This window comes from Gossypium hirsutum, chromosome D10 (genome assembly GCF_007990345.1).
Source record: "Gossypium hirsutum isolate 1008001.06 chromosome D10, Gossypium_hirsutum_v2.1, whole genome shotgun sequence".
NCBI classification, from domain to species: domain Eukaryota; kingdom Viridiplantae; phylum Streptophyta; class Magnoliopsida; order Malvales; family Malvaceae; genus Gossypium; species Gossypium hirsutum.
Genome location: NC_053446.1, coordinates 49,014,837 through 49,086,925, shown reverse-complemented (window position 1 = coordinate 49,086,925; position 72,089 = coordinate 49,014,837). Strand labels below are relative to the sequence as shown.

Genomic DNA, 72,089 nt, shown 5'->3' with positions numbered 1-72,089 from the left:
CACAAAGTGATAAATGTGGTTTTTCTCATATCTTTCGGATGCATCTTTATTTGATTGTATCCAGAAAAACCATCCATGAAAGAAAACAATGAATAGCCTGCAGTATTATCTACCAAAGTATCAATGTGAGGCAATGGAAAATTATCTTTTGGACTGACCCTATTCAAATCCCTGTAATCCACACACATTCTCACATTCCTATCTCTTTTAAGGATAGGGACAACATTAGCTACCCAGTCTGAATACTTGACCTCTTACAAGAACCCAACATCAAACTGCTTCTTGACTTCTTCTTTTATTTTTAGCAAAATGTTAGGCCTCATTCTTCAGAGCTTCTGCTGAACTGGCTTGCAATCCTCTTTTATGGGAAGTCAGTGCACTACAATATCAGTGCTTAACCTAGGCATATCTTGATACGACCATGCAAAGACATCTTTGAATTCACGGAGTAATTCAATGAGGTCTTGCCTTGTCTTGGCAGAAATGTCAGTTCTGATCTTTACCTCTTTTCCCTCTTCTAGACTCACAATCTCTAATGATTCTTTATGAGGTAAGATTTGCTTATCCTTTTATTCTACCATTCTCAATAAGTCCGGAGATACATCACAGTCTACGTCATCTTCAAAATCATGTGATCGCTCTAAACACATGTCTTGTTCAAAAGCTGATTCTGAGTCTGAAGCAGCGTCATTCATATCATTGATATTCGAGGACCTATGATAGGTGCCAAAGAATATACAAAGAATTTATGAATTTATGAACAAAATATGATTATGAAATAAATAAAAGAATGATGTAGAAAAAGAATAAAAGAATAATTACTCGAAAAAGAATGAAAGAATACTGGCTCAAAAATGCATACGAAAAAGTGTATTTATTAAAATTATAACATTCAACATGTGCATAATCCATAAAGAAATTCCTATATTTATATTTTAAGTCAAAACTAATAAGGATGTTTTGCATATTTACTCTGAACAAGCTCTAAAAACTACAGGAATCTCTTCCCCAGTCCAATTGTTCAGATCACTTCCAGGCTCGTAAGGGCGAATCTCTAGCAAGGTCTCTCTTTCAACTGTGTCTAGGGCATTGATTTGTACATCTCCTAGCAATTCTTCAACACCTTTCACTTCAAGCACTCTTTGTTCTGGATGAATAAACCCTCGTAATACGAAAGTCTTGGATATGTGAGGAAAAGCCATAGGCTCCCACCTAACTTCATTTCCACTCAGGCGTGCCCTTATTCTCTCCTGTCTTCTCTCCATTTCCTTTCTTCTTTGTTTTACATCTGGTCTATAGCCCAGACCAAAACGACCAAACTTTTTTTTCATCACTGGTGCTTCAACTCCTCCTTCCAAATATCTTCCCAATCCTTTTTCCCGGTACAGCTCATTTTTCCACCATTAATTAAAGGCCCATTCTTGTAGTCTTGGATATCTTCGGTACTGGAATTCTATTCCCCTCAGCAATAAATATTGCATTTACGAATTCTAAAGTCCGAAAAGAACATTCCACCGCCTCCTCATCCGTCTCCATGTATGGTGTATTGCTGGTTATTGACGCAATAATACATTCCTCGGTATTTATTGTCACCAACCGTCCTTCTGACACTAATTTTAACTTCTAATGCAGCGATGAAGGCATAGCCCCTGCCGAATATATCCAAGGTCTCCCCAATAAACAGTTATATGAAGGCTTGATATCCATTACAATGAAATCTACTTCATAAGTATTTGGGCCAATCAGCAATGGTATCTCAATTCTCCCCAAAACTTTCCTTTTCGCTCCATCGAAAGCCCTTACCACATTTTGACACGTTTTCATATGTGAGCTATCCACAGGTAGCCTATTGAGAGTAGATAATGGTAGTACATTCAATGCAGATCCATTATCAATCAAAACCCTTGGCAGCATGTACCCTTTACACCGAGTAGTAATGTGCAGAGCTTTAGTGGACCTCATACCTCTAGATGGTATTTCGTCATCATTGAAGAAGATAAAATTATCAGCGCTTATATTGTTGACCAACTGATCCAATTGGTTAACAGAAATATCACTTGCCACATATGTTTCATTCAACACCTTCATCATCGCATTTCGATGTACCTCTGAATTCATGAGCAAAGCCAACACAGATATACGAGCTGGTTGCTTATGCAGTTGCTCTACCACGTTATACTCACTGTGCTTCAGAAATTTTAAGAATTCAGTGGCCTCTTCTTCATTTATTGGCTCATTAATCAATGGCCTTAATTCAACCCTCTTCTCTTCCTTTTGCTCTACTGCAAGGACTTGTCCCTCTACCGATTCTGCTTGGGAATTTATCCAATCACCATGCTTCTTAGTATTCGTACAAAAATCTGTCTTTTGGTATTCTTTCATAACACTAACTGAAGCTTTCTTTCCCAAAACTGTTACATTGCACTCATAATTCCATGGGACCTTCTTGCTATCCTTATATGAAAACTTCGTCGGCTTCTGAATGACAATCTTCGGTGTCACCTGTGCCCTGACTTCAATAACCCTTGGGCGCGAGATGATAATCACAGGATGATTAACTTTAGGAATCCTCGTCTCTGACTCCGATGCGCATGTACTTCCTTTTCTTTCTTCCTCTTCAAAACACTCAATTTCTCCATTATCCATCATGCTCTGATCCAAGCTCTAGATTTCCCACATCTCTGAATTTCGTGTCCCACCTCATGATGGAAATCACAATAATTTTGGGTCTCACCACCTCTCACTAAATCCGAAACGATTAACCATCTCTTCATCATTTCTTTCCAAACCCTCCTCAAAGGGATCTTTACCTCAGCAATATTCTCCTTGACCTTCTTCCCCGTACCTTCACCCACCATGTTTACCCCAGCATCAGTATGATTGGGTAATAGATTTTCCGTACCTGATGAATCATCTACCTTAACAACGCTTATCTTAATGAGCTTCTGAACAATGCTCTATGGAGTGCCCCGTAACTTCTGCATGGTAATCGCATTGTGCATTCGCGTCATACCATTTAGGATATGGAGGCTGTAAATGAGTCAAATAAAATGGGGCAACAATGTGCGCGTTAAATAAATTCTGATACAACTCTTTGTATGACATAGGGATGGGTGTGAACTGGGGACTCTCAGTATTTGGCCTCACACCAGATTCCTGTTTTGATGAACCCTGTTGACCTGCCACTACTTTTTTGGGCTGATTCACTGTAACTGATTTGTTGTATGCACTCACGTTGTTCACCTCACTTTCTTTTTTCTTTGAGGCCTACCTTCTGTTGTTCTCTCCCACATCAATCTTCCCGCTTCTTATTGCACTTTCAATCATCTCACCACTCATGACTATGTCAGAAAAATTTTTCGTGGCACTTCCTAACATGTATATGATGAATGGGGCCTTCAGCGTGTTTACAAAGGGCATCGTCATTTCTCTTTCAAGGAGCGGTGGTTGGACCTGCACTGCCACCTCTCTCCACCTCTGAGCGTACTGTCTAAAACCTTCATTCGACTTTTTTTCCATATTCTGTAAGGTAATCCTATCAGGAACCATTTCCACCACATGACTGTACTGTTTCATAAAAACTTGTGCTAAATCCCTCCAGGAGCTAATCCTAGCACGGCTTAATTGATTATACCATTTAGACGCTGCCCCCGTGAGGCTATCCTGAAAACAGTGTATCAACAACTGGTCATTATTGACATACCCAGTCATTCGCCTACAAAAGATAGTAATATGGGCTTCAGGGCAAGTGGTCCCATTATACTTCTTGAAATTCGACATTTTAAACTTGTAAGGGAGCACTAAATCCGGTACCAAACTTAAATCCTTAGCATCAATCCCATGGCATCTTTCAGTAGTTTCCATTGCTTTGAATTTCTCCTCAATCCACTTCCATCTTTCTTCCAATTACTTTGGTAATTCCTCTTTTGTTTTCTCTTTTTCAACTGATTCATCGAAATCGGGAACAATAGGATTGGCAGGATTATTCTCAAGGTTAGAACCTGACCCGACTTGGAAATTCATGGACCTTGAAGCATCGGCCTGAAACTGTTGAGGCCTAATTGTAACAGAAGATTTATGCGGGAAAACCTCAACTTGAGGCTGCGCATGTAGAGGAGTAAAGTCTGGAGGATACAGGAGTCCATCCTCACCTTCCTCTTCAATATTGGCTACAGGGCTCTTTCCCTTATCTTTTCCACCAGTCAAGAGTTGAGTTAACTGGGTCATCATGCTCCCTTGGGATTCCGTCATTTTGTCCATTAAATTCTGTTGAATCTTCTCGAGTTGTTCCTTCATTTGCTGCTGGAGCTGATCCTGCATGTCTTTTTGAAACTGTTCAAGCTTTTCTAATCTTTGATCCATACTTTTTGATTTCGCTCGTGTACTATAACGGTGCTGAGTTGGCTGGTTAGATTCCAGGTTAACTGAGGAATGATTTTGATTAATCAGAACCCTTTAATAATTTTTAATGCATGCAATGCGATGTATGAAAATGAATGCAGAAAAGGTGTTAATTCTAATTTCAATTACTTTCAGAAAAACTTTATTAGAAAATAAACCTCTTTACATAGAATAGGCTACAAATATGTCTTTGCCCATTGCCCTAATACTTAAGACTTTGATCTTTTTAATCAACGAAGCTAACTCTTGTCCTCGATCTGACTCCAGCTCATACTTCACGCTCAACGTGTCGGCTTGTACTGCCAAAGTTTGCAAGTGATCTGCCACTTCTCGAATCTGCACCACAGCTTCTCCCATAACGCGATCCCTATTTCTGACTTGATCCTGGAAATAATGAAGTTGCTCATTCTGACGACCTTCCTTTGCCTCTAGATGCTCAATCCGAACTTCATAACTTCGCAATGCTGCTTCCAACTCTTCTATTTTACCCTTCATTTCTTCGATCTTGCTCAGAATTGCTTTCAGCTCTATTACAGAATTTCGACTTCTATGTTGATGGAGAGACCCTTCTAACTCAACTACTCTGTCTTTTAGTTCTCCTTTTTTCTTTTGGGTCTCTGACAAGCTCTTTTCTAATGCTTCATTTCGTGCTTGAACCTCTTGAAATTTTCTTTCCCACCGGTTTGACCTATTTCTTTCTTCTCGAATTTCTTCATGCCATTGCTCTGAAGTTTTTCCGAGCCCGGCAGTTCTCATGGACAGACGCAGCTTCTTGTAATCCGTCTTCAAGCTATCTAATTCTTCTTCAGCCTTATTCTTCCCCTTCCTTAGTTTATCAGCCTCGAGCTTCTGAACATCTGCATCCAGTCTCAAATTCACCTTTTCTTCCTCTATTTGCTCTATTTTCTTCTCTAATTCTGCACTTTTTCTTTCAAAATCCTACTTTATAATTTCCAGCTCAATAGGGACAACACTTAAATACTCCTCTATTGACTGACTATTTTCTGAACCGGGCCTAGGAATGTTATCATTAATCCTCCTAACCCACCATTCGCTATACTCAGGAGTTGTCATCGGACCCACAGCCAATCTCTTCATTCGACGAGTTTGACTCCATGCACTGACCATTTCACGAATTCTCTTTTTGTACCCATCCCCCTTATACGAGAATTCACACTCGGCTAGTCCCTGAGTTGCAGGCGCAAACTACCTTGACCTATATTGCCTTAGCACTAGTAATGGGGCATATCCAACGGCTTCCCAAATTCCAATCAAATGAACCCAATCAAAATCCCCACATCTATATAGGATCTCGTCTGGAAGCAACCATTGAGCTCTCCACTCGATATCCCCCTCCTGCAAATTCTAAAAAATAGCCATCCACTTCTCTTCCAAGATGTCATCCCTCCTCGGTGTAGCCACTATCTCCTTCAATGGTGAATAATTGTCAGAGAAGACCCGATACGAAACTTTATCAACCTTCTAAAAGTGTCTGTGGAACCACGCAAGTAAGAGCTGCGCACATCCAATGAATCTACCTTCCCCTGCTCTCCAGCATGCATTCAATGACTGGAAGGTTTCTGCCAAAATTGCCGAGACTGGTGTAACTCTCCTATCAAGCCGATCAAATAAGTCAGTGACTGCCTCATCAACATGCCCCAAAGCCCTAGGGAGCACAACCAAAACATATATACTTAAAGCAAAGATATCTACCTTCTTTTTCGTGTCTGGGTGCGCTAGAATGAGGTCCTTTAATTTTTTCCAAGGAATGCACTTGCTATCCCCCTTTTGCTTGATTCGAGTCGTAACCCACTGCTCACTCTTTCCAGTTATACTCATCAACCTCTTCAAAAATGTCGATGCATTCACAGCCTTTGAGTAAACCTTGTCCACTAGAATCCTCGAACACCGAAGTAAAGCCACATATTCCTCCATTGTAGGCACCAAATCACTCCTCCCAAACGTGAAGCAATTATAAGCAGGGTTCCAAAATTGTGTGAGAGCCCGAAAGAGACGCTTATCCACTCTCATATCAAGCAAATAAGGCAAATCCCCATAATTTGAATAAAATAACTATCTAACCTCATTATTCAACTGATCCTAAATCTCTTTCAACTCCTAAAAGTTGTTCTGGGTAACTGACACGGGTGAAGTCCCATAATTCTAATATGTACCCCTCAGCCAAGCTATCACATTTTTTGCGCTGTGTGATTTCAGCCCAAGTTCGGACAGCCGCATTATCCTCCACTCTATCAAGAAACCCATTTCTCGTGATAACCTTTTTATTTAGCAATCGAATACGAACCAACGCCTTTTAAAATGAAATACGATGTAATGGTAATGCCATGCAATCAGAGTAAAACATAAAAAAGTCAGTAACAATTAAAGATAATATAACCAAGAAATAGTAAAAACTCCTAATTAGGCATCTACTAAGGTTAAAAGTAATTCTACCTAGGGTGAGTTCCTATGGCTCACTAAATGTGATTTGGTTTCTAGGGCAAGGGTACCCGAACCAGCAGATTCCTCGATCCTCACCCATTATAGGCTCATATAGACCGAGTTCGATCCAGGGGAATACATTTCCCTATTACTATGCGGAGACGTAAGTCTCACGGAGGTATAGGTACAGATGTATCCCGAAAGTGATCCACTATCCTATACTGAGGTGAAAACCTCACGAAGGACTAGCTTCTCACTCTCACCTAAAGGGGTAAAAATGACCGACGCTATGAGATGCAAAATACAAATAAGCCAACAGACTTAATCCAATCAAGCAAACACATAACAATGAAAACCAATGAATGCAAAAGGGAAATCATAATTTAAAACAACTTTAATTTTTGACAAAAGACACAAAATAATCAATTTTACGGCTCGACTCTCTTATGTCCCCAGTGGAGTCGCCAAGCTGTCGAAACCATTTTTTGAAAACAAAAATTTAGTTGTCGACTTTGTTGAAAAAATAAAAATTAGAGTCGCCACCAATCCTTTACCGAGGTGTGATTGGCTCACCTTAAAAGCAAATTTGGTCTACGAAATTTGAGAAAATAGGTTCGAGAGTCAATTACGCATGAGGAAGGGTTAGCACCCTTATAACGCCCAAAAATCGGTACCGAATTTAATTATTTAATGTCTTGGTGTCGAAAATTAAAAAGATTTTGTTAAACTCAAATGTTGAAATCTGAAAAGAATAATCAATTATTCAAGTCAGACAAAGAAATTGAGACCCAATACGTTAGGGTACAATTTCTCTAAATCCCCGAACTTTGAATATCACTTTTACTTTATAAGTAAATCTTCATCTCGAGGAAGCAATTATGTCATGCCCTATACGTTAGGACACAACAAATTAAGTTCCCAAAAATGATTTTTACTTATACATTTTGAATAACAAATATTCTCAGTTATTTGGAATTAACAAAGAAAATCGGAACCCAATACGTTAGGGCTCAATTTCCTCGAAAATCCTTAACTTTGAATATCGTTTTTATTTTAAAAGCCTTTGGATCATAAAAAAATGATTTTAATGTTTTGACAAAATCAAAATATATTTTTAAAAAATATATGTTAAAAATGTTAATACAATATGAAACAAACATTTTAATTTTAATTATATGTATACATAAGTATAATATATAAACGACTTTTGCAAATATGTATATGGATATGAGAGAAAAATGCATAAGTCATAAAAATAAAACAATAATAAAATACATATAAAATATATTCATACATTTTAAAAATGTATAAGTATATTGTATTAGTAAATATAAAAACATGGAAAATATTTATAATAAGCCTTGAAAAGAATAAAGATTATGAAATATAAATGTGTATATATATCTATATATAAAAACTGTGAAAATAAAATAATAATAAAATATGTATATAGTATATATATTTAAAATGTTTTTAAAATATATATATATGTATTAATATGCATATACGCATATATAAATAAGAATAATAATTATAATATATAATATAATAATAAACTAATAATAATATAGTAATAATATAAATAAACAGTATTAACAATATAATAAAAAAATAAAAAAAATTAAGGATTAAGTTAAAAACAAACAGAAAGAGCTGAATTTGAAAATCAAAATAGGAAATGGAGTAATTTGAAACATGCGCAACAGGAGGAGGACCGAAAAAGAAATTTACCTAAATCTCCCAAAACGTTGCACAGCATTGGATCCATTTGAAACAGTAATAAAATATTTTGCAAAATTTAAAATAAATAAAAAAACAATTTAAAAACACTGCAAAAAATAGGGGAACCAATCACGCAAATGGCCCATTTTGAAGAAATGCGTGGATCTTTTCCAGGTCGGATCGGGTTGCGCATGGATATAGGCTATACGACGCCTTTTTGGGGCCATTGAAACATGCCCCAAAAGACGTCGTTTAATGCCCTATAAAAGCCAATTTTAAAACCCTAAAAATCACTTCTTCAGCCACTCACAAATGCACCGTAGCCCTCTGCCGTTTCAAACTTTCCCCTACTCCGATGGAGATGAAACGAAGGGGGCCTTCAACGACACCATGCCGGTAAGTTTCTCCTCTACTCCCTTTCCTTGTTTTTTTTTGTTTTAAGAAACAAAAGAAAAAACAAAATAAAGTAAAAAGAACAGAGGGAAAAAAAACCAAAATCTGTCACCTTCAAAAATCCTTGCTTTTTTGTTTTTCTTTAATTTTCAATACCAAATTTTGTCTACCCCCGTTACAAAAATCCATTCTCTTTTTATATTCCCCTATCCCTTTTTTACAATTTGCTGTCTGTATTGCCATTTGAATCTATTTTTTCGCAGGTATGGAGATTGGGAGGACGTTGCGCAGGGTTGCTAAATGTGCGAGCAACGACGTGCGTGGAAACAGTTGCTGCGACGCCAAAGCTGGGAAGAAGGCTGCTGCTAGGGTTTGCACACTCGGGCCTTATTGGGCCAAATGTATTAGGATTAGCCCAAATTTTATTTGGGCTGTGTAAAATGGACTGCTTTTATTATTTATTTTTTAGCTAGGCCAAAATTGGCCTATTACATTATTAAATTATATTTAATAATAATTATTTTAAAATATGATTAAATTATTTATTATTTATATTAATAATCTTATTAAAATTTAATAACAATAACAATAATCATCTACCTAAAAAAATTCTGCTAAGGGTATTCTAGTCATTTTAGTTTTTTTTCCTTATGTTATTACAACATCATTCCATTCAACCAAACACAAGAATACTATTTACAGTTCTATTCCATTCCATTCAACCAAACAATTGAATTACTATTATGCCTCTATTCCATTACAGCTCTATTCCATTACAGCGAATCAAACGTGCCCTTATGGTATAAACTATTTATTAATCAATTAAGCCTAAGAATAATAAAAAAATATTATAATCATTTTTATCTTTTCAAAATATTTAAGAAATATAGAAAACCATATATGCATTATTGTAAAGTACTATATAATTATTATTTTATATTAGTTGTATTATTTATAAAATAATGATAATAATTGTATCTATAAAGGCTATTTTAGTTTATTATATCTAAGTAATTAGCTTAACATTATTACTAATTTATGATTATTTCACGAGAATAGCTAAATTAAATATACGTTAAAAAGATATGTGCCTAAAATTCAACACTAATATTTAAGAAATATTTGTAAAGTAATTTGAAAAAAAAATTGCTAGCAATCAAAATATCCTCACTAATTTAGGCATAAGTAAAGGGAGAACTCAAATTTGGGAATTAAAAAGCCAGAGTTCGTATAAATTTTCTTTTTCTAGAGTAAAAATTGTTAGGATTTAAAAATCGAAGTAGTAATATTTGTTAGAAATAAAAATATATAAAAAATCCTAGATAATTATTCATTAAAAATGTATTTTTTGTTATCACTATCGTAAATGCATGAATATAATGGACTAAAAAATTTACAGTTCCTAATAGAATAGGTAACAAAACAACTTTACCACCTACTACCATTAAATCATCGTCTCCCCAAATTAAATTGGTGCTCACGGTTGCATTAGGAGCCATTTCACCGGGTCCTAAAGTGTGGGTGTTTTGTATCCATTGAGCAAAGACGGATTGTAATTGTATAGTGGTATCAGAAACCATATATTGCTGACTCTTTAAAGTGCTCATGGTATTATTATGAATATACAAACTAAAATTGTGAAAGCCTAGAAATATACATGCCCAGTAGAAGTGCTCATGGATTGGGCAGCCCGGCTCGGCCCAAAGGCCCGCCCGAAATTTAGGAGGGTTTGGGTAAAAAAATAGGCCCGAAATATGGGCTCGGAAAAAAAAATAGGCCTGTTTAAAAAACGGGCCGGGCTCCGGGTAAAACTTTTTTGGCCCTGGCCCGGATCTAAATAATATTTTTTTTATTTTTAAAATTTATTATTATAATTTAACATTTCCCAATTCCCCTCCCCATTTCCCGGACACCCTTCCCTTCCTTTTTTTATCTTCAGAGACAAATCCCTAACGCAATCCCTGCCCTTTTTCCCCCAAATAGGAAACCCACCTCGCCCGACCACCATTCCACCTCCAGTGACCGGTCCTCCACGACTCCACCTCCGCTCTAACGGTGCTTCCAGCGAATCTAGCCTTCAACGTCTTCAAAGGTGAGTTATCTGTTAAGTGTTAACCATATTTCCTGTTAACGGTTTCCTAATTTTTTAATGTCTTCTCCCTTTTTTTCTTTTTGATGTTGGTTGTGATTTTGATTTTGCTGTTAATGCTGTTAATGGTTGTGATTTTGATTTTTGCTGTTAATGGTGTTCTGTTAATGTTGCCATATTTATGGCTTGAAGGTGTCTCTGGCACATAAATGGTATCAACACAAAATGAGGTTGAGAAAATGAATTTAAGGCCATCGAAATTGTCAGTGTTTAAGATATGACGAACCAGTAACAATGAATGGAAAATCTCAAACGAATTGGAATATAATGTTTTTTTTTCTTTCTTTTACGGTTGTTTTCATTAGTTTGATAAAGTGGGTTATTTATACATGCTGTAGTGGGTCTAGTATTATGTAAGGATAAACATGGGCATGTAGAACATGAAGTGATGTTGGAAATCATGACTCATGTCATCTTGGTCAATTTTGGTTTTGGTTGGTACCTTTGAAGGACAGAGAGAGAAATGCTTAAAATTCAATTTCTGTTTGATTTAACACTGCTGGATGTTATGACAACATCCATATGTATTATGTAATTAGACAGGCAAGAGGTATCTTGTAAAGAAGTATAACAATATTATATAATAGTTGTATTAATTTGACCATGTCTAAGAAATTGAGGGTCTTCTTAGTGATCTGTTTTGGTTTGACATATGTTTTATGTTTTGGTTCTTGAGCTCTGCAATTTGCTTAAAATTATTTATTAATAAAAAATTATTCTGACTTTGCTTAAAATTTTATTCTTGAGGGTCTTCAATTCATCTCTTCACATTAATATAAGATGCTCCCTTGTTTTCAATTGCCAACACCCCATGCTCCAGTCTGAATTGATATATGTATATGTTAGTTTCGAATATGTATATATGTACATGTATAATTTCTTGTATTGAAATCAAGTATGAAATTATAATACAGTTTGATTTTCTCAAGTATGAGAAAAAACACCAGTCTCTCTCTTGACCTTGAGATCAGAAGCAGGGATTTAAATTGCGGTAGCGGTCGCGTTTTCGGTCGCGTTGCGTTTATCGCGGTCGCGGACATAACGGACGCTATTGCGGTCACTGCGGGTATCACGGTCATGAATTTTTTTAAAATTCACACAACTTATTGTAAAACATAGTAATTATAATTATAATTATAAAAAAGTCACTTTTAATGATTTTTAGAGTGTTTTCTAACACTTATGAACCTTTATTAATATGATATGAGAACACAACTTTTATAATCATTAATTATTCTTACATTTATTTACTAATTTTCTAAGAATGTTATATTAACTAATAACGAAGTAAAAAAAAAAGAGAGGAAATATTAAAAATTTATCATATTTAATAAGTTTGAAAGTTTTTATAGATAAAACAATTGAAAATTCATACCTGAGAGATGTCTTCAATATTTCTTGACAGTTTTGAAGATGATGAAGATATAAACATTGTATGCTGTAAAAGGAAAAAATGAATAGATAATTGTATAGATTTTCATTAATTATTCCTATTTCCTACCTCTTATTCTCACTCTCATTCTACTTTCATATATAATTTAACATGCTTCGATTCTTAATTATCTTTTCATAAAATATACTCCATTCATTTATGTAAAGATATATATTATTTTAAATGTTTTAATATAATCAAAATTAAGAACAATAACAAAAGTTTTCTTTAAAAAAAACATACCTTACAAATAATGATAGTGGTACGATTTAGTTTTCACCAATTAGTCGAATAATGAGGAAGATCAAATCCTTCACCTTCACTTTGGGAGCGTTATTGACTTGATTCTCTTGGCCTTTGTCCAAAAATATATCGAAAAAAAGTAACAGTTTCACCTTGGTTTTCATTTAATTGATATGGAGGATATATTTGAGGAGGAGGATACATGTGAGGTGGAGGTGGGTGATACATTAGTGGAGGAGGATACATTTGAGGCTGGTATGGCACACCATAATTAGGAAATGGTGGATAATAACCATATGGTTGTGGATAACCATGTGAAGGTTGAAAATATGAAGGTTGTTCTGGTGGATAAAAACCTTGAGTGCTAGTAGATGAATCACTATACCCAAGGTTACTAGAACTCGATCTCCTACCAGATGAAGAGCCTATAGAAGTATGCTTCTTGCCTTTTCCCTTTGATGGAGTTCTAGGTTCACTTCTATCTCTCCTAGGTTCAGGAAACATATTTCCATCAAACTCTGATTTGTCACGAAAATGTCCACCAGTGGTACCAACCCCATATTCTCCTCCGTACTACTAGAAGACCTAATTTCACCTCTATCACCACTATATCCATCATCATCATCAATTGGACTTAAGCCACCACCATCGGGTCCATCGCCACTCTGACTTGGAGTTGAACTAGAACTTGAATGAGACAAAATTTGTTGTTGAGATTGATCAACATCCACTTCATCATCAGAGGTATCCACAAGCAACACACTGGCATTTTCACCATCTAACAATGGATTCTCTTTCTCATAAAGCCATTCTGATAGTGGATCAACATCTTCAAAGATATGATCAAGGCTGATAGGATTAAAACTAGCATTTATATCATCAGTGCTCATTCTTTTTTGATGCCTCATCTTAAGCCTCATATTATAATAGGTAAACACTAATTTTTCAAGTTTTTTTATACTTTAACCTATTTCTTGCCTTGGTGTGAATATAGCTAAATGTGCTCCAATTTCGTTCGCAATTTGATGTTGAAGTTGTTTGACTAAGCACTTTAATTGCTAATTTTTTTAATTCGGGAACACATGTGTCGTATATTATCCACCACTCAGCTGCATAATATTATTTAAATTTCAAAATAACTTCAAAATGTACAATATAATTAAATAATATAAATTAAATAAAATAATTTAATTAACTGTTTACCCGGATTCATTTGCTTCCAAGCTCTTTGTGCTTGTGGAGTACCGAATGTCTCATGTTTATCTCTAAATAGTAACAACTGCATAAATAAAAGATAGAGTAAAAATAAAAATAAAAATTCTATTTCAAATTATGTAACTAAGTTACAAATAATAGTACTTGAATCTAACCTGATTAACCATTCTGACATGAGTATCCATAGAAGGTTCTAATCTTTCAATTACTGATCATGTACCTTCTAATGTTTCTATTAGTACATTCTAGAGGTGCTCCATAAAAAATATTTTAAAATTAAAAAATAAAAAAAAGTATTTTAAAAATATTTTAAAATTAAAAAAATTTAAAAAATAAATATATTTATTATATCGGGCCGGGCCCGGGTCAAAAAAGTGGTGCCCAAGGCCCGGCCCGTTTTCTAAACGAGCCTCTTTTTTTGCCCAAGCCCATATTTCGGGCCTATATTTTTACCCAAACCCTCCCATATTTCGGGCAGACCGTCAGGCCGGGCCGGGCCGCCCGGCCTATGAGCACCTCTAGTACATTTTCAGAATGCTCCACCCCAAATTGAAATTGAAGATTGAGAAAATAACCTAAGTATAATTTATAAGAATATCATCAAATAATAATAATCTAAAGCTTAAAATAATAAAATATAAAAATAGTTCTTAATTATATGAAACATTTTATCTTACCAGCTGAATGCAAGTCAAAATGCATAAAATTTCATCTATTGTCAATTATCTTTTCATACTCTGTGAAATATCGACAATTTTGTTGAATTGCTCGTTTAGCTCTATCAATAGCCTCATAAATAAAGCCCATCGTTGGTTTTTCATCGCTATCCACAAGTCTGAATACTCTTACTAAGGGCTCGTAAACTTTTATGAGGTCATTGGCTTTTTTCCAAAAATCTTTTCCCAAAACAATTTTTTTGGCTTCATAAGCAGGCCCTGACTTTTGTTGTCCCCATTTTGATTCTTTAAATTCCTATATATTCATAAGAAAATTTTTAAAATAATATAATTTAAATTATTTGGAACTAATAAAATCACTAAAGGTTACTATATTTAAGTAATTATATTAACTAATTATAAAATACTGACCTTTGAATTAAACATTTCTCTCAGACCTTGCTTTTGTCTTGTTATCTCTTCAAGTTGAATGAAATGAGTTGCAAATCGAGTAAGAGCAGGTCGAAGTATTTGTTTCCCTTGTGTATACTTCTTCATCAAATCAACAGTCCAAATGTGATTATATATAAAACAAGTCACTTTCTTTGCCTCATCTAACACTTTTGCTACACTGGGCTTTTTCCCAATATCTTCAAGGCATAAATCTAAACAGTGAGCTGCACATGAGGTCCAATATAGATGTTGTCTTTTCAACATTAATTTTTTTCTAGCAGCTTTCATTGCTGCCTCATTATCAGTCACTATTTGGACAATGTAATTTTCTCCAATTTCTTCTACAACTGAATCTAACAAACTGTAGTAGAATTCAGCATCTCTACTACGGACACTTGAGACATCTACCGATTTCCAAAAAATGGTTCCTTTACTGCAATAAACAAGGAAATTAATGATGTGCATTTGATTCAAACTGTTGGTCCAACCATCACACATTAGAGTTGCACCCAATTCTTTCCAATGAGTCTTTAGTCCATTTACCCAATCATGAACTCGTTGATACTCTGACTCCAAATACACATCTGAAACCTCATAAGGTGTTGAGAGCTTTACACCTTGTCCAACTTCTGTTGACACTTGAATTAAGTTATACAACCATGGAGAGCTTGCTAATTGAAAAGGAAGTCTTTCATATATTATAAATTTAAATACCGCTTCACCTATCTTCCTTCGAAAACTTTTGAAAAAAGAGTCATTGACCTTTGGTTGCTTTAAACTTTTGCTTCTAACCAATTCAGGTATAGCTCCCCTTAAGGTAAACTCAGACTCACCTAGGATGGATTTACTTGTTCTTTCTCTATTATGTTCTCTAGCTGATCCATAAGAAGATCGCCATTCTTCATAAATGTTATCCCAACCACCAGTACTTCGTCTGAATTCTTCCCTTCTATGCCACTCGTGTTGTGATTGGATACTTTCTCGAGTTGCTTGCCTTATAGCGGAAACCTCATCAATGAATCCCTCGTGCTCATCCTCCTCTTCTATTACTTGAGATAAGAATTCATCTTTTCTCCTCTTTTTGTCTATTTTCTTTATGTTACTTTCTTTTAGTACATTCATCATACTTTCTCTAATGACACCTGTTAATAAAATAAAAATAATTCACACTTTATATTATTATCAATTATATATAATCTTTATTGATAAATTTACAATAACATTTAAAAATAATAATAAAGTATCACATACCAGTAACATTAGGGCATGGTGCAACATTGCCGGTTTTATGAGCAATGTGCTCTTTAAATCGTGTTATTCCTCCTTTCACAACTTTACCACAAAGTTTACATACGATATTTCCTCTTGCATTTGGCACTGGAGTTCCAAAGTGCCAACCTATATCATTACTTAGTGCACCCTCCAATCCTTTAGTCGGGAACTCTTCACGTGGTGGCATGCTTTATTTTTATTTATATATAAGAAACATAAAATTATATTTAGAAATATAAGCAACTCATTACTTATATTATCAACAATATAATACCAAAAAAAGTAAACAAAATTTAAAGCTAAAGTAAAGACCTAATATTATAGAAATAAATAAATAAATATTGTGTAAAATAATTTAATAATAGTAATAATAGTAATAATAATAATGGTATTAATAATAATGATAATAATAATAATAATAATAATAATAATAATAATGGTATTAATAATAATAATAACAGTAATAAAAATCTTAAAATTAAAAATTATATGAAAGGATATAATATATAGATAAATAAAATGATATAATAAAATAAATGTATTTAAAATATTTAGGTAAATAAATATGAAAAGAAATATAATTGAAATAATAATGCAAAACTAATTAAATTTTAATAATATGGTAATAATAACAAGTAAATAAATAATAAAATAAAAAAAGGAAAAATAATAATAGTAATAGTAATATTAAATTAATTAATTTAGTAATAAAATAGCAAAAATAACAAAAAGGGACTAAATCGAACTTAAAACATAAATTTGCGGCAAATTCGAAATAAATAAAAAGAAAAAGGACCAAATTGAATGCGCAAATAACAAAAAGGGATCAAATGGGAAATAATCCCCATCCTTCAAAACGCACAGCTTCAAGGTGGACCAAATTGAAATACGAAATAAATTATAGGACAAAATTAAAAAAGAAAGAAGCTTGATTGTAAATAATAAAAAATAGGAATGGCTAAAAGCGCAATTAATCCTTCCGTTCAAAAACACGCGGATCCTAGGAAACGGGTCGGGTAAGTGTGCGGGTTAGGCCAAAACGACGTCGTTTTGGTGCCAGAGTGGCCTGCCCAAAACAGCGTCGTTTTGAAGGCCTATTTAAATCAAAAAATTTTTCAGAAACTTCATTTCAGCCCTTATTCAAAGAATTTTTTTTCCTTTTTCTCTCCATTCTCCATTTTCTCTCATGCCATTGCCCAGAATCCGGCGATCGGCCACCGTGGCAGTCACCGGCGACGGTGCCGCCGTGCACGGTGGTCGAAAATTGTCAAAAACATTTTAAACCCCTTTTTTTTGTGTAGAATACAGATCTAGGGATAAAAATCTCGAAAAAGCACTCCATGCTACTGATTCAAGACATGCAAGCAAGAAATCCAAGACAAAATTTCTTACTTTACTACTTTACTTACTGGTTAGTAGTCTACTTACTTGAAATTAGGATAGAATTTCTATTGCTTTGCTGCTGCCTGTGGCTCTGTTGTTTGCCGAAATATGGAGAATGAATGAGAAATAGAATTTCGTCTTTTCGCTTGCTTGTGAAATGTGAGTTGTGACTTACTGACTTGTGAGTTTTGATTTTTTAACTTTGTTTGGAGTTCCTTTTCTGTTTATTTGGAGTTTTTGTATATACTTTTTACTTTGTTTTGATTGAAAGCCGATTTTGCAGGTAGGGAATATATTCCCTTTTGTTTTATTAGAAAGTACATTCAGTCATTCACTATTCAGTATTTCACCAGAATCACCATTCACCACTACATCTCTTGATTTTTTTTTAATTTACGGAAACGGAAAATAACAGGAATAGCGGCCCGTTATTGCCGTAATTGGCCGTTATCCGTTAAATTGCGGCCACTATCCACCGTTATCGGTGTGACTCTGCTTCACTCCGTTATTTTCAGCAATAGCAGTTTCGGCCGGTGGCGCTACCGCTATATAATGGCCGCTATTCCAAAAACAGTCCGCTATTTAAATCCCTGATAAGAAGCTTAGTTTCTTCATTTAATCTCTTTTTTTTTTATGTTTGCTTTGTTTTATTGCAGAAACAAGCTATTTAGTGAGACAGAAAAAACAGCAGGCGAGGCAGGTTGCTACTATCACTATCTCACACCCTTTCCTTCAAAACAGTCAACCTTAGCGACTTTTCCACGGGCAAAAAGGACGATGACAACGATGAGGACGATGAGGATGATGATGTTTCTTCGGTAGCTTTTTAAGATACTTTCCTTCTAAATATGTTGATGGACAATTTATATTTTGTTATGAAATTAAATATGTTGATGAATTAATGTATGAATATTATGGTTTGTTGCTTAATTTTCCCAAGTCATTTTGGACTTTGGAGGTATGTGTACTTGTGGGGTTTAACTTATGTTTTCTTATCTCAAAGATAGTTTGAAGCAAAATTAGAGATTTAGTAAATGATAAAACTCAAATTGATTTAATATGGTTTAAAAGCAATGATATTATGCATAGATAATATTTAAATTTATTATGTTATTATGTTATTAATTTAAATTAATTAAATTTGACAATTTTTTGCAGCTTAAAACTTAAAAGCAATAACAGAATATTTAAATTAATTATGTTATTATGCAATATGCATAGAATATTTGTGACATTTTTTGACAGTTTTGGTATTATTTGACAGTTTTTTGCAGCTTAAAACTTAAAAGCAATAGCAGTGCTTATTTCCCAATGATAATATGCTGCTAGTCCTTATTACTTGTATAATCATTTTTATTTTTATTCTCTTTTTTTAAGAATTGATTGTTACCTAAATGTCACAAATGTGTAATTATATACAATTAAATAACATTTAAATTCAATTAGTTGGTAATTTTTTAAACTTAGAGTGTATTAGTGTAATACTACATCAATTCTAACATAAAGTTTATAGATAACATGATGAAAGCTATTAATTTAATTTTTTTCATTATATACAAAAAAATATAATTTGATATTTGATATAACTTTAATAACAATTAGTTTTAACTTTTAAGTAAAAAAAAAGGTCGGGCCGGGCCTGGGCTTCATATTTTTTCTATGGGCCGGGCCTGGGCTACATCTCAGGCCTATATTTCGGGCCGAGCCGGGCCCGGGCCTAGTAAACTGGCTGAAATTTTTTGGGCCCGGCTCGGCCCATGAGCACCTCTAATGCCCAATTGAGACGTATGTATTATGTTATTAAATTTTTCGGAATTAATTTGTGGAGCAGTAATGATACAAATCACCTTAATTATCATTATATGATTTTAAAGATTTATTTCCTAATTTTAATTAGTTAGTCAAGTTGAAATGTTTTTATGATTCTTTTTGTATTATTTATCATTATACGCCACAATGGATTACGTTACATAACTGTCATTTTAAATTCCTATAGTATATATATTAGATATGAGGATGCAAAAAAAGAGAAAAAAATAGTGATGTTCATATTTAGTCATTGTTTTTTAATTTTTTTAAGTTATTAGGTCTTTTGTTTAAAAATTTTCTTTATAATTTTTTATATGTTAAATATAAAGTTGATTTCAAATAAATTATCTCTTTATCTTAAGATTTTATTTAACCGAATTAACTTTTAATTTTATAATATTAAAGTTAATAATATTAAATTGTTAAGCTTAAAATAGAGTAGACACATATTAATAGTATTTATCAAATTAAATTTATATTTTTCAAATATAATATGAGTTAACTACAGTGATTATTTTAAAGTTCAGCAACAATAGATACAAAGTTACAAAAAAAATGAATATTAACAATTTTAACATTAAAACAAATTAATTTAACAATACATATCAAATAAATAATCTGTAAAAAATTATTATAAATATTATTTAAATTATAATATATTAATATTAATATTGATGAATTTTTGTATTATTTTAATATTAAATATTTTTAAAATTAAATAACATTAATATAACCTATTCTAAATTACTTAAGTATTTTTAAAACTATTTTGTAATTAAATTGTTTATTTCAATTTATTAATGAGTTTTTTTTAAGAAATTCATTAAAATTTTAAATATATATTATAAATTTAATATAAACAACCGACTCGTGAATTACACAAAAATACAAACTAGTTTACAATTACAATATCTATACTTACTATTATTTAAGCTCCTGACTGAATTGGTATCACCCTTAACTAAGGTCACCAACTCGGTTAAGGAAATTACAAAAATATCCTTTCATAATTAAAATTAGTTATATTATTCGAGAGTACTTTAGTCTTTTATTTTAAAAGTCAATAAAAATATGAACATAGTGGGATTTAAACCCGAACTAATTGCTTTAGTAAAATCTTTAATTTACCACACAACTAAAACTTTATTTTAATATTTTTATACATTTTAATTTTATTATGCACACTTTATTATTTCTATCAATTGTGTGTGTATATATATATCTATACTATTAATAAAACTCCTAACTGAGTTGGTGTCATAGGTTAATCGAGTACCAACTCAGTTAGAAAATAACTAATATACCCATTTTATTAAATGACTACTACTATTATTTTGGCGATCATTTTGTCTTTCCATACTTTTATATAATTTTTAAATAAAAGAACTAAAATTAACGTATCTAAAAATTAAACTCATATTTGATGGATTTATGAATAAATTCTCTGCACCTATAATAATTCTTAAGTAAACTTTAAAAAGAAATAACTTTTAGCGTAAAATATTTTCTCTCACCAAATTTGTGTATATAGAAAATGTCACTGACTGAATTGGTGCCACAATACAACTCAACAATAACTTACAAATGATGATAACGCTATAATAAATTATTGTGGTGCAATTAATATTATTAATCTAAAGTATTTATATGTTTAAATTTCATTTTACTCACAATTTAATCTATTTTTTATTTTAATATTATACATATTTCATGGGTTATTACAATTAATTAGTTTCAAACCATACATTTAATTATTTGTTGTATGTTATTTTTAAACACACATTTGTGTTCTAAATTCATGGTTTCCACACATATATATGTGTGATAAGGTTTCTAATATTAATAATGTATTTGATTGAATTGGTGTCACAAGTTAACTATATAGCGACTCATAAACAATTTAATCTAATTTTTTTATTTTATATTATACATATTTCAAATGCTATTATTAATTAGTTTCAAGTTATACGTTTCATTATTTATTATATGTTATTTTTAAACACACATTTGTATTCTATATTTATGGTTTCCACATATATACGTGTGCGTGTGACAAGATTTCTAGTCATCGTAATTTTAATCGTATTTTAAAAATGTTGAGTTTTATTTCTTTTAAGTATTTGATTGAGTTGGTATCATCTATCCATCCATCCATCAAGTCTCAACTTAGTTGTGAATTATAAAAAAAAAACTCATTATTTTTTAAGGCAACATATATTACTTTGAGAGTGTTTTGTCTTTTATATTTTTATATAAGATCTATAAAAAATATTTACACATAATGATATTTGAATCTAAGATATTATAACTTTCAATGTCTTAATGCTACCATTTCAACTTAAATTTCATCTTACTTATATATATATATATATATATGTAACACCCCGAATTTTGGGCTACAAGTTTTGAGGTTTGTGGTTAGGGTCAGTGAGTAGGTCGTGCTATTGTGTTTAGTTGCGCGTTTAAGTAATAGAATAGGTTTGTTGGTCTAACGGTTGGTAATGTGCTAGTGTGCCTTTGGGTCTCAGGTTTGAGTCCTTAGGAGTGTTTTGAGGGACCATTTTTGTTTTGTTTTAAAGGTTTAGGTAATTATTTTACTTTTTACCGAGTGTTTATTATTATAATGTTTATGATTATTTTGATTTTTATTTTCTTTTTATTTTCTTTGGACGTTCTCCTCTTTCTTTTTCTTTTGTTTCTTCTTATTTTCTTTTTTGAAAAGCGTGGTGTTGTGGTTTTCGAAGAGCTTTAATTTCTTAGTCTTCGAGTCGGGTTCTGGACATCCTTGATCACAAATCAGGTGTGGGTTTCGTATCTTTTCTAATTTATTTGCGAAATCTCGTTTCAACTCCGTGAAAGTCAATATTTTATGTGTGTGTTCACAAATTGGTTATTTATGATGTTGTACCGTTTTTTTTTATGCTTAGAACTTGTTGATTTGGTATAAGTTTGAGTTATCGAGGGCTAGGAAGTGCTTCGAGGGTGGAAACATGTTTTTTTGGGTTGTTTTAGGGTGGTTTCGTGACCACATGGGTGGCCACACGGGCGTGTGTGCCCCTACACAGGCGGTCCACACGGCCGTGTGCAGTTAGGAATTAGGGTTCCAAGTAAAATTTGGTGCCACACGGCCGTGTGGCTAATTTGGGATTTTTTGTCGATTTCCACATGACCGTGTCCCCTGGGCACACAAGCGTGTGTGTTTAGGAATTAAGGATTTAGAGATTTGGTACCACACGGCCGTGTGGCTAATTTGGGGATTTAGGGATCCCACACGAGCGTGTGTTTTGGAAACACGACCGTGTCTGGTAGGCACACAGGCATGTGAGACCCTCACACGACTGTGTCTGCACTGCATTTATTTTAGCACAAATAGACAAAGAGTTACACGGCCTGTTCACACGGTCATGTCCCTGGCTCACACGGGCGTATGCCTCAGCCACACGATTGTGTGCCTCCCTCCACATGGGCGTTTTGACCCCCGCACGGCCTAGGTTTTTCTACATGGCCAGAACACACGGTCGTATGGTCCTAAGTCAGCAACTTTAGTTCTGTATATGTTTTGATCAGAAATGTGTCTGTGTCTTTCGACCCTTGGCTAGGCTTTAGTGAGGGTAGTTAAGACTCTAATCTAGGCTTCAGCTTATGTGTTATTTGTGACTGAAGTGTGAGATGTTTGATTTTAAACCTAGTTTGCTGGGTGTGTGTGCATATTTGTTTCTGTCTGATTGTCTGACGATGTGTTTATTGTTTCTGTGAGATTGTATGCATACACATACTTGCATAAAGTAAATATTTGGGTTGGTTATAAAGAGAAGGAAGACTAATTCTGATCTGATCTGGTAGTTTAACTGCAACATGTTTGTATAGCGGTTTACCGCAATGCACTGTACAGCATATACGCCAGCCTTGCTGCGTATTATTATCTGAGTGGCTTAGACCACATACATGGTGTGTAGGGTTGGACGGGCCTTTCGAGGTCCTAGTGGTGTGTTTGGTTGGATGAGCTTAAATAGCTCTTTTGGGGTGTGATCGAGAGACGGAGAGGTGTTTTGGCTGGATGGGTGGGTTTTAATACTTGACTGCATTCATATGCATCTGTTTGGGTGTTTTGGGTGTGAGATTACTTGACCGTATTCTGCCTAACTGAATAACACTTGTGTTGAGTATTCTATGAGTGAGTTGGTGTGCTTTGACTGTTACGTGTGTTGGGACGTTGGTTCCGAGTTTGCTTTCTGTTTCTGCATATCTCTGTAAGTATGTTTTGCTATTGAACTGTCATCTGAAGTTCTCTTCGGTAAATCTGTTGTTAATCGTTTTGAACTCACATTGAACTCGTGTAGCTCATCCCCTTTAGTGTTTTCCCCTTTCAGGTACATTTTTTAATTCTGATGCTAGACTTGGTACGCGGAGGTCTCAGAAGCGTCACGTTTTTTTTAAACTGGTTAATAAAGTGTTTTCTATAAATCCAAGTTTTATGTAAATGATTTTGGACTGTAAGTTCTGTTCAAAATATTGTGGTATGAAATTTTGTGTTAAATGTAAGTAGACATTATTTGGATCGAACTACTTTGGGATGAATATCGGGATTTGATAACTAAAAAGTTTTATGTAACCCAAATATTGTTTGTTTTCTCACTTGTTGAACCAAAATTTTTCTACGATCACTTCGGTGATCAATGTGACCTCCGAAATTCGGTCTAAGCTTCTACGTCGGGTTCTAGGGTGTTACAATATATATTTTATAAATTTATTATACAATTTTTTTCACTTATGTGTACCATAATTTAATATTACCCTTTTATTAAAAATGTTTTTAATAAAAAAACAAAGTCAAATTATAAAGAAATTACACCAATAAATTACTGTAAAAAAATATAATTATATAACAAAAATATTTATAAAAATGTTATGAAACACTTTTTTGATTCTATTATGTGTATCTTTTTGTTTTGTTTTTATATAAATTACATAAAAAGATAAAAAAAAAATACCTTGAATAATATATATTACTTTGTAAACAATAATATTTTAATCATTATTCAACCTAGCTGATACTTAAATAATTCATGACATCAATTCAATTGAGGACTTGATATATTAGTACAGATAAAAATAACAATAATTCAAGTTTTCTATCCCATTGGACAAGTAAAACTTTTACTAAATAAAGCCTAACCCAGTCCAGCTACATCCGTAAATTTTGTTTGCAACTCGTAAATTCGGAAGCAAAACTCAAGACATTTAAGGCAAAAAAAAGAAAGAAGAAGCCATTTCTCATATAGGTTTCAAATTTAATTAAATTATATACTTTTTAAGCACAATGAGTCATTACCCTTAAGAATGAAGGCATTACCTTGAAGTCGCTTGGAGACTATAGATTGCTACTGCAATAACATTATCTAAGCTCATACAAAGAATTGGACAAAACTGCCTCTTCTTCTGCACCGAATCCGAAGCAATCAAACATGTCGAAGCAATAACAGAATCGTGCACTGGAATCCAACATTTCATTGAGCTCAATGTCATCTCTCGTGAATTAACGGCACCTTCATGGTCTGCTGGAATATCGTATCTGTTAGTAATGTTGGTCTAAAACTAAATCCAGCAATGAACGGACACTGAAACTGACTGGCTTTGCCTGACCTCCTAATATGGCAGTTTGATGACAAACGTTGCAGATGCCGGTTACTTCAAATGGGGCCATTTGATTGACTCTGTTGATCTCTTCTTCATGTTCGGTGTACCAGAATTCTCTGCAGAATCGTGCCATACCATCTCCATCTGATAAGGACAAAGCAAATCATGTGGTCATTAGATAAACGACTTCAAGATATCCATGTTTTCAATTTCTCACAAAGATTAATCTTAGATCAACAAAAACAAGAAGGGAATTATGGGAAATGGAGAGCCGGTAATTAAGTAGATAATTTATATAGCTAGATTTAGGGATGATGAGAAATTGGAATGTGTCCTCAATAACAATATATAGGGCTTTGCCAACAAACCTCTCCAATAATTACTGTGTCGCCTTCTTTCACTCCAAGCTTCATGAGGGACCTATTCACTCCACAAGCCTCCAGGACATGTTGAAACCTCTTGTCGGAGTCAATGTATCTGTTAAATTCACATGTTATGAGAAAAAGAAGTAACAATAACACCTCTGCATTGATTTGGAGCAGTTAATGTAAGCAAAAAACATGCAATGATGTACACATATAATAACAACTGTGGTTGAGAGAACTTGTTTTGGTTGCAGTTTATGATGTCGAAGAAATACATTACATTGTTACCTAGACTTTTTCAAATGAGAAGGATTCATTTCCAACAGAGAAATGCATACGATCGATTTACCTATGGAGAACCGAATGGCTTACATATCAGTTCCTACAGTTTATAGAATGAACATGCACCATTACAAGAAAAGTGAATTACAAATCAAAATCGAATGAATCACTGAGCAGTTGACGAGGCCAAAGGAAACAAGTGGGTTTCAGACTGGATTTGTCTCATTCCGGTGCATACAGAATCTATAGATCCAATCCTTCAAAATTAACTATAGGAAAATGTTTGTCATAAAAGTGAAGTATGCATATTGAGGCCTTGAAATTCAAAATTCATCCTCTGCATTGCCCTAAAGGTTGCTTTCTTGTCCGACTTCTTCAGCATCCTTTCTTCCTTCAGAAACTTAAAAGGGAAAGAACTGGAAAAGAAAGACTAGAGATGAAAGAATATTAACGTCCAAAGTGCTAATTAAGGGCAAAACAGAGGGAATTAACTGAAATCCATGAAAGTTCATTCTAGGTATTGTATTTACCATTACAGTCTAAAGTGCTGGTCGGAACCGATAGTCAATGCTTAAAACGTGTTCAAGACAAAAGCCAAACTTCATTGTATGGAAATACTATCCGGCTAGTTGCATGACTGACGGGTCAAATACAGTTTTAGTGCAGAATGACACTAATTTAGTATCATATGTCCTACAGTTTATAAGATGAAATAAGGCAGAACAGGCTTGGCAAGTACCACTGAAGTGATACGAACATGATAAACTAAGATAGCATGCACCCAGCAGAAAGACATTGATGGCAAGTCAAGAGAAGAAAAAGCGAGCAGTACAAGCAAGCATCAATAAGAGTTATTAACATACCGCCAGTTTGTCATTTGAACAAAGCGTTGCAACCCAGCTCCATTTACGTACCAAGTACTGCAACTACCATCACGAGTTATCTCAAACTCACTAATAGAGGAGCTACGCTGCTTCTGTACCATATCAGCTACATGGTTCAAATCTTTTGGATCTTCAAAACCTAAAGAACAGCTAGACTTGTCAACAATAAATGCAATGGATTCACGATATGGACTAAGATTCACAAAGGACAATAAGAAAATGGCAAGGATGTTGGTGATAAGGAATTTAATTTTAAAGAATTAACTTATAATAAAATTAACCTTCGAATCCCTCATTGGGTTCTTTAGTTTCTTGAAGAAGTTTGTAGGCGGCACTGATAACTTCATGAGTTCCCTCCCTTTTTACAGCACTCATGCAACATGTTTCGATTCCAAGCCCTTCCAACTTTTCCTTAAAAGATGGCCAATTCTCATATGCCTCTGGAAGGTCCATCTTATTGTAGGCAACTATAAATGGCTTTTCAGCAAGTTCTGGGCTAAACATTTCCAGCTCAAGGCGAACTGCATCAAACTCAAACTCTGGTTGCTGTCCAGAGCCATCAACGACATGTACCTATGTAACCAAAAGTGGAAACGGGATCCTGGTCAGCCTATAAAAACATTTCCTTTACCCTAGCATAGCTTAATGGCTAAAGGAGCCAATTTTAAATAAACCATCAGAAGGCATGAGAAGCAATTATAAATTAAGCCTTGAAAAGCATGTTACAGTAGTTGCAGTATATGAGAAGTCCATACCAGTGCTGAACATCTTTCAGTATGCCGTAGAAACTCATGACCTAAGCCAAAACCCCGGTGTGCTCCTTCGAGTAAACCTGGAAGATCGGCAACAACCATGGTAGAATCATAGTCAAATGAAACTACACCCAGATTGGGAAGCAAAGTTGTAAAAGGATAATTTGCTATTTCCGGTTGAGCAGCACTTATCACACTTAGGAGAGTGCTTTTTCCAGCATTAGGAGCACCCACTATACCAACATCTGCAACTAATTTCAGCTCCAATTCCAACCACCTGCTTGAGAATACCAGACAAAAATAAACAAAAAGCCATCATAAGCTAGTAATTGCTCTTAGTTTCATAAGAAAGCATTGTCAAACTACTGTATGACTTCAAAAAGTTGAACCGCTAGTCTATGTTACTCGAAGCCAAGTATGAATATCTGACATAGGTATCATTAGATCTTTCTATGATTTGGAAGATTCTAGAAAATCATATCCCCATAACCATGTGTTGGACACTAGTATTGGACAGGGTACTTCAAGAAAAATGAAAAGTTTAAGTAATACAGCTAGCAGCTATGTTACTCGTACTTAGGTGTGATTGTCGTACCTGACAAAGGTAAGGTAACCTTTTTTCAAAGTTCTTCCATGAATTTAGACAATCTTTGGAGACCATATCTCCATTTCCATGTTTGGGAGGGTACTTTTAACAAAAATAAGAAGTCAGAGCAAACTTCTAGTACACAGTTTATTATCCATAAACATAGCTTCTGAAAGCATGCACCTTAGTGATTGTGGAGACAACCATGACAAAATCAAAATGAAACAGACTTAAATTTCCCTTTTTTTGGTTGCGAAATTGGCTTCTTTGATCCTTCCAATTGTTTGAATGGCAAGGACATATTAAACAGTATAAAACAATCAAAATACAAGCAGTGCAATGAAACCAAAACTATAAGATGCATTGATCATTCAAAAGCATAGTGGTACTTAGTAGGGGAGCTTGACTAGGAACTCAAAGCTTAGCTTGAATTGCTTTTAAAGTTTGAGCTCGATTTGAGATAAAGAAATTGCTTGATTAAACTTGTTTACCTTACAAAAGAGTTCAATTCTCATGCTCGATTGTTCGACTATGAATAGAAATCTATACTGTTACAAAAAAACTCTATTAACTTGCAGGTGGCTCAAGTCAATTCTTAGGATATTCAAATTCGGCAGACAAGATAAATATATATATATCCTAATTTGAAATTTTCTGGGACCAAATCCGAATAACTTAGGAGCGAAAGAGAAAAGGGAAACTCACATTTCAGGACCCTCTTCTCCATTCTCAGCAATCTTAGGCACCTTATTGTTGCCGGACTTAAACGACGCATTCCCTCTGCCACCTCTTCCACCAGGCAACAACAACGCTCTTTGCCCCGGATACAACAGCTCCAGCAACACTTCATCGTTCCCGGCCTCTCTAACCACCGTACCCGGCGCCACTTTCACCACCACATCCTCCCCTTTCCTCCCACACATCATCCTCCCTTGCCCGTGCGCCCCTCTCCCCGCCCTGTAATGCACACAATTCCGAAACGGTAACAGCGAATTCATCGCTCCGTCAACTTCCAAATACACGTTCCCTCCTCTCCCTCCGTCGCCTCCCGACGGTCCCCTAACGGCACGTACTTTTCGCGCCGAAATGCAACCACTCCATTCCCGCCATCCCCTGCTTTCACGTAAATTTTGGCTCGGTCGAAGCATCGCATAACAGCCGGTACCCCTTTCTCCTTCACTTCCAGTCCCAAATCATCAAACTCGTCTTCTGGTAAATTTACGAGCTTGCCATCGGAATCGTAATAATAAACCTCCTCTTCCCCTTCTTCCTCAAAATCCGAACTTCCATCACCATTGTAAAAATCTACGATTTTTCCATCGAAGGTTTCGTCCTGAAAAACCAAACTTTCATTTTCTTCTTCTTGTTGTTCATTATCATCGTCATCGGTGTCTAACATTTCAGCTTCGGCTTCAGAGGAATCATTGTGGAAGGCGAATTTCGCGACATCGGAATCAGAAAGCTTGATTTCATCAGATTCGTCCAAAGAGGGAACTTCGAACTCGAAATTGAAATCTTCCTTGGGAGGAAGGCGAGTGTAAGTGGTGGCTTGGGCACCCAAAGAAGAAGAAGAAGAAGGCGGAGGTGAAGACAAAGAAAGAGACTTGAATTTATTATTAAGTTTTTTGGGTTTGAATTTGGGGTTAGGGTTTCTTTTAGGAGAGGGTTTTTGAGTTCGGGGTCGAGCTTGAGCTTGAGGTTGAGGACGAGAAAAGAAGCTGGCGGATATGGTAATGGAAGCCATTTTTTACTGTACAAGTAAGTTAACGCCTAAATTCCGAGAGGTTTTCAAGAGGGTTTAAGAATTGGATAAGGAACGGCTTATCCGCCACGTGTCCCTGATTTCTCTTTCAATCCCGGGCTTCTGGATTTTGGAGTAAAGGCCCAATTCTTAAGTTCAACCACGTTTTTTGGACTTATTTATTTTCATTCACCAAACTAATATACAAAAATTGCTAATTATTTTTTAAAAGTTTGTGCTTTTAGCATTTTCCATAAATTGTAAAGAAAAAACTTGAATTTAAATATCAGAATTATGATATTCCAATAAAAAAATTCATTATTAATATTTTGATATATAAATTATAGAGCAATTAAAATTAATTATTTATGAAAATTAATTTAAATATATAAACTATATTCTAAACATTAAAATATAATCATTTCAAAATCAAACATTAAAATATTATATATTTGAAATATATTTCAATAATGAATTAATTCTATACCCCATATAAATATTACACAAAATGTATTAGATTATAAATGAAGGCTAAATATATATATATATTGGTCTAGAAATAAACATTTACATTAAAATTAACTTAAAATTTGGTCCTTCAAATGCACAAAAGTTCATTGAAGTAAAATCACCAAGGTTTGAAAACTGCTCCCTGTATGTGCATTGATTTCCTTTGTGATAGATATGCTTGAGTGAGGCTTGCTCGAAATTAAGCATTAGTGATCTGTAATCATAAACCAACACAGCAAGCATCTTATTGTTAGTGTTGATAACATTTACCACAATTTCAGCGTCTACTTTAATTTCCAGCCGATTAATGTTTTCTTGAGAAGCTAGTGTTAGGCCATCTCGAAGAGTCCACAATTTGGCTTCTACACTGGTAATCGATGGTAAGTGTGTATAGGACCCTCTCGCCCATTCACCCTTCCCTGTCCCATTTGACTCCAATCATTTGGGGGTAAAAGCCGTTGTCTCAAGTTCCTTGCCGAATCAAAGAACTCACCTACTTTGGTCACAACTTGTCTAGAGAAATGTTGGGATTTTGGACTAAAACAAAGGAGAAATGAAGCAAAGAGAAACAGATGCCAAAATTATCAAAAAACAAAAAAACTGAATTGCATTATTGATTTTATTAAGTCAAATATATGAGTTACAAAGCAATTACGTAATGTATAACTACTCCCACTAATTACATTGACAAAATACATAGCTTATCTTGCACACAAAGTAAAGCTGACTTATCAGCCAAAACATCACTTGAATATCATTTAAATCAGCAAACTAATCTTAATGATTCAAATTACAAAAAAAAAACTAAGCTAGTTACATATTAAACAAAACATAGCTACTGCACTGGTTGAGCTTCAAAACTTCTCTGTTGTTGCATTGTAGGCCAAAGTTCAATACTCCTCATTGGACTGTATGCAACAAACACCAATATTCCTTCTTAACTTGTCAAACTTTGAAGTACTAAGAGGCTTAGTTAATATATCAGCAAATTGATTTTCAAAGCTGCAATGAATCAAATTAACTTCCTTTGATTGTTCAGCTTCTCTAACAAAATGGTATTTAATCTTAAAGTGCTTTGTTTTTCCATGAAACACTGGGTTTTTTTGCTATGGCAACAACTGACTGATTGTCAACTTTAATTTCAATAGCTTCTTCTTGGCTCTTATTTAGATAACATAAAAGCTTTCTTAGCCAAATGTCTTGATTGACAACAGTAGCAGCTGCTGCTGCAATGTACTCTACTTCTGCTGTTGGTTGAGCCACAGTTTGTTGTTTTTTGAACTCCAACAAAAGACCCCTGAACCTAGAGTGAAAAAGTAGCCAGATGTGCTCTTCATATCATCAATGGACCCTACCCAGTCACCATCAGAATACTCTATCAACTTGAGTTCTTCAGTCTTCATAAATTTTACCTCATAATCCAAAGTTCCTTTCACATATCTAAGGACTCTTTTGGCTGCCTTAAAGTGAACAACATTACAGCAATGCGTGAATCTAGACAGAAGGCTAACAACAAACATGATATTAGGCCTTGTAGCTATCAAATAGAGTAGACAACCTACAATACTTCTATACCTTCTCTCATCAACCTTTTCATAGTTGTCATTGCTAGTTAGCTTTTCACCTTGAGCCACTGACGTGCTAACAATTTTGCAGTTTATCATGCAAAATTTGTTTAAAATCTTCAAAGAAAAGGCTTACTGACTTATGAAGATAGCATGATCATACTGATTTACTTCCATGCCAAGGAAGTAAGTAATCTCCACTAAGTCAGTCATTTCGAAAACATCTTGCATCTGCCTTTTGAACTCTTCAATCAACTTCTTTTTGCTTTCAGTTACCAACAGATCATCTACATATAGTGACACAATCAGTTTTCATTCTCTGATTTCTTTACATAGAGAGTAGGCACACCGATACTCTTCTCGAACCCAAGCCTAAACAGATATGTATCGATTCTGTCATACCAGAATTTGGTGCCTACTTCAAACCATATAAGGCTTTCTTAAGCCTGTAACCTTGAACCCATCTAGTTGTTCAATGAAGATTTCTTCCTTAAGGAAACCATTTATAAAAGAAGACTTAACATCCAATTGGTACCTTATCCATTACTTTTGAGTAGCTAAGGCAAACAAAAGCCTTATAGTATCTAACCTTGCAACTGGAGCAAAAGTCTCTGAGAAGTCAATGCCATACTGTTGGCTATATCCTTTTACTACAAGTCTTGCCTTGTGCTTGTTTAAAGATCCATCAGCATTGTACGTAACCCTGAACACCCACTTCACACCAATAATTCTCTTCTGGACTGGCCTGTCAACCAATTCCCATGTGTTTTTCTTATTTATCATATCCATTTCAGCTTCCATTGCTCTTTTTCCAATATTATTCTTTAGCAGCCTCATCAAAGTTTGTAGGCTCCAACATTGCCACATCACATATTTGATAGATGCCAGTGATGGTTCTTGTTCCTCTAATATGTATGTCATCAAATCCATCATCAATCTGTTCTTCTTTTTCAATAGTTACATATCATTGTCTTATTGACCTTGTTCACACAAGCTTGCATCAGTACCATTTCAGTTCCATACATTTCCCTCATCAAATTTCACATCCCTACTAACCATGATCCTTTTGGTGGAGGGATCAAATATCCTATAATCCTTCTTTATACTGCTATAACAACAAAGATCCCTAGCACAGACCTTATTTCCAGTTTGGTTCTCTTCTTAGCAAGAATAAGTGTATAACAGACACAACCAAACACCTTTAGGTGAGAAATTGTTGGCTTATATCCAAACCAAGCTTCAAAAGGAGTCTTATCTTTGACTGCATTGATTGGTAATCTATTAAGCAAGTACACTAAAGTGTTCACAGCCTCATCCCAAAAATTGCTTTGCAATTTGCTTTCAAACAATAGGCATCTGGCTATGTCAAGTACTGTTCGATTCTTTCTTTCACAAATACCATTCTGCTGAAGTGTATAGATAGTTGTCAGCTGATGCTGAATTCTAGCCTGCTCACATAGCTTCTGAAACCTTTCTAACAAATACTAAGTGCCATTGTCCAATCTCAAGGCCTTTAGCTTGCAACTTGCTTGATTCTCAGCTAAGGCTTTGAACTTGTTAAATACTTCAGGTATTTCTGATTTTTGTTTCAGAAAATTCACCCAGCAGAACCTTGTGTAATCATCTATAAATAGCACAAAGTATCTACTGTCACTTAGAGAAGAGGTCTTCATTGTGTTATAGTATGCGCAAAGATTAATCATGAGATGGTTGTAATAACATACTTGATTCATCATGTTTATTAATATAAGGCGTTACCATTATTATTTCAGTTTCTTTTCTTTGTGTATAAATAAACTGTTTTATAATAATGTCCTAAGAATAATATGATTATTCTTAAAAGTTCCTTAGTCAAGTATTATTGTTGGATAGGACAACGATAATCCATTAAGACTAAAATGTAGTTGGTTGATGATAAAGAGTTGTCATTGATATGGAATGTCAGAATCGATGCATGAATATGTGTGTTAGAGAACAACATATTGGACTGACCCGTTTATGAGTATGTTTCTTGGATTATTATGTAATTGTCACAACATTACTCATAGTGATTAATATGTATATGATCCTCAGACTTGAGATCATCATAATCCCAACATCGTGAATTGTATATTTTGATACAGTCAAACGTACACCGTAACTGGTTGTTCTATAAAGGCTGATGTTGGATATACCACGATCTATGTAGAGGGATATGGTTGATCGAGATAGGATAAGCCCCTCCTACATAATGGGAGTAATATCTTAGGTCACTTGATTTAGTGAGACTAGAAATGTATGGCCATGCTCAAATAAGTTGATATGAGATGTCATACTTATTTGTATATCGTAGTATGCTTAAGATATCAAGGAACATGGAATGGACTATGCAAGTGTGACTATTCCATGACTTGTGTCCAATCTAGAGATAAAGGACTTAAGGATTATTGTATAAAAGGTTAATCATAAAAGGTTATATCGAATTATGATTTCTTGTGACTTAGGTAGTAATGATGCATTGCTAGATGCCACTCATTGTTTGTAACATTGGAATCGTTCTAGTATTACTGCTAACATAGTTGAAATGAGCGGAATAAAACATAGTTGGTATTGTGTTTGGTTGTCGCTTGAATTAAATTAATTATAGAATTAATTTAATTGGGTAATCAAATATCGAACACATTATGTACAAGGTTGTTGTACGCATTATGAGAACATGAATTTGGTTAGTATATAAATTCAAATAAATATATGGTTTATCGAAATTATATTATAATTAATGTAATTATAATTTTCAGTTTAAGATATTATTATATTTATTTTAATTTCTAGAAACCCTAAAAAAAGATATATAAGAATCTCATTTTTTTCTTTGCTTGGGTCTAGCAGCCTTCAAAGAAAATTCTTTTCAAAACTGTTTTAGGGATTCCTTCTGTTCATAATCAACTGGGTGGATTACGTAGAGGCCGAGGCCACTATAGATTGCGGCTTGGTTCGATAGCAGACAGACTACTCGTTGTTTGAGGCGTTGTTGTCTACTCAGAATAAACATTCGGTAATTTCGTAACCTTTATCACCCCAATTCGTTCCTCACACATGGATTCGTGATTAGGGTCGCCGAATTTTTATTTTTTCGCTGCGCCGTAGGGGTGCAGGCGATCCAACATATTGGTCCACAAATGTCAATATAGACAAATTGAAGCTTGTCTCGAGCTCTTCATGCCTTATTAACTAAAAATGGCAATTTCACTTGCTTCCCAAGTGACAAACCTCATAAACTCTATCTTTGACTTCAACCCTGAACATATCTTCAACAAAATCCAATTTGTGCAGCAAACTAAGTGACTTATAGTTAACATGGCCTAACCCATAAGTAAGCCTCATCAGCCAAACTAGCATAAGCCTTCATTTCTAATTGATTCACATCCAACATAAAACATCTCTCAGTCATAACTACTGTCACTGGTACTTGACCAAGTGAGTCCTCAATAACACGGGACTTATTCTTAAAATTAAGAGAGTAACATTTCTCAATTAACTTACCCCATTAAGCAAATTTTAGTCTATGTCAGGTACAAAAAGGACATTTGAAATTGTTTTGTTACCTGAATGTGTGCTAATTACAATATTGCCTCTACCTTTGGCCTTAATGAAGTTTTCATTCCCTATTTTGACTTTAGAGACAAAATTACTGTTAAGGTATCTGAAAGATCCTTCATCAGATGCCATATGATGAGTGCAGCCACTATCTATTAACCAGTCGCTTCTGGTCTTACTTGAGGTTGCAAAATAAGATGCAGGGAATACATGCTCCTCTTGAGCTTGAATGTCCTCAGCAACTTGAGCTTGGTTTTACTGCTGAGTTTGTGCCCTTCCTTTATTTTTGTAGACCTTTTCAATGTGACCAAACTGCTTGCAGCTCCTACACTGAATATCAGGTCTGTACCAGTAGTACCTCTCTAAGTGTGTAGACTTCTTGCAATGAATGGATAGTGGGAACCTTTTCTTCCCAGCATCCCTCTTTGGTTTCTCCCTTTTGTCAAGCCAGGGTTTCTTTCCCTTGTAGCACGAACTTGAGCTTTCTTTGGTTTTTGCTTGGAAAGCTCCTTCAAGATACTCCTCCAACTTATTGGCCATTCTTTGCTCTTGTGCATACAAAGCATTTATCAACTCTGATAGTGAAATGGTTGATAAATATCTTGAATCCTCTAACGAGGAGATCCTTGACTCATATTTTTCAGGAAGGATTGTAATGACCTTCTCAACAATTCTTCTGTTATTGAAATCATCTCCAATAAGCCTGATGTTGTTGATTGTAACCATTATTCTGTTAGAGTACTGCTTAATGGTTTCAGACACTCTCATCTTCAGATTCTTAAAATCCCTTCTCAGGTTGATCAACTACTACTGCCTGGTTTTATCAGACCTCAAAAGCTCTTCCTTTAGCCTCTTCCAGGCTTGCTTTAGAGTGTTACAGACCATTATTCGAGTAAAAATCATATCAGAAACTCTATTTTGCAAGCATGGCATTGCTTTGTGCTTTTTAGCACAGTCTTCACTATGTTGTCTGTTTTGTGCTATGGTGGGGTTGGACCTCAATGGAGGTGGTTCTGTGTCAGTCTTCACCACATTCCATAGGTTGTGTGCTTACAGGTAAGTCTTCATTTTCACTACCCATATGTGGTGGTTTTCACCAGCAAAGACAAGTGGAGGTGGTAGTGGTGAAAAACTCATGTTGTAACAATAAAAAAAACAAATAGCTTCAGTTTCTTTCTCTTCAGAGTTTTTCAACAAAAAACAACAACCAAAAATAGAGGCCCTCAATGATGATAGGCTCTCGATACCATTTGTTGGGATTTTGAACTAAAATAAAGGAGAAATGAAGCAAAGAGAAACAAATGTAAAAATGATAAAAAAAAATTGAATTACATTATTGATTTCATTAAGTCAAATATATGAGTTACAAAGTAGTTACCTAATGTATAACTACTCCCACTAATTACATTGACAAAATACATAGCTTATCTTGCACATAAAGTAAAGCTAACTTATCTGCCAAAACATCACTTGAACACCATTCAAATCAGCAAGCTAATCTTAGTTATTCAAATAGACAAATTACAAAAGAACTAAGCTAGTTACATATTAAACAAAACATAGCTGCTGCACTGGTTGAGCTTCAAAACTTCTCTGCTGCTGCATTGCAGGCCAAATTTCAACAAGAAATCAGCTTGTATTGGCGTATTTTCAAAGACAATAAAGTTCATTTGTAGCTATATTTCCCAAATAAAGAAACAAAAGATAAGATGCATGGGAAGTCTATGTTTTTTATGATAAGTTTTTGCTTGCACATTCTTGTGCAACTAATCCTCCCATAGAAAATTTACTTAAGATAGACCTGTATTTTTGAGATTTAGTGTTTTCCAACACTGATTACTAGCAATACAATATTTATTCAAATGTTTTGTTGGTCTTGATGTGTCGAGCATAGATGGTAGTTGGGGTTGGCTTGTACTCCTCTCTTAACAAGAAACTTGATAGTTGGAAAATCCTCATGTAAACATTCCCATAAGAAGAACTTAATCCTTGGGTGGAATTTTAGCTTTCCATATCTACGTCCATCTTGATTCTAGTACACTATTTTTCTCGAATTTGAATTCCAAAAGATGGACAGGATGTATTCTTGATTGTGAACTCACCATTGTTAGAGTAGTTCCAACATAGTGAGTCTTCCTCAAAACTCATCCTAGATACCGATACTAACAATTTTGTCAATGATCTATCGGGAGCAAGGGCAAAGCCAAAACAAATTTTTAAGGGGGCCGAATAAAATTTTAATTTTTATGGTCTATATCTTTATAATTTTTAAAGGATTAAATTGAATTTTTATAATTGGTGTAATTTTATCTTTACTAATTTAAAATTTTATAAAAATTAAAGGGCCTAAATGGTAATTTTTTATTTTAGAGGGGCTAGGGCCCCTGCCAAACCCCCATTAAATTCGCTTCTATTGGGGAGTTCAATTGAAATAGATATGGTCCCATCTTTCTCCCACTAGATGCAAAGATCTCTAAAAGAAAAACTCTCTTCATCCCTAGTTCCCAGTTCCTGTTGCTCGTATAGGACCTTTTCTAGACTCAGACCAATCGTTTAACCAAAAGTTTACCTTCCTTCCATTCTGAACTTGCTATTTCAAACCTTTTTCCAAGATAGAGCTAGTCTTCCTCAAGGGTTTCCAAGTTAATGAGGCATTTTGAATTGGCTTATCTTGATTTCTCCCCTCAAAAAATTTTCAGAGAAGTACTTTGACCCATAGCTTATTTGGGTCCATTAGGCTCCTTCATCCAAGCTTAGCCAGTTGCGCTTGGTTTTTGCATTTAGTAGGCTAAATTCCTAGTCCTCCCTCTTTTTTTGGTTTTGCTACTTTCTTCCACTGCATGAGATGCATTCGTTTTTGTTTTACCGTGTCCCTTCAAAGAAGATTTCTACTAACATGGTCCAACTCATTACAAATATTACTAGGTAATTCCCTACACTGCATGAAATAGGTAGGGACAGTCACGGGGGTGGATTGCATGAACATCAATGTTGATGCACCTTGCTTTGGATAGGTAGTTACTTTTCCATACCCTGAGCTTATTGCTCACATTATTCACAATGAATTAGTAGTCACTCCTCTTGACACGTGTCGTATGACTGAGAAGCCAAGATATTTCCTTAGATCTTCTGTACTTTGAAAGCTCAAACTTCTCTTCACTAACTCTCTTTGTTGATTGCTAGTATTTTTAGAGAAGAGGATCTTAGGTTTTGGAATGCTAACCTTTTGCCCTGAAAGCATTGAGAAAGATTCAAGCACTTTTGCAATAGACTAAATTGTCTGATTATCCGTCTTTGCAAATAGGATAATATCATGGGCAAGTGGGACACCTTGAGGCATTTCCTCAAAGTTCTAATACCTCTCCAAAAATCATTAATGGCATCATCATTTAACCAATATTAACATGGACATGGATGAGATGTAGCTTAGAAATTAGAATAAGGAGGATCCACTTCTTCGAGAAATCAAAGAAATGAAGTACTTGACGTGTAAAATCTCATTCTAGTCGGTCATACGCTTTTTCCATCTTTAGCAATTTTTTTTTACTTCAATAGCTATCTTTAGGATTGTTTATGGCCATAAAACAATATATATATATATAAAATGCTTTTTAGAAACAAAATATTCATTTTAGACATGGAGTTATAAAATAAAAAAATATGCTTTTAAATAATATTTAAATTTTTTAATATAATGATATTCCAATAACAATATAAAACAATAATTTATTGTAAGCCATTATTAATATTTTGATTATGAAATACAAAATTAAAAATTTTTAAACAATTAATATTAATTATTTATAAAATTTAATTTGAATATATAAACTCTATTAAAATATAACCATCACAAATTTAAATATATCATTTTTTAGATATTTGAAATAAAATTTAACATGAAAATAATTGTATTTCTAATATAAATATTATATAAATATCCTATAAATTACGTTGGATTATCAAAAAAAGGTTAAAAATGTCATTTCACTCTAAAAATACTTTTCTCAAACATAAAAACTAGAAAAAAAAAGTGATTTTGTGTTTAGATTTTATTAGCTTGAACTATTGCTAAGAACCAAGTTAAATGTGTCACTGTCACTCCTTCACCATTGAATGGAAAAAGAATAAACAAATAAAATACAAAGGAGTTGTTTACTCATTTCAGTTTTCTTACGTCTGCAAAGTCTAGCTCGATGAGAAATATCTACTATCTTCAACACTTACAACAAGTGATCATAATCTATCATACCCTCATGACAATTTTCACCTTTGTACCTTGAAAATGATACTTTCACCATTAAATTCATTCCTTATGAATTCAACAAGTAAAACTACAACACCCAATGTTTTAGTATCAAAATGCACTCATACAATAAGGTTCGTCTCAAGGACAAATAAAGTGCTTAATTCTCACTGTATAATAACTTATACAAATCTCTCCATTATATAAAATATTTCAAGACTTGCTAACATAAGAAGATCTATATCAACCCCTATTAAATAAGGGACTCTTGGCAGCTAAGCAATCAGAATTTCAATCCAATATTCACGATCTAAGGGATCAAATAAGGGTGATCCAATCCGATCCGATCCAATTTCCAAAATATGTTTCCATAATTGATATGATCTTCATTAATAGGTTAGATACTATCCATATACTCAGCAAAACTCAAAAATATCATTGAATAAATTACCAACATCTCAAATATAAAAACTGTCTAAAACAACTTTAATGGGAAGGGATGGGGACTCCCTTAACACTCAATTAATAGTTCCATATTTTTCAATATATTTAAAAACACTTTTGACTCAAAAAAAATGATCTCTTTAATATTACTTATGGCTCTAAATTTTAATTTCAACATACAAACCATATTAAAGAAAATATTGAGATTTTTTTATTAATCTATAAGGTCATTGTTAAGTGCTAAATTAAAACTTAAAAATATTATTAGATCAATTAAACATTTAATTAGTTGGGAAAAGATAAATAGGTACCAAAAGCCAAAAGCCAAAAGCTTTTTATTTTTATTTTTTTGAACTTTTGAGTTTACGTCTAAAAGTTTGAAAAGCATTTCTAATTTCAAACTCATTGTGTTCTTTGCTTATGATGCTAAATATACTTCTGGAGGTTAATTTGAAACACAATGGAAAATTGGGACGTATTCTAAATGAGTCAAACATTTAAATTAACCGACTCAAGTAATGATTTTAACTTTGACACAGTTGAATAAAGAGAAGTTTTCTGAATTAAAAGTGATATAGAAATGTGATCTGATTAAATAAATTTTACATCCCAAAGTCATACAACTGTATGTTATTTTTTCCCCGTCCAATGAATGTATCATGCAGACAATAGTGTTGGGTATTGTTAGGAGCCTTGGGAACATAGCAAGTCGTCAATTAAAGCAGACTGGTGGTACAAATGGTTAAGTTCTGTTATCTCAGTACTCTTTTAACTGCTGCTTTGTCTTTGCTCTTCAGCTTGTGAATCTTTCAGTGGCTTTTATGATCTGGGTATTGATTTGATTGTACAGTAATGTTGTTGCTAAAATCTTGGGTGGTCTTATTTTTGTGTTTTAACGAGTCATTTTTGGTTTGTTTCAACAGGCTGAGAGCAGTGCCCACCTTGTGTTTGAGGGAATTTCTCCTTGCATTTGGTATAGGGATTTGTGCTTGGTGTATTGAGTAACCCAAATAGCAATGGTCAGGTTTGTTTTCACTATGTTGAAAGTAATTTATCTGTGATCAGTAATTTTACTTTGCCTGAAAATGATAATGGAAAAGAAAGGAATTTTAGTAGGGTAATGTAAAATCTTTATGGACCCGTGTTTCCCTGAATCATCGCGGATCTTCGTTGGACAAAGAGGGGACAATCTAACTTCTTGGTGGGCCAATAGCTAGTGATCGTTTGTTGTTATATTTGGTTCTATGTGATTCCTGTTTAGATAGTCCACTAGTATTGATGATAGGAAGAGAGAGGGAAACTGAACTTGCTGAGGAGAAAAACAGCAGCAAGTACAATTTGATAAGCGATCCGGGATATTGATGTTCGAAGTTGGAATAGAAATTAAAACCAAATTAATATGTGATTGTAAAACTCTGCCAATGCAGTGATTATGTAATGTGATAATCTAGTTTATGGTCTAAGATGAAGAATCACATGTTTTGGCTGAAGTTCGAGAGTCTTGGCAGCATCCTGTTTTTTTAATTTTATCTATCTAAAAGTTATAAATTGCATTTATGCTCAAATATCATCGTACCGGATTGAAACTTTTCTTCATTTGCAGTCTATTACTGTTCATTTACCTTCTTTTTCCTTTTACTCATAGAAAAAGCATCTTTTCTTCTTTCAACTCAGACTGTAATTGATCGGTGATGTAGTTTACAAAGATCTCTACCCGATTCATTTCTCGAGTCATTTCAAAATTATCACCTGAAGTAGATTTGAAGGATCTACGCACATGGTCCCCATGTTTAAACATGAAATGAAAGGTGAGAGGGGAAGGTTTGTCATAATCGTTGCCTTTCCCATCTCTATCCACTGCATTGATTTGATCTACTTGCACCCAAAATTACTTTTAGCATTGTGAGACAGGCAGGGCCATGTAAGCACCATTTACTTAACTTTTATTTGCTAGTATCCCCTTTGGAGTAGACCTTTCGGACTGAAGGAAGTTAACATTCTTCTTGAGACACTAATCATAATGTCCTAAATTGCGATTTTGCGAGAGAAAATTGTCTTTTCTAAGAAATTGATGTACTTATTTTTGGTATATGGATTGCACAGCTTTGAAAAATGTACAGCAAAAAGGAAACCATTTACCAGTGTGCATGATTTAATGGTTTTGTATCCAAGTTATTGAGAGTTTATAGTCTCTTTTTAGGAACTTTGACCTTTCTGATCAGCATCTTAATATTCATAAGTACATCGAACAGGTTTACATATTTCTTGGACTGTATAGTGTGGCACTGTTTATATTTTGTCTTTTATGTTCAGGGAGCTTAATTACCTGCTGTCGTCTCAGTGCTTCTTTACTGGCATCTAGAGCAAGGAGAACTGTTGCAAATGTACTCTAGCCAGGAGCTTTCGGGATCATCTATGCTCAAAATAAATACCAAGCTGGCCAAGTGGTTGAGACATAAGAATTAAAGGTGTCAATCTAGAGTACGGAATCTATCCTTTCAAATACCAAGCATGAATTTGAATCATCTGATGTGTTCCTTAATATCATCATTGATTATGATAATTATGCAGAACTTCCTATGTAAATTTGCTATGGAATCTATCTGTTTGTCTTAACGTTTCAATGTTTTCAGCTTATAATCATGAGCAGTAGAAAGTTCACAATTTCTTTAGATATCAATATCACCGATAATATTATGCATCATTTGAAAAATCAAATCCATAATTTACAGTCCTATTCCTTTGCAGGAACTTGACTACCCATACCCATACCTGGCTACGTCTATTCTCTTTCTCTCAACCATGTAAACAGTTTGATGTTTTTTTCAAGAAAAAAAAATTATTCTGTAAGTCTAAGCTTGACCATAGCTTGACAAGCTCCATTAGAAGCCTATCTTTATTTTGAAGCAAATAGCTCACTGCCTAGAGTAATTTTTGAAGTACCTTCACCTCTGACTGTTGTCAGTTCCATCTCTTTTTCATGGATCCTTTCTAGCTCAACCACAACCATATTCATATTCAGTCTCCATTTTCCAGGAAAACACATGCATTTTAGTGTCAGCTTGATCAAATCCCTAATGCCATCCATAGTAAAGGTTCCACCTAGTCTGTAGTCCACAAGTTCATTGGAACTCAGCCGTGATTGTACCTTCAATGAGTTGGTGAAAACAATTGAACATAATTGAGATGAATAATTCTTAAAGAGTGGGAAAAGCAAAAACAAATCAGTAGGATAGAGTTTGAAATATTCTTCAGTTATTACTTAACAGATGATAAACACTAATCTATCATTTGTAGTACTAGAAAACAGTTTCCTCAAATTCATAACTTGGAAAATTGAAAATTAATTTAAACCTTTCTCTTTAGATTCATAAGCCTTGTTCTTAGCAGAAACTTATAATGTATATAATAGTTTAGTGATTCTCCTAGTAAACCGAGGTACTAGTCTGCGTACCAATTGAATTAAGCTCTCATTGGATCTTAGGTAATCGATATGCATGGCCTCCTCCTGTCCAGTTATGAGCTCCAAAAGAAACACCCCAAAGCTGTATACATCACTCATTTCAGTGAAGCTCCCCAATGCATCCGCCCTGACATCGATGCATGGGATCAAGTAAGTATAGGGGAAGGTTTTTCTTTCCACAACAGTAACACAAATTGCTTAAAGAAGAACTCAATTTACTCTGGATCTCGGAAAACACTGATGCTAGAACTGTGAGATGGACCTGCTTCTTCTATCCTTTCAAGTAACATTGCTATCCCTGCATCTGCAACCTTAGCAGTGAAGTTCTCATCAACCAAGACATTGGCTGTTTTGAAGTTCTTATGCATTAATGGGGGTTGCAGGCTATGCAAATGGCATAAACCTGCAATGAAAAAACATGATTTCTTCAGCTTGAAACTAGTAATAATTTTAATATTCCTTCACTATTTTGACCCTCACATTTACCTCTAGCGGCCCCCAGAGCTATTGATAACCTCTGCTTGAACTCTAGTCTAGTTGGAGCCTCTCGTCCGGTATCTGCCAAAACCCGGATGAATGTAATGTCTTGCTTCGATGATCATGAAAAATCTATGCTGTTAATGAGTCATACCATATAGATGATTGCAGATGCTTCCATTAGGTATACATTCATATATCAACATTTGAGATCCACTTTCTTGACAGTAGCCTAGAAGAGTAACCAAATTCCGATGTCGAATCTCTGACAGATACTTTACCTGTTCAAAACTCTAATATGTCAATTTCTATATGAATTGGCTCAGATTGGAGCCATTAGAGACATAATGTTGAGATTCTTTATTGTACAGTCAGATGTTTCAAGTGGGAAAAAGGTAAAAGAAGCATTGACAGTCAAAATTATCTTCAGGAAGTGTCTGCAAGTAACATATTCATAAATACCAACCAACTTACATTATTACCTGGAAAATGACTTTTTGGAGCTAATTGTTGACATAAAGAATCAATTGAAAAAGTTAAAGCATTTCATGGGGGTGAGGGATTTCCAAGTTGTAATGCACTTGACATAGATATCTATCAGATATGAGCTATATAAGTTAGAAGAACTGGTTATACCCCTGCAATGAACTCCTCTCGAGGAGCCCCTGGATGTCTTTTGATAGCCACAACAATGCCATGAAGCCAACCTTTATAGACTGGACCGAAACTTCCAAATCCAATAAGATTACCATCTGAGAAATGCTTGGTAGCTTGGTCCAACTCTTCTAGTCTGAATTGCCTTGCTCCTTGAGGTTCAAATAAAGACTGGCTAGCTGATGAACTGGGCCCAGCTCCTTTATTCCACTCCACTGCAGTGTTGGAGCCGTAGTTAGTAAAAATATCAAGCATTAAACACTATGGTTTCTGCAAGTTTGTTGCAGTGAACCCTTACTTAATGCAGAAGGATCTGAGGAGCCAGTCTCTGAACTTCTTTTTGAAAAGTTTTTACATGATTTGTAAAACCAAATGAATCCCATGATTACAATGACGAATACAAGAGCCCCCGCAGCTACAATAATTATCACTGCAATCTTTGACATCTTCCTCACTTATCATTGAATCTGTGATACTGAAGAACCATAAAATTATCAGTTGAATCTGTGATATTTAAGAACAATAGAATTGTGAAATTGAAGAGTTTCAGAATTAAGAATTCAACATTCATTACCTGCTGCAGGAACCAGAGACCAAGTGGTCCTTATGACTGAACTTCCTTTATTGATGTAGGCAATTGAGCAATGGCGATAGTACATACGGTAGCGACAAGCATTCAGAAAGCAAATTGGATGATCTTAAGTAACAAAACTTGGGAAACTAATGTTTGGTGAGATTCAATGCTGCTGAAATTTGAATGAGAGATCATTAGACAACTCATTTGCTTTCAAAGTACCCACATTTGATTTCAATGTTAAGCAGCTCATCAAAGTGACAATGGAAAAGGCATGTCACTGAAGATCATCCTGTCCTTAACAACCCTTTTTTTTTTGCCTAAACCTATTTGGTTTTGTGGGAGTGGAGGATGATCCACAAAAACAAATATAAAAATCTCAAAACCAGAAGTTATTGCCCTATAGACTTACTGCTGATGGGATTATTGTTGGTATATATTTGGCATTGATTCTCATAACACTGAAAACTCTGCAACTCAAACAAAAAGCTGAAACAAGAGGTTTAATCTATGGCAAGAACTTGCTGTCAACCAAAAGAGACGGTGGACATCAATGGACCCCAGAAGTAAAAATGTAAGCATATATGGGAACTGTTAATATGCAAACTGTAAATATTTTGATTTTACAGAGTGGATGTTTACAGATAAGAAAGTGACTTTATTAGACAGGTACTGGAAGACATAATTATTGAAGGGGGATAAAAAAAAAAGGTTAGTTATCACTTATATCATATCAGTGTATCAAATACAAGTCTCTTCAGTGATTTAACTATTTAAACTTTCTTTTTTGCCTTTTTTTCTATCTGATCTGGAAAGGACAAGAGGGGGATACCTATTTTAGTAGAGAGAGATTGAAGAGTCTTCCATTGATGGGGTCATTGACAGCTGCACAAACAAGACATTGCCCCAGCAAAAAAGTATAACTGGCCTGGCTCCTCAGTTTCCATGCCTGGATATTCTCTTTGATTTTTATTTCTTGAAATGCTGCATATTTATATTAACAGCTCTGGCAAAACCAGTTATGTTGATTATCTCCTTTTATACTTGCCTGCTTTTGTATGTATTTATTGCTTTTGCATATTGTTGAGCTGTGATCAATGGTGGGGATGCGTTTTGAGCTGTATATATATGTTTTTTTCTCTCTTATTTATTTATTTTGTTCTTTTTCATGGATTTGTTGTGTTTTGTATTGGGTTTGAAGGCCTATGGAGATTGGTTGAATGAAATTGTCTGTTTTCTGCAGGTTTTTGGTATGCTGAGTACAAATAGGCCAATGTCAGATAATAGACTGTGGACAAGAGTTCTTTTTTGTTAGCCATTGCTATAGATTTCTCACTACAAAGATATTGTTTCAATATGTTGTCTCAGGCATTGGCCTTTAGCAAGCTTTTTGATACAAGTGTGAACGTCTCAGGCATTGGCCTTTATGCAATGGTTCTTATCCTATGTTACTCGGATTCTTAGTGTGAACGTCTTATCCGTTCCCAAAATGGTAACGTTCGTTCATCGTTGTCCGAGATTTTTCTTACCATATGAGGAGGAGGGACGTTACAAAAATGAAGGATCCGAGCAATATGGACCAATTTGGATCCGAACAGGTTCCTTTTAAAACTACTTCGTTAATCTGGACCTGTTTATCAGGTTTTCTGTCTAAATGTCGGTTCTGGTTTAACAGAGGGAGAGATTTGCATGATGATTACATGTGAGCCATGGATTGGCAATAAGATCTGCTACAAGGGACCATTTTAGGTATGGTTCTTTAATATATAATTATATGATGAAATAAGTCAGTACCTGGTAAGACAATTATACTTTTGTGGTCCTTAAAATGTCATGGTAAACAGTTTTAAGACTCAACTGTTCTTGGGTTGCTTTGATTCAGATTTATTTTCTTCTATAAAACAAGTCTCAGTCTGCAAATAAAAGAACAGATTGCATATGGGTAGAAGTACAATCTAGATTATTGTATTAAGAATTAGATTGTATTTTGTCATTTTTACTAAAAAATTGACAAATTAACCTTATCCGTTAGATCAAAGAATCTCTAAATCTATTGAATATCACTTTTTTTTTTGAATAATTTATTGACAACAATGTCTATACTAATCGAGCTAAAACTCAATCGGCGAATATCACATTTTAAAAGTGAATGTATGGAACAAGTAAAATCTAAATACAAATTAAATAAAAAAAAATTGTATTTGAACTCTTCAATCCTATAAATTCTAACTTTTAAACTATGATAAAGAACCCATATAATTTATCTCTTCATTTCTTTTTTTGTTTACAGATTGAACAAAATTTTCTCAATCCAAACAGAAAGAAAAGGAAACACCCAGTAAACAAGAAAATGACAAATGTAAAAGTAATCATGTCAGAAAAAAAGTTGTGGGGGAGTTTCAGAACTTTTCAGACAAAAGTTGTTAATTTGTAACCTTAAACATAAATCATTACAAACGAAAAACAAATCATGTTGGTATTAAAAAGCTTCATGTCTTATGTTTTGCAAGATTTCTTTTCCCGTTCATAAATGGAAAAAAGGAAGAAAAATATCTTCTGCTATTAAATTGAAAAGAAAAGAAAAACCCAACCAAAGTCCAAAATAGAAATTTGCTTCATGAATTGGGAATGGAAAATGTAACATTTTTGTCCATAATTGATCAATTATCTTAAAAAGGATAAATTGATAAAAATCAGTTCATTTTCAATAGATTTCTTATTATATAACATTAAAAATTAACAAACACAATTGTTAGCCACTGGGCTAGCTACTACCTGCCTTTATCTCTTGCCCATCAACCATTTTTTTCTTTCTTCTCATCCACTCAATGAGTCTTTATCTCTTTTCAGTTTGCAGGTCTATTTTGTGGGTATCTTTATTGTCTTCACAAATTGTGATGGACAGATAATGGTGACTATCATCGTTGAAACAACACCGACCATCGACAGTTTCTTTTAGAAAGTGGGCAGCTCTTCGTTGACTTCTTAATTTGTTTTTATTTTAAAATTTTCAGAATAATAAATGATTTCATGAGTCGGTTTAAACTCGTGTTGTTTTAAGTTTTATATATTTTTGTTTGTTTTTCCATTGCTTAATAAGTTTCACTTTTAGAATTTTTTGTCTATTCTTGTAGTACGCTTTTTAGTCTTGTTTTGCTTTTGCGAGTAATTTTAGGGTTGGTTTTGTCGCCATCCCCTCTAGTTTGGTGGATACTCGCCCGTTGTTTTGGACCATCTGGGGCTGATTTTCTTATTGTATTAAGTGCTTGCAATCATTCCTAATATGTTGTGCTTGAGTTGTAACAGAAGCCAATTGCCAATGTGCCATAATGTTCTATTGATGCTGAAGTTGAGGCTTTTGTTGTGTTGATAGAGCTTGTCCTTTAGCGCGTACAACGAATATTTGTTATTTCTCCCAATTGTATGGTCTCATTCCTTGAATAAATTAAAGAACTTTTCTTAAATAAAAAGAAGTTAACAAACACAATTTAATGGATAATAAAATATTGGATGAAAAAAATATGTATTAAAATGAAATGTGAGATATGATGGGAGTCATAGTCCTAAAATCTTGAATTAATTAAAAACCAAATATTATACTTAAATATCGAGAAATAGAAAGAAAGAGGGTTTGTTCTATTGTTGAATGAAGACAAGTGGAAGTTATATTTCAAGGTCCAAAAGTTCATAAATGTTTTGTATCATGTAAAAGGCTTTTTATGCAGCTACCATTTTTAAGGTATATGCTGATATATGTTTTGTGTAATTTCTTTTCATATTTAAAAATTATATTTATATTTATATTCCAACGTAAATATATATTAAATATTAAATATGCATATTTAAAAAAAATTAAAAATATGAATAAGATACTTAATACTTCTTTTATCCTCCCATAGTCAAGTGGTGAAGTCAAAAAAAATTTTAGAAGCCAAAATTAAATTAAAATTTCATTATTTTAATAATCTATATCTTTATAAATTTTAAAAGATTAAATCAAATTTTTATTAATTTTAAAATGATCAAAATATAACTTTACTTTTATTAATTTAAAATTTTAAAAAATATAAATAAAAAAATTTTTATTTTAGAGAAGACGGGAACGGTGGAAACCCCTAACTACCCCTCTACCTTTAGGCTATTGAAATGATATTATATATACATATATATTCAATTGTCTGCATAAAAATCAAGGGGACTGAGATTTGGCTTTAAAGGGTGTAGCTTTCAATCCACCTAAGCTTGAAAAGAATCTTAACCCATCCCTTTCTTTTATTTATTTAAATATTTGATTGCTGCGATTCACATCATTTAATCTCAAACATATACATATTTTACCGAACAAAAATTCTATTTATTTAATAAATAGTTGTTTTTTTAATTAATTAAAATTTCAAATTTTTATTTTAAAATTTTACTTTTATTTATTTATTTATTTATTTATTTTGTATGAAGTAATAAAATAATTACTACACTATTATTCAAACCCTAAGTTTATCTACCATACAACATTTATTGTAAAATATTAAGTATTTATATATTATATATAGTTTTTATATATTTTTATTTTTTTCTGAATAAGGGATATCATTGCATTACTGTACCCTTGTTCCTGAGAAGTAACGATGGAGTGCAACAAACCCCTAGGAAGTACATAATTGCGTCGACACACACTCATGCAAGGACAGCCTTTGGCCAGATTGATTTTTCTAACGCTTGTATTGGAGTGTTCTCTCTTTACCATTCCATACTACACCCACTTTGGAGTGTCTTTATACTATATATATACATATATAAGCAGTTGTAATAAGTAGATTCATTCAAGATTTAAGGAATGATAGCAGTCATCCATTACTAATGCTACCTAATCCATTCATTAAAGAATTGAAGCTACAACCTTCTGTCAAATTTATCCAACTCATTCATTGATAATTCACATGATTCAAGATTTAAGCATCGAATGTAACAAAAATTTTTGAACAATTTTCATTAACTGTAATTAAACCTTGCATGCTTCGTTATCGAAAGAAAAAATTGAAATGTGGGTGCATTTCCAAGCTCCATGTGCATTCCCCTAAACTTAAAGTTTGCATTGTCCCCAATGCACTAACATGAAAATGTAATGACAATGTATACTTATCAAAATAAAACTTACAGCTACATTTAATGCATGAATACTATAGGTAGGAGAGGCTACCTGGAGTGGTCCAATGTAAACCACTATTGCCAATGAATTGCATTGCTCATCACTGGTTACCTTAGCAACTTTCGCCGGTCTCACCCCGCTCCAAAGTATCAATAGTTGCACCCACAGACTCGGATGCGGTGACAATGTTCACAACAGAATCTTCTTCTTCTTTTTCTTTCTCATTTTTAGCAACTTCTTTTTCTTCAGCAACAACTTCCTCTCTTGCAGTAGCAACTTCCTTCTTAACAACAGTGTCTTTTGATCAGCAAAAATACCATCCTCGAACAAGCTATCAATCTTTTGCAGGCATTATTCAAAGTCTCTGGATTCCTCTTCTTTCTCATTACCAGAGACCTACACAATGGGTGGGGATGCCACTGATCTGTCTTGGTCTTCTAAGTCATTATCCGTGGAAGAGAGATCATAATTCTGAATGATTGGTGGAAACACTGGGAATTCTGGTAGTGGGGATGGGCTCAGTTGGCCTAATGTGGCTACAATAGAACTGTTCCAGGATTTGGTATAAGCATAAAACAAATTCTGGGATTTCTCTATCTCCTCTACTGTAACGATAAGCCTGATCTGCCTATTGTTGATGGAATTGACCATTTTTCTACATCCTTTTGTTTGCGCCATAATGATGTCTTTACATTCAAGTTTGTTCTTTTGCTGTCGGCTTTGGTTTTGCCATTCCCTGTCTTGCTGGTTTCTGGCTCCTTCAGTATCGGCATGTCCTTGCCACAAGTCATTCTTTCTATAGAGGCTTCATTGATCGAGCCTTTATTTTCCAAGACTTCCTCACTAGCATGGGGTACGATTCCTCTTTGCTAGCACAATAACATCACAAATGATGGGAAAACCAATATTCCAGTTTGCCTTGCGGCGCAGTCAGTAATTTCCTAGTGAAGTATTGTGTCTACATCAATCTTTCTGCCTTTGACGATGGAATGTATTAGACACATTCTATCGAGGGTGACTGTGGTGCTGTGAGTAGAAGGCTTTAGCTTGTAGTTAACAAAATAAAACCAAATTTTGCCTTACAACATCAAGAAGCAACGGTGCATCGTATAATTCCTTTTATAGGAACCTGTCCACAACGCTCCTTCGACACATAAGTCTTTCACCAATAGGTCTCATTTTTCATCTGTGATGTCTTCAATAAACTTGGAGTGTTCGTCTACATCCACCTTGGTGTTGTACAGCTCATTGATTTTTTTAGCGTCCTATGGTATTAAGCCTTCTCGAACAAAAATGAACTCTAACTCATGATCGTAAAGGTTAGCATAAAACTAATGCACCAGTGAAGGAGAATAGCTTCCAAGATGGGTGTAAAAAGTTTCCCACTTCAACTTCGAGATGGTTTTATATACTTGCTTACCTAAGTCTTGTTGTGGTGAAAGGAAAATGCCCTGTTTGGGATGGAATTTTCGTTACAACATGTTGTCTTGAAATCGTTTCTTTGCCGCTTTATTCAAAAAGATTATTGGCTCCTTTGTCTGCACTAGTCTGGGGGATTTTGACTCACGAATTACGGTAATAGAGGACGCATGTTCTCTAGCAGATTTGGTGGCTTTCTTGATCGAGCCTCTTGTTTTTGCCATCTTTTGTTGAGGGAAAACGATTTAAAGTTAAAAAGATATGATCTTGAGAAGAGAAAAGAAATAAAAATGGTTGTTTGAATGCGTTATAATCGGTACAGTGAGGAAGGATTTATAGTAAGTGAAAGAGGAAGATGGAGAGGCGTGTTGTTTTGTGGAGAGATATATAAGGCTGGCGGAAATAGTTGTGTCCAATAGAAATTGTGCTCACTCAGAAGGATCAAACGACTGAGTGATTTTTGATCCAACAGTGGAATCTGAGTTTTCCTGAATTCTGATAAGTTATAAATGGTAGTACAGAATTTCGGAACGCGTTGACAATAAGATTTCAATGCGTCAACAATAGTATCTAATTATTCTGCAAAAAGGAAAGAAAACAAACTTTAACAAAATATAAATAAAATAAACTAAAATTATGGAGTAATAATTAAAAATTAAAACTTTTTGACCAATTTAATGGTCTCTGCTTGCTTTTGATCACTGTTGCCAAAATAGGGTTTCAACTTCTATCCATTTACTTTGAATTGGTGTCTATCACGTAAATCTCAAATTGTGATTGCACCATGAGGAAATACAAGTGACAACTTCCAAAGGTCCAGACCAACGTGAACGCAGTTTACTTGGGTGCAATTTAAGTCAAGAATTGAATAATAAAACCTTTTGACCCGCGATAAATTATCGCTGTAAAATAATCATGTCATGCCATCGTTTGGTCTTTTCCTTGTAAATTGTAGCATTTTTATAAGCATTTCTCCTAATCTCCTCTAGTTTAGTGATATCCAACAATATTTTCTTTCCAGCCACTTCATAGTCCATATTCACTTGCTTAATTGCCCACATTGCTCTGTGTTCTAGTTCAACTGGCAAATGACATGCTTTCCCAAAAACCAATTGATACAGTGACACACCTAATGGAGTTTTGGATGCTATCTGCAATGCCCATAAAGCGTTATCCAATTGACAAGACTAATCTTTCCTTGAAGGGTTTATAACCTTTTCAAGAAGGTGATTCGATACTTCAGCTTGTCTATTGGTTTGCGGATGATAAGCAGCAGCCATTCTATGATTAATTTCATATCTCTTTAGTGCGGTTGCCACTTGGTTGTAATGAAAGTGTGTACGCTGATCACCAATCAATGCCTTTGGTGTGCCAAAGCGATTGAGTATATGCTTGTGAAAAAATTTTAGCACTATCCTTGCATCATCCTTTGGAACTGTAACAGCTTCAACCCACTTCGAGGTGTAGTCAACAGCTACTAATATATAAATATTTTTAAATAAACTCGAAAACGGTCCCATAAAATCCATACCCCAAAACCAAATAATTTAACCTTCATAATTGGCCTTTGCAACATTTCATTACATCGGGATATAGAACCGATGCGCTGACACCTATGGCAATGATTCACAAAATTGTGGGTGTCTTTGAATAATTTCGGCCAGTAGAATCTTGATTGGAGAACTGTAGCAGCAATTCTCATACCATCGAAATGACCTCCATAAGGGGCATCATGACAATGCTTCAAGATTGAATGCATCTCTTCTTCTGGAACACAACGTCAAATGATGTTGTCATTGCATACCTTCAATAAATACGGCTCGTTCCGATGATACTTCACTACATCACAAAGAAATCTTTTTTTTATGGCTTGTGACACCCAATGGGTGTTTTCCACACACTAGATAATTAACAAAATCCGCATACCAAGGAGTTGCACCTACAGAAAATAAACTCTCATCTGGGAATGCGTCGACAATTTGAATTATGTTTCCGTCTTCGGTGCCAACTTCCAATCAGGACAGATGGTCTACAACTTGATTCTTTGAACCCTTTCGGTCTTTTATCTCGATGTCAAATTCTTGTAACAATAATATCTAGTATATTAGTCATGGTTTGGCATCCTTTTTCGCAAAAAGATATCTCAATGCTGAGTGATCAGTGAATACGGTAACCTTTACGCTGACAAGATAGGAATGAAACTAGTCGAAAGAAAAGACTACAACCAACAATTCTTTCTCTGTGGTAGTATAATTGAATTAAGTCTTTGTAAGAGTTTTGCTAGCATAATATATGGCATGAAATATTTTTCCTTTTCTTTTTCCTAGAACTACACCTACAATAAAGTCGCTAGCATCATACATAACTTCAAAAGGTTGAGACCAATCTGGTGCAATGACAATGGGTGCATTCACTAGTTGCTTTTTTAACTGAATAAAGGCATCCATACATGCATCATCAAAGAAAAATTTTTGATTCTGTTCTAGCAATGAGCATAAGGGTTTTGCAATTTTTGAAAAATCTCTAATAAGCCTTCGGTAAAACCCCACACAGCAAGCCGATCCAGCATTTGGTCAATGAAAGGAAGTGGGAAGTGATCTTTTTTTGTGGCCACATTCAATTTGTGATAATCCATACAAACTTGCCATCCTATGGGAATGCGTGTAAGAATTAATTCGTCCTTATTATTGCGAACCACAGTGACGCCACTCTTTTTAGGCACGTATCATGCTGGACTTACCCAATTGCTATAAGAAATCAGGTAAATAATTCCAACATCAAGCCATTTTATGATTTCCATTTTGAAAGCTTCCTTCATCTTCTCGTTTAATCTTCTTATCTATTGAATCGATTTCTTACGTTCATCTTCCAACTTGATCTTGTGCATGCAAAAAGAAGGACTAATACTGTGAATATCAACAATCCTCTAAGCGGTAGCTCGTTTATGTTGCTTGAGAATATGAACCAATTTCTCTTCTTGAGTTACATCCAATGTTGCAGAGGCAATAACTTTGAGAGTATTGTGATCACCTAGAAAGACATCTAAGATGAGGAGGTAGTGGTTTCAATTCCAGAGTAGGAGCTTCTTCAATAGATGGTTTGAAAATTAGGGTTATTCTGTTGGTTAGGTCTAAGGATTCAATCTGCCATCCATGCTTGAGCTTAAGATTATTAGCTTCAACCATGTTGTCAGAATCATCTAAAGATTAAGCATCAGATGTCACTGCAAACTCTTCAGAAAGTATTGTGCTTTGGTCATTGAATTCTTCCTCAATTAGATCATTTTGCACATCGAAAATATGGCATTCTTCTTTTTCATTGCATTGAACAGATTCAAAAACACTGAAGGTGACTTGCTCATCATTAAGTCGCATGGTACCTTTATAAACATCAATAAAAATTTGGCCGGTGGCTAAAAATGGTTGTATCAAGATTATGGAAACCTCATTTTCTGCCTCACAGTCAAGTATGATAAAATCAACCAGAAAAATGAATTTATCTACATGAACTAAGACATCTTTTATTTTCCCTTCAGGTTGAGCCAGGATCGATCAGCTAGTTGTAATGTCACTGTAGTAGATTTCATGTGACCAATTCCTAACTTTCTGAAAGTAGATAGTGGCATTAGGTTAATGCTAGCTCCCAAGTCGCATAAAGTCTTGCCCAAGTAATATTGCCAATTGAACATAGGATGGTAAAGCTCCCATGATCTTTTAATTTAGGGGGCAAATTATTTGTCAAAACAGCACTACAGCCTTTTGTGAGTGCAATAGTTTTAATATTAGTGAGCTTTTTCTTCTTGGACAAGAGGTCTTTCATAAATTTTTCATAACTCAGAATTTGTACCAGAGCATCTACTAAAGGAATGTTGATATGCAGTTGCTTCAGTGTGTCTAGAAACTACTGATACTGCTTGTTATGCTCATTCTTCTTGAACCTTTGTGGGAAATGTAAAGGTAGAGATATATCTATTTGCGCTGACATCTTTGATTGCATCGACAGTTTCAAAGGTTAGAAATTAGGCATATAAGTGACAATTCGTGGAATTTCTTTGTTTGGTTAGTCGAAAAATTCTTCAAATTCAACCTTCTCATCAGTGGTCACTCCATCTGTATCTTAATGTGCTGTAGTAGACTCTATAAACAATTTTTCAGTTTGTTTACCACTCCTAAGAATGATAGCCTTACAATGTTTTTTCCCTCTTGGACTAGGATTTTTTGTGTCACTAGGTAATGAACCTGGTGGTCGAGTATTTAGATTTGAAGCAAGTTGTCCTAATTATGCTTCCAATGCTCGAATGGAAGGTGAGTTCCCTTGTACGATAGCTCCCGTATGAGTAATATGCTCTCGCATTAACACCTCAAGAGTTGCTAATGGGTCAGAAGTTGAAGCTTGAGTGTATAGTTCTTGTCGATGTCTTTGAACATGCTGATTCGGTATTGAAGAGTGTTGTGGCTACATCAAGTTTTGGTGTGGATGTGTCTGGCCTTGTTGTGGATGTATCTAGGTGTGTTGATTGTAGTTCTGATGTTGTTGATTGTAATTCCCTTGTCTGGGATTATAATTTCCCTAAGTAGATGTATTCCTATATCTAAATGTCGTAGCATTTTGTCCAGTATTCTGAGTTTCCCAAAACGGTTAGTTGCGTGCAGAGTTGTTGCAAGAGTTACCATAAGAATTGTTGTGGATGTTACTAATATAACAAGCATTCTCTGCATGTTGCGAACAATCTTTATAGCTATGGTTGTCATTACAAATCTCACAATAAAAAGTAGGAACATTAACTTGCTGAGCGACTTGTATAGGTGTAATGCCACTAGTCCATTGCATATTTTTAACCATGTTTATGAGAGAAGAAAATTGAGCACTTAAGGCGGTTATTGCATCCAATTCAATAACTCATGGAGTAGTTTTTGCTTGCGTAGCTCTGGAGATAGGGTATTGATAATCATTCTGAGCAATTCTCTCAAGAATTCTCACAACATCATTATAAGTTCAATCTAGCATAGGGCCATTGGCTGATGCGTCGACAAGATTCCTTGTATGTGAATTCAGCCCATTATAAAAAATCTCAATTTGTGTTTTTGGTTGAATGTATTGCATGGGACAACGCCGAAGTAAAGATTTATAATGTTCCCATGTAGTGTTCATCATCTAGCTAATGATAAGCAATAATATCATTTCGAAGACGAGCATTTATAATTGGTGGGTTAAATCAAAAAATAAACTGTGTTGCTAGTGCATCCCAGGAAGTAATTAATCCGGCAGGTAGCCCAAAAAACCAAGTGCAGGCTCTTCTCTATAAAGAATAAGGAAATAATTGCATCTTCAAGGCATCATCATGAATGCCTTGTTGACTAAAGGAAGCACAGATCAACAAAAAGGATTTAAGATGTTCTCTCGCATCTTCGTGTGGCAGTCCAACATATTGTCTATTAGAATTTAGCATTTGAAACATTACTGGCTTAAGTTCGAAATTCCCAGCTTGGATTGTTGGCCTAACAACTCCTGGTTGTAAATCATCCAAGACAGGTACTACAAAATCTTGTATGGTCCTATTTTGTATTTGAGCATCTTGCGGCAATAATGGATTATTAACATTTTACTATTGCATCGGGGGTATGGTTGCATTGTTTCCTAGTAGAGCCATATTTCTTTGTTCTCGAAGTCTACTCCGAATAGTCCTTTCAACTTCTAGATCAAAATCGATAAGAAAATTGGAGTTGTTTTGGGTCATAAAACACCTAAAATGAAGTTGAAGAAATAATAACCGAGAAAAACCAGTTAGTGAATACTAAATTACTAAATATTATATAAGAAAAATAAACTGCAAGAACGCATAAAAACAAAAATAAACATCAAACAAATGCCACCCCGACAATGGTGCCAAAAACTTGGTCAACCGTTTAACGTCACAGTAATAATGTGCAAGCGTCCACTGTCGGTGCAAGTATAGTAGACAGATGTGGGTCTGTCGGATATCGATCCCACAGGGATGTGTGTCTTTTGTCTATTAATGTTGATGCAATAGTTAGATATAAACAAGATAAATTGTGAGGATAGTTGTTGATGCAATAACTTGAAAAAAATAAATTATGATAATGATAAACTAGGATCCCCAACATGAATCTTCAGCAGAATACTAAGTGCTCACAAGGTATAAAAGGATAGGTGATTTTCGAGGCAATAAAATTCAATTTATATCTTACCCACCGTCACTCCTCTATTTAATCTGAGACTTAAACATGCAGATTAACCTCACCTTTCGGTGATGGCAACATGACAATATTAAGAACAAGTGGACTAGATCCCTCTAATCCTCACTCAACTTCCATTGTAATGCTTGTTGGCTTGAACTGTCACTACACTTTCCAGTGTTAGTGACTGCAATAACACTTCCGTGTTAAGAAACATTCAAACCCCAAGATTAAACAATAAAAGCAAGATTAAATAAGATAACATTTAACCAAGAATTCATGTGTACTTCCATACAAATAGAAAATAGAGAATAATCACCAGCATTTAGAAAGAAGTAAGAAAGAATCGAGTGGAGAATACTATTCCTAGACAACTCGACTGAATCTCTTTATTCCCTCTTGTTTCGTACTTAGGTTTCGTCATCAGAAGCTAGTCTACATCAATTTTCATGTTGGCTCACCCGGGAGAGGCTTAAGCTGCCATAGTCATAAGCTTCAAGGTAGGATGAAGAAGATGAAGAAGATGATGATCAAGGAAAAAGAACTTTCTTTTCTTCTCACGTCAACCTTTTATGTCCTCCTCCAACGGTAGAGGTGCCCTTTCCTTAGAATTATTCTATCATTGTACGTACAGGTTGGTTATACCAGACAACAATTTTAGTTTTTATCCAGACAACTGTCAGGTGTGACGACAATTATGAAAGCAATTTGGAATTAACTCATGCAGCGAAATTAATGCAAAAAGATAGAAAAATTAAGGATAAAATAGGCTAGGATTCACTGAGTTATAAAATGTAATTTACTAAACTGAAAATGCTAAAATATATGCTAAGGATAACTAAATGGGAACAATTTAACTAATAAGTAAGGGTGAAAACCTATGTTCTTTCTAGTGCTATAACCAACGTAATTTCTACATTTATATATAAGAAATTAGTCTGAAAAGGGTGTGAGGCTTATCTTTCCTTTATCTCCAACACTGATGCTACTAAGGTATATGTTTATGATATTTGGATGGTCTGGGATTTTCAAACATTTTTCCCGATGAGTTGTCGGGCGGACCACTGAACCATGAGGTTAAGTTCAGTATTGATCTAATACATAGGACAACTTCGGTGTCGATTGCACCCTATCACATGGCACTGAAAGAACTAGCTAAGCTGAAAGCTCAACTGTAAGAGCTTTTTGATCGAGGGTTTATTAGACCAAGTGTGTCTCCGTGGGGAGCACCTGTGCTGTTTTTCAAAAATAAAGACGGTACAATGAGAATGTGTATTGATTATCGTCAGCTGAACAAGTTAACATTAAAAAATAAATATCCGCTCTCGAGAATCGATGATTTATTTGATCAGTTCCGCGAAGATTCTGTATTTTTCAAAATCGACTTCCATTCAAGTTATCATTAATTTAAGGTTAAGGAGGCGGACGTGTTCAAGACTACTTTTAGGATTTGTTACGGACATTACGAGTTTCTGTTTATGCCTTCGGGTTAACTAATACTCCAGTTGCATTTATGAATTTGATGAATCGGGTATTTCAGTCGTATCTAGATCGGTTTGTAGTCGTTTTTTGATGACATCCTGATATACTCCAAAACAAAAGCCGAACATGACGAGCATCTTCGTATCGTACTACAGACTTTCTGTGAAAAGCAGCTTTATGCTAAGTTTAGTAGGTGTGAATTTCAGTTGTCTGAAGTTGCTTTTCTGGGGAATGTTATGACCACTGGTGGAATCTTAGTCGATCCCAAGAAAGTTGAAGCTGTAGTTGAGTGGAAACAACCGAAGAATGTATCTGAACTTTGGAGTTTCCTCGATTTAGCAGGTCATTATCGGAGGTTTGTAGCATCTCCCCTGAGTAAGTTGCTGTGTAAGAATGCACCATTTAAGTGGTCTGAGGAGCATCAGTCGAGCTTTGAGAAGCTTAAGTCTGTCTTTACCCAAGCTCCTACTTTAGTCTAGCTCGAGCCGAGTAAGGAGTTTACGGTTTATAGTGATGCGTCGCATGTCAGTTTAGGATGTGTATTGATACAAGACAGTAAGGTGGTAGCTATGCCTTTTAACAGCTTAAAAAGAATAAGGGGAATTACTTTACTCAGGATCTCGAACTGGCCTCAGTTGTGTTTGCTCTAAAAATCTAGAGACACCATCTGTATGGTGAGAGGTGTATCATCGACACCGACCACAAGAGACTCAAGTATCTGTTAGCTTAGAAGGAGTTGAATCTTCGAAAGCGTAGATGGGTTGAAGTATTTAAAGACTACGACTGCATAATCGAGTATCATCCTGGTAAGGCTAATGTGGTACCCGACATCTTTAGCCGTTGAGCGATGTCTGATTTGTAAACAATGTTCGCTCGATTGAGTCTATTTGATGATGAGAGTTTATTAGCCGAACTGAAAGTTAAGCCCACTTGGGTTAAGCAGATCCGAGCTAAACAGATGGATGATGAGTCCTTATTTCAGCATTTACGTCAGGTTGAGTCTAGTGAAGCTTCTGAATTTATTTTGAACGGGGTTCTGTGTTTTAGAGGTTGGGTTTGTGTACTTAATGATGATTTGAACAGTGACGGGGTTCTGTGTTTTAGAGGTCGGGTTTGTATGCCTAATGACCATAAGTTGCGACAGTCAATCCTGTAGGAAGCGCACAGTAGCCCTTATTCTATGCATCTTGGTGGGAATAAAATGTATCATGATCTTCGAGAACTGTATTAGTGGTTGGGGTTGAACCGGTAAATGACTACTTTCGTTTCTCACTGTTTGACGTGTCAAAAAGTTAAGGCTGAACTTTAATTACCTTCAAGGTTACTTCAACCGATCAAGATTCCCTAGTGGAAGTGGGAGCGTGTAACAATGGACTTCGTTAGTAGATTACCTCTGACGGCCACTAAGAAGGATTTGGTGTGGGTTATTGTTGATCGGTTGACCAAGTCTTCTCTTTTCCTACCAATTAGAACTGATTATTTGTTATAGAGGTTAGCTAAGATGTACGTGTTTGAAATTGTGAGGTTACACGGAGTCCCAATTTCAATTATTTTGGATAGGGATCCATAATAGTTCATTAGGCGTTAGGTACTTGACTAGATTTCAGTACTACGTATCATCTTCAGTTCGACGGACAATCTGAGTGAGTTATTTAGATATTGGAGTATATGCCGCGAAGTTGTGTGATTGACTTCAGGGGCTATTAGGAGGAGCACCTGCCGTTAGCCGAATTTGTATATAACAATAGTTATCAATTTAACATTCAGATGACACCTTATGAGGCCTTGTATGGCCGTAAGTGTCGTACTCCTCTGTGTTGGACTGAGTTAGGTGAACATCGGGTTCTGGGTCCCAAATTGGTGTTTGAAACCGATAATACGGTTAAGTTGATTTAGTATCATTTAAAGGTTACTTTGGATCGACAGAAATCCTATACTAACTTAAAAAGAAAGGATATTGAGTACTATGGGGTGACCAAGTATTTTTGAAAGTCTCATCGTGAAAAAGATCCTCCGGTTTGGACGTAAAGGAAAGTTAAGTCTAAGATTCGTTGGACCTTATCGCATTCTAAAACAGGTGAGACCTGTTGCTTATCAGCTAGAGTTTCCACCTAAACTTGATTAGATCCATGACGTGTTTCATGTCTCGATGTTGCGAAAATATCGATCTGACCCTTCCTACATAATACTGGTAGAGCAAATAGAGGTGATAGTGGATTTAACTTTCGAGAAAGAACTGGTTCAGATTTTGGAGCGAAACGTTAAAGTTTTGCAAAGGAAGATTGTACCTTTAGTAAAGCTTCTGTGGTAGAATCACGATGCTAAGGAAGCCACCTAGGAACCTGAAGATTTGATACTTCAGCAATATCCGTATCTGTTTGAATTAGGTATAAATTTTGAGGCCAAAATTTTCTTTAGTGGGAGAGAGTTGTAACGCCTCAAAAATTGGAGTTTTGATGTTAAGTTGTGTTGATGGATTGCGTTTGTTTCTGTGGTTGTGTATTCTGTTTACTTGTGATCTGAGGTTTGATTCACGTTAATTTTGGAAATTTTAATTTCTTTATTGGAACCTTAGCCTAGGTTCTTTTCTTAAGTTTAATTCTGAGCCTTTTGTGTCAAGAACGAGCCTGTTGGTTCACTGGTTAAGCATCTGCCTATTCTCTGGTCCCGTGTTAAAATCTTCGCGTAAGCAAAGCAGGAATATGGTTTTTGTTATTTTGCGGGATTAGTTAGTTGGCTTTTGAAATAATATTTTTAATTTTTTTATGTGAACGTAACTTTGTATTGTCTCCTTTTCTTTATTTTTCTTCTTCTCAATTTCGTCACTCAATTCTCAAATTTTGCCTGTTAGATTTTGCTGCTGCAGTCGTAAGAGTTTTGTTTCTGTTTTTCTTCCATTGGAAGTCAAATTAGTAAGTTTCAATGTTAAATTCTGCTAACATTTGTTGTCGTTTGTTTTCGGTCAAAGTTGGTTTCCTGAGTACACAACTCAATTTCTCAGTCTAAATGATCAATTGATGTTCGTTAGGAGAAGGTTTCAAGGAAAATTGCTCCTTAGATGCCTTAGGTTTGTGAATTTGCTGTATCGAGAAAAGGTAATGGTTGTTTTGAGTTGGGGTTTGCATCGAGATTTTAAATTTTTTGGTTGATTGTTTAATTGGTGTTGGAAGTTTGATTAAGTTGTGTAACTAGACCATTGTTCGAAGTTTTTTAGGTTTTGGAGTGTCTCTGTTGCTTCTACGCTCAATCTTCATCAGATGGGTACATGTGTGCTAGCCGTGTGAGCTGCTCGACCATGTGGGAGGCCTTGTGGCAGGCTGTGTACCTCTCTGACTTCGAATATTTGGACACACGGGCAAACACACGGGCGTAGAAGAGGCTGTTGTGGGTAATGAGATGTAGGGGCCACACAAGTGAGACACACGGGCATGTGTCCAGGCCGTGTAACTCACTGAGTTCATACTAGAGTCACACGGGTGAGAAACACGAGCATGTGTTCGAGCCGTGTAACTCACTGAGTTCATGTTAGAGTCACACGAGTGAGACATATGGACTTGTGTCCAGGTCGTATGACTCACTAAGTTTATATTTGAGACACACGGGCAAGGCACACGGCGTGTGCCAGGTCGTGTGGGCGTGTGCTTGAATTTTGAATCCCTGTTAGTGTGGTAATTGACGTGCAAGGCAGGGTAAGTTGTTGTATGAATTGAACTGAGTTGTCTGGATTTATTTATCATGAATGTTATTTGATCCTAGACATTGAAATGAGATAGATATTAGTGATATCGGTATTTTCTTATATTAAAATGTGTAATTGTTTTTGCAACTGTGTTATATATATGTGACTGATGACTGTTCCGAAATTGCTTGTGGGGAGGTTATGAAGTGAAGGAAGTGTTCTGCATTAGATCGGTGGTCAAACCACCCATATATTATATTAATCTAGCAATGAGACTGTAAACACTACAACGTGTCATACCGACACTATGAGGTGTATAGGGATGGACGGGTATTATATACCTATTGGTGTGTAAGGGGGATGGAAGATGGAAATGGTGTAGCAGTTGGATTAGGGAATTTACATTTCTATCTGTATCAACTTGATATCTGTATCTGCTAAAGTGTTTGTGTTTTATGTGCGTTTATAACTAATCTGCTATATTTTTGGACTATCTTGTGTCTGAATCTATTTTAGGTCATCACTTGAATGATGATACCGAATTGTATTTGGACACTCGATATTATTCAAGTACTTATACATAGAATAGTTCAATTATGTTTCATTCTATGCTGCAACGCTCTAACTATTCATATGAATATTAAGGAAGTCACAGGACTAAATGGTCGGCGGACGGGGGACTCGGTCATCTACAGGACTTACTATAATTATATGTGTGTGAACCTATAACTTTGAATTCGTATTTTAAAAATTTTAAGATTTGACTATATTTTGGATATTGAATGTTTTGTAACCTAACTATAGTGAAGGTTTTGATTTAAGTATGATTGTGATTTGGTGAGGCATTGTGGCATTCTAAACTTAGTCTTTTCATTAGGCTGGATTTAGGTTGTTACATTTAATGGTACCGATACTAATTATCTTACAACACCACCTTCAACTGAACTATATGCAGAGAACCAATCCTTGTTGGGACATAATGGCAAGAACACCCCGAATCCAGGATCTGCTTAAACGAAACATAGACCTTTCGGTCGTAGACACTAGCAACCAATCATCACCCTTGTCCTCGGCCACACTAGCATCGACTACTGCTTTCTCTTTGCACTCAGAAGCCCACCTGTTCTTATTTTGTAGCTTATAACACTCTGCCTTAATGTGACCTTACTTTTTGTAGTAGTCCCATGTCTTATCACGATTCCTCAACTTCGATCCAATCCTACTTCTCATAACCAAAATTGAGGCTTGCTAATCTGACCTGTTATTCAAACCTAACTCATTATTGAGTTTTTCTTTGCTTAACTTGTTTCTTTCACATCCTCGAATGAGAGTTTATCTCTATCATAAATCAGGGTTTGCTTGAAAGACTTATATGAATGGGGCAAGGAGCACAATAATAACATAGTCTGATCTTCATAATCTATATTAACCATGACATTCTTCAAATCATTCAAAAGAGTAACAAATTCATTGATGTGAGCCCTAATAGAATCACCTTCGACTATACGAAACGTGTATAGGTGTTGTTTCAACACCAACCGATTAGCCAGAGACCTTGTCATGAAGAAGGTTTCTAAATTTCTGCATAAGGTTGATGTCGTTTTCTCCATAAGCACCTCCTGCAACATATTGTTTGTGAGGCATAACTTAATTGTTGATAGAGCCTTCTCATCAAGCTCATCCTACTTCGATTGATCCAAATCTGCAGGCTTTTACTCTGTAAAGACCTTCTTCAGGCCGTTCTAAACCAGTATTGCAGTCATCTGAACTTGCCACAAACTAAAATTTGTGATCCTATCAAATTTCTCGAACTCAAATCTCATTGTCATCATCTCTGAACGAGTTGATTGTGAAACCCTAACTAAGCTTTGATACTAGTTTGTTAGGGATCAACCCGTATAAACAACGAGAAAGAAGAAATAAAGAAAATTGGGCACACAAATTTATGTGGAAAAACTCATCCAATCAAGAGGATAAAAATCACGAGCAAATGAGACCTCATTGATGAGCAAATAAATAAATAGTACAATATTGGAGAAATTCAAAACAAATCCTAACCCTGAAAACAACTCTCTGGCTAAAAAAAAAATTCTCTTAAAGCTCTCTCAAAATTCTCACTTGATCTTCTCTCAAAATATGATGTTATGAAGATGTTTATTCTAGGGTTACTAAGGCATTTTTATAGCCTAAGATTAGAGTTTTAATCATACTAAAATATCTCTGGTATAATTATAGTTTAACTGGAAAAAGTAACCTTACTGAGAGTCTAATTACATGGCTACTTTAAATTAGAATTCGTCACGTTGTCGTGACATCCCAAGCTCATCGTCGTGATGTCACCTCTAATTTTCTTTGTTTCGAACGTCGTCGCGTCATTGTGATGTCACCCCTTCTTTGACTTTGGTTTGATCAAAAAAATATGAGACACACTCTACAAGAAGCAACATTTTTAGCAAAAGCCAAGAGCGGAGTACAAATTACAAACAATATTGTTAACGATTTTGGCTAAAGAGATTATCATCGACAACTTCAATAGGAGTAACCATCCATAAATGATCAAAACTACCTAAGTCAGCTAGATCTTTCTAGAGATAACCAACAACAACAATAACCTTAAGGGGTCGAGAACCCTACCATATGAACAATACTCCCATAACACAATAATATACTGGGCTTCAAAAGCAGTTTAAGCTCTTGCTAGAAAAATACAACCAATAACAAGAAACAAAATTGTAGAATGCCCAAATCATTTACAAGTTAAAGGCAAAACGAGGAAATCTAATAATGGTGAACATAACATTAGGGCACGAAGATGCAACCTCATCAACAATTGGGCATAAAGACTACCTTGCCAGTACAGGGAGAAGAAAGATAGAACATGACCAAGAAGTAGGTTTATCACCAACTAGCTCCCTTCTAGAACAACAAATAGAAGCATTAATGAGAAAAATCGTCCTACTAAAAGTATTGGTGAAGCCAAGAGTGGCTTTATCAGTTTAATATACATATAATGAAGATTTGACTATATTTTGGATATTGAATGTTTTGTAACCTAACTATAGTGAAGGTTTTGATTTAAGCATGATTGTGATCTGGTGAGGCATTGTGGCATTCTAAACTTAGTCTTTTCATTAGGCCGGATTTTGGTTGTTACATTTAATGGTACCAATACTAATTATCTTACAACACCACATTCAACTGAACTATATGCTGAGAACCAATCCTTGTTGGGACACATATGGCAAGAACAACCTGAATCCAGGATCTGCTTAGACCTTTGTTGGGACACATATGACAAGAACTATATACTTAGACCTTTCGGTCGTAGACGCTAGCAACCAATCATCACCCTTGTCCTCGACCACACTAGCATCGACTACTACTTTCTCTTTGCTCTCAGAAGCCCACCTGTTCTTATTTTGTAGCTTATAACACTCTTCCTTAATGTGACCTTACTTTTTGTAGTAGTCCCATGTCTTATCACGATTCCTCGACTTCGATCCAATCCTACTTCTCATAACCAAAATTGAGCCTTGCTAATCTTACCTGTTATTCGAACCTAACTCATTGTTGAGTTTTTCTTTGCTTAACATGTTTCCTTTCACATCCTCGAATGAGAGTTTATCTCTATCATAAATCAGGGTCTCCTTGAAAGACTTATATGAATGGGGCAAGGAGCACAATAATAACATAGTCTGATCTTTATAATCTATATTAACCATGACATTCTTCAAATCATTCAAAAGAGTAACAAATTCACTGATGTGAGCCCTAATAGAATCACCTTCGACTATACAAAATGTGTATAGGTGTTGTTTCAACACCAACCGATTAGCCATAGACTTTGTCATGAAGAAGGTTTCTAAATTTCTGCATAAGGTTGATGTCGTTTTCTCCATAAGCATCTCCTGCAACATATTGTTTGTGAGGCATAACTTAATTGTTGACAGAGCCTTCTCATCAAGCTCATCCTATTTCGACTGATCCGAATCTGTGGGCTCTTACTCTGTAAAGACCTTCTTCAGGCCATTCTAAACCAGTATTGCAGTCATCTAAACTTGCCACAAACTGAAATTTGTGATCCCATCGAATTTCTCGAACTCGAATCTCATTGTCGCCATCTCTAAACGAGTTGATTGCGAAACCCTAACTAAGCTTTGATACTAGTTTGTTGGGGATCAACCCGTATAAACAACGAGAAAGAAGCAACATTTTTAGCAAAAGCCAAGAGCGGAGTACAAATTACAAATAATATAGTTAACCATTTTGGCTAAGGAGATTATCATCGACAACGTCAATAGGAGTAACCATCCATAAATGATCAAAACTACCTAAGTCAGCTAGATCTTTCTAGAGATAACCAACAACAACAATAACCTTAAGGGGTCAAGAACCCTACCATATGAACAATACTCCCATAACACAACAATATACTTGGCTTCAAAAGTAGTTTAAGCTCTTGCTAGAAAAATACAACCAATAACAAGAAACAAAATTGTAGAATGTCCAAATCATTTACAAGTTAAAGGCAAAACGAGGAAATCTAATAATGGTGAACATAACATTAGGGCACGAAGATGCAACCTCATCAACAATTGGGCATAAAGACTACCTTGCCAGAACAGGGAGAAGAAAGATAGAACATGGCCAAGAAGTAGGTTTATCACCAACTAGCTCCCTTCTAGAACAACAAATAGAAGCATTAAGGAGAAAAATCGACCTACTAAAAGTATTGGTGAAGCCAAGAGTGGCTTTATCAGTTTAATATACATATAATCCATTGATTGCCTAGGTAATTATGGAGTTGATCTTAGTTCCCTTCAAACATTGAATGAGAGAAATAAATGGGAATAGAGGATTATTGTGTTAAAAAACCCACCATGACCTTATTCAATACAAAATAAATAAGAGAAAGCTTGCGGGAACACATTTAACGATTTAACATAATCTCAAAAGGAATTAAGGACTTAACAGATGACTAACAACCCTAACCTTTACAACCAAAGTGACCCATGAACATTTGAAGAATGCACTCATAGAAAATTGACTAAAAGAGCTGTATGCCCTGTATAAAAAGAAACATCGCTATACAAAGAATGATAAACTAAGTTCCTCTAGCCAAGGGTTTGTGGGAATGAGTAGAGAAATAAGATGAAAGGCAATAATTAAGCGAACATAGGTACACAAAATAATCCACCTAGAAAATAAAGAAGAAACTCTTATCTAGGGTCAATATAAGAGGGCAACCCTTCTCTTAAAAATCTCAAATAAGGAAGAAACCATTGGTGTGAAATGATCAGTTTCATAGAGAGAATGGTCCTTCATACAAAAAATTCAAAGGATATACTCCCCTAGATATATCTCATGCACACATTTTGAATCAGGTTTTTTGAAAAGGAGTCTTGGGAGCTCCCATACTAATGAAAGCTTCATATGCTTGGCTATGATCAAAGGAAAGATGTAGATATCATGAGAAAGTGGAGCACAACAAGGAAGAATGTATTAACTTGACGGAAACCATATAAATGGTTGAAAGGTGAGGCCAATTAGGACAATTTAGGGAAAAACATCCTAGACAATAAGAATATTAAGAGGAAGAAAGATCTATAAGGAGAGAGATGAAAGAAAAAGAACAATAGGCTATCATTGTAATAGTAGGTTCTATGGACGAATGGTTAACCTCAATACCAGAAGGAAGGTCCATCTTAGAAGCATTGTATATATTGAAGCACCCTTTGAGAGGCCTAAAGAAAAGGGCAGATGGAGAGTAAGCTTTGATGAAATTTATAAAACCATAAAAAAATGATATTAATAGATAATGGTAATGCAATAGAAGTGTTGCATTGAGATGCCTTCCAACAAATGGGATTATAAAAATAGAAATTTAGGAAAACGATCCCCATATATAAGTTCCCTAATAAACCATTAAAGTGAATGGATCAATTGCATTACAAATCACCCTTGGAGGGAGAATGTGTGGACATAGGAATGATGGCACTCTTAGTATTCGATCAACTGTTAACATACAATGCCATTTTTGAGTATCTACTAATGAAGAAACTTAAGGTGACATTGTTAACATTTTCCATAAAGGCAAATTTTCCTACACCTATTAGAACTAAAATAGTACAATCAAACCAGTACACAACATGACAATGCCATATGATGTCACCACAGATGGTGCGGTCCTCAACAACAAATGAGGTAGATAAAGTAACATTTAGTATCCTCTTTAAGAGGCATTTGAGGCCATAGGTAAATATGATCAATAAGACCTTGATAGGTTTAGAAATTTTGGATGTTAGAGGGGAGATTATTAGTCAGTTCAATGTTAAACCAATATGAGAGATTAAGAACTTATATCTGCAACCTGACAAGGTAGATAGAGTAAAACAAATCTTTACCATTATTCTAAATTAGGAAAAGGTTATCCTCAAAAAAACACTAAGGATATATATATGTCTTCCCTTGGTTTGTGGCAAATAGGCCAGGTCCCAGGATTGGACCGTTAGGTGATGGAGTGTTCGTTGAAAGTAGATCAAACGTTAAGGTTGTGTATAAAAATGGAAGAAATTTGTCCCCAAATAGAATAGTTACGGTGAAAATGAAGTACTTAAGCCGCCTATAGTCAATTTTATCAAGGAAGTTACATATTCAGATTGGCTATCTAGTGTTGTCATAGTTAAAAAGCTAAATGATGATCGAAGGACGTGCACTAAATTTATGAACTTAAGCAAAGCTTGCCTCAAATATAGTTTTCCTCTCCACATGATTGATTGGCTAATGGGTGCCTTTGTAGGGAACAAGTATCTAAGCTTTATGGAAACATTCTCGAGGTGTAACCAAATACCCTTGTCTTGTGAAGATTAAGAGAAGACGACCTTCATTAACAATGATGGCTTACTTTCTTAAAAATTCATTCTATTTGGATTTCAGAATGTAGGGGCAACGTACTAGTTTTTAGAGATTCAAATATTCGAAAAGCAGATTAAGAAATTTGTAGAAGTCTATGTGGAAAACACGTTGGTAAAGAGTGCTTCCATGGAAAAACATATGAAGGATTTGGAAAAGATAATCAGCATTCTAAGAAAGTACAACATGAGATTAAACATCACGAAGTGCACTTTTGCACTTGGTGGAAAAGAAGTTTTTAGGATTCATGGTATCAAAAAGAGGCATAAAAGCTAACCTAGAAAAATTCAAAGTAAGGTTAGACCTTTTCCCACCAAAGAATACCAAAGAAATTAAAAAAAATGCTAGTGGTAATAAACTTGTCTCGAAGTTTGCCAACAAATGCCTTGTATTCTTTGAGATGTTGAAAAATATTAGCTAGATACAAGTAGAATGGTGCTTGGCGACTTGCCTTTAATAAAGTAAAACACTACCTTGGTTCACTGCTATTGTTGGCTTTAGCTTTACCCAATGGTTGCTTACAATTATACCTCATTTCACCCAACAAAACCATTGTAGTTGTATTAGTGAAGAACAAGAGTCTCACCAAATAATGGTTCACAACACAAGCAGCATATTTCAAAATGACAAGCTCAAATATACTAAAACAAAAAAGGTAATTTTTGTTTTAGTTATAGCATCACACAAGCTTCACTAGTATTTTGAAACACATGCAGTATATACCCTATTTAACCAACCTATCAAAGACACCTTAGAAAAGATGAATAATTTAATAAGATTAGTGAAATAGAGCATTGGTCTCAACAAATTCGAGTTAGAATTCCAACCTTGAAAAGCAATCATGGCTCAATCCTTGACTGATTTCACAGTTGGATGTTTTTTTTTGGTCAATCCCATTCGAAAAGCTAATTCTAGCAAACCCAATAGCTGGGCAAGAACAACTGAGTAGTAACCAATGAAGAAAATTGCATAGATGTGGTGATATAGATGTCATAAAAAGAGCTATAGGAATTTTTTGTGGATGGATCAATAGGAAATGTATGGTTAAGAGCTGGGTAACTCTAATTGACCCAGAAGGAAATGAATAGAAGCATGGACTAACATTTGGTTTTTTGTATTATCTAATAATGCAAAAGAGCATAAAGCCAAATTCTTAGTTATGCATAAAGAAAAATCCAACATCCTAATGGTACAACGAAGAAAGGTGGCCGCAAATTAGGAAATACCTTATAAAGTTGTTCAAAAAATTAGACATACACTGTATAAGTTGATGCACCTTAATGATCAAATTATTCCAATGATATGAAACGTAAGGCACCTAAAAAGGTATTACTTGTAAATCTCCCTTTATACAAGGTGTGTAAGCCCTTGGATGTTATTAAAAATAGGAAAAGTAGTTGTTAAAAAGTGTGGCAAATGATCAGGTAAGAATGATCAAAGTCAAACCAGCTTGTCATCAACTTAATTTATCGCCTTTTAAGGATCCAATGCCATGCCAGACATGGCCTACTAAAGGCTTTAACATCGTATTTAGTGCATCCTTCTAATGCTTTAATGCCTCATCATGTGTAACCTTTTAAAGATCTAATGCCTCATTAGGTGTAACTTACCAAAGGCCCTAATGTTGCTGTCAGTGTAACCCCTTAAGGCTTTAGCACCCCATCAAGCATAGCCTACTGAAGGCCCTAATACTGCTTATGGTAGAACTTTATTAGGCTTTAGTGCTCTGACATGTGAGACCTCTTAGTGCTCTATTTTGTCATTTGGCATCAACCTTTTAAGGACCCAACATGTTTAAATTGACTATTAGCCATGTGAAGCATAACCTCTAATACTTGCTTACATTTTTCTTTGCATGAAAAAACAATTGAGGACAAATATGAACAATATTAATGTAAACAATAGAATTTTATTAAACCAAACTGTTCAAA

The 72,089-nt window shown here is 34.8% G+C and overlaps 4 protein-coding genes and 1 long non-coding RNA gene across 14 annotated transcripts; 2 read left to right on the top strand and 3 right to left on the bottom strand.

Moving 5' to 3' along the window:
* Positions 1-2,645: 2,645 nt before the first annotated feature.
* On the bottom strand, positions 2,646-3,864 carry LOC107915607 (uncharacterized). Its single transcript, XM_016844746.1, has 3 exons — positions 3,272-3,864; positions 3,014-3,030; positions 2,646-2,902 (listed from the first exon to the last, which is right to left on the bottom strand). The coding sequence occupies exons 1-3, from the start codon at positions 3,862-3,864 to the stop codon at positions 2,646-2,648; spliced, it is 867 nt and encodes a 288-aa protein (XP_016700235.1).
* Positions 3,865-24,642: 20,778 nt separating this feature from the next.
* Positions 24,643-29,851, bottom strand: LOC107916047 (GTP-binding protein OBGC, chloroplastic). The gene is given in 7 exon segments (XM_016845215.2): positions 24,643-25,351; positions 25,576-25,684; positions 26,718-26,877; positions 27,020-27,311; positions 27,494-27,767; positions 28,782-29,136; positions 29,139-29,851. Coding segments are annotated over 7 exon segments (1,968 nt in total). The 5' UTR covers positions 29,821-29,851; the 3' UTR covers positions 24,643-25,255.
* Positions 29,852-40,470: 10,619 nt separating this feature from the next.
* On the top strand, positions 40,471-48,695 carry LOC107916046 (uncharacterized). 10 transcript variants are annotated; one of them, XR_001689361.2, is made up of 8 exons: positions 40,480-40,896; positions 41,079-41,179; positions 42,469-42,636; positions 45,383-46,034; positions 46,140-46,341; positions 46,567-46,921; positions 46,999-47,072; positions 48,174-48,695. It is a non-coding gene; the product is annotated as an uncharacterized lncRNA (long non-coding RNA). The 10 variants fall into 10 exon arrangements; XR_005919467.1 differs by lacking the exon at positions 48,174-48,695 and having other exon boundaries at positions 40,472-40,896; positions 45,383-45,897; positions 45,989-46,034; positions 46,567-47,180; XR_005919466.1 differs by lacking the exon at positions 48,174-48,695 and having other exon boundaries at positions 40,473-40,896; positions 45,383-45,897; positions 45,993-46,034; positions 46,567-47,180.
* Positions 42,805-46,334, bottom strand: LOC107916045 (probable serine/threonine-protein kinase PBL2). Its single transcript, XM_016845214.2, has 9 exons — positions 46,156-46,334; positions 45,324-45,495; positions 45,048-45,224; positions 44,732-44,964; positions 44,250-44,376; positions 44,105-44,176; positions 43,838-44,021; positions 43,610-43,745; positions 42,805-43,303 (listed from the first exon to the last, which is right to left on the bottom strand). Exons 3-9 carry the CDS (start codon positions 45,193-45,195, stop codon positions 43,052-43,054), a joined length of 1,152 nt encoding a protein of 383 aa, XP_016700703.2. The 5' UTR covers positions 45,196-45,224; positions 45,324-45,495; positions 46,156-46,334; the 3' UTR covers positions 42,805-43,051.
* Positions 48,696-56,261: 7,566 nt separating the features above from the next.
* On the top strand, positions 56,262-60,046 carry LOC107915605 (uncharacterized mitochondrial protein AtMg00860-like). The gene is made up of 2 exons (XM_016844745.1): positions 56,262-56,427; positions 59,688-60,046. Exons 1-2 carry the CDS (start codon positions 56,262-56,264, stop codon positions 60,044-60,046), a joined length of 525 nt encoding a protein of 174 aa, XP_016700234.1.
* Positions 60,047-72,089: the final 12,043 nt, after the last annotated feature.

Excerpts from the sequence above, each read along its gene's own strand:
- LOC107915607 (XM_016844746.1), bottom strand. The coding sequence starts at position 3,864 with ATGGAAACTACTGAAAGATGCCATGGGATTGATGCTAAGGATTTAAGT.
- LOC107915605 (XM_016844745.1), top strand. The coding sequence starts at position 56,262 with ATGGGTCAGAAGTTGAAGCTTGAGTGTATAGTTCTTGTCGATGTCTTT. Across the intron at positions 56,428-59,687 it reads TAGTTCTGATGTTGTTGATT|CCGAACATGACGAGCATCTT; the intron begins GTAATTCCCTTG and ends CCAAAACAAAAG.
- LOC107916045 (XM_016845214.2), bottom strand. The coding sequence starts at position 45,195 with ATGTCAAAGATTGCAGTGATAATTATTGTAGCTGCGGGGGCTCTTGTA. Across the intron at positions 44,965-45,047 it reads CTCAGATCCTTCTGCATTAA|TGGAGTGGAATAAAGGAGCT; the intron begins GTAAGGGTTCAC and ends CCAACACTGCAG. Across the intron at positions 43,304-43,609 it reads ATGAGAGCTTAATTCAATTG|GTACAATCACGGCTGAGTTC; the intron begins GTACGCAGACTA and ends AACTCATTGAAG.